The sequence below is a fragment of the Drosophila elegans genome, unplaced genomic scaffold (assembly GCF_018152505.1).
Source record: "Drosophila elegans isolate 14027-0461.03 unplaced genomic scaffold, ASM1815250v1 contig_492, whole genome shotgun sequence".
NCBI lineage: Eukaryota > Metazoa > Arthropoda > Insecta > Diptera > Drosophilidae > Drosophila > Drosophila elegans.
The window spans coordinates 115,011-185,113 of record NW_024545879.1 but is presented as its reverse complement, the minus strand read 5'-3'; the positions used below and the strand labels follow the sequence as shown (position 1 = coordinate 185,113).

Genomic DNA, 70,103 nt, shown 5'->3' with positions numbered 1-70,103 from the left:
TCATGCAGGAGACGCCACACACTTCGCATGTTTTGCATGCGACTGCAACGGACCGAGTCATTCTTGCAACTGCTGTTGTGAGCGTTCAAACCAAAAGTGGCGAGTTTGTATTATAGCGTTGCTCGACTCTGGTTCACAAATATTTTTTATGACTGATGAGCTCGCTCAGAGGCTCAAAATTACAAGAGTGGACGTATGCATGAGCTTGCGAGGCATTGGTGGAACTAATGCCCAAGCCACAAAAAAAATACCCACGATTGTGAAGTCGCCAGTAGGGAACAGCCAGCTGTCGTCCGATTTTTGGATCATGAAAAAATATTTCTGGTTATCTTCCGGATAAAACGGTGAACACCAGCGGGTGGAGAGTGCCTGAAAATATTCAGTTGGCAGATCCATTCTTCTTCAAGCCCCAAAAAATATATATGCATATCGGTACGTTCTTTGGACTTTTATCTTTTGGCCAGATAAAGCAGAGGCCGGAACTACCCATCTTACTAAAACCAGTTCTCGGCTGGATAGTGTCAGGGAGATGTGCCTCTGAAAATAAAGTAAAGGTTGAAAAAATGGTACATCTCAGAAATATTTTCAATGACATCTTGATGGTAGGCCCAACTATACAAGAGGAGCTGTACTCGACTCTGCTTCGGTTTAGAATGCATAAGTTTGCCCTTGCGACCGACGTCAAAAAGATGTATCGCCAATTGATGGTGGACGAAGCTGATCGTAACTTCCAGCTCATAGTATGGAGACGAGATCCTTTCGAGTCTTTGAAAATCTTTAAGTTAAACACAGTTACATATGGAACATCGCCAGCACCCTTTTTGGCGATTCGGTGTTTAATGGGGTTAGGAGAGATGGCGCAAACTACTCATCCAAAAGCCGGAAAGGTTATTCAGAATGATTTGTATGTTGACGATGTGTTGACTGGCGCCGGATGCGTTAAGGACCGGCAAAGACTTCGAGACGAAGTTTCTCAGGTCTTGCAAGAGGCAGGTTTTGAATTGGCAAAGTGGTTCTTAAACTGTCCAGAGTTATCCGCATCTGATAGCGCTGTAATGCTACTTATGACAGACTCAGAAGTAACTAAGACCCTTGGCGTGGTTTGGTTACCGGTTAAAGATTACTTTTAATTTCGGTAGGATGACTCTTTCCTGGTTGTTCACGCGACAAAGCGAAATATTTTGACGGTGACTGCTCGACTTTTCGACCCACTTGGCCTCTTGTGTCCTTTGGTCACAAAGGCAAAGATGTTGTTGCAGGAGCTGTGGCTTCAAAAATTAGATTGGGACGAGTCGCTACCCATGCAGTTGCTTACATCGTGGGAGACATTTAAAGCGACGCTTCTGCAGCTGCCGAAAATAAAGGTATCGCGATTCGTCAACACAGATCCACAAGTCCCGATTCAAATACATAGTTTCGCTGACGCTTTCATGCGAGCTTATGGATCGGGCATCTACGTTCGTACTCAAACTGCTGAAGGTTTGAAAGTGTCTTAATTGACCGCCAAATCGAAAGTAGCCTCGCCTTGTACTGTGTGCAGCTCACCTTTTAGCAGACCTCTATATCGTTTCAGGCCATTGCTAAATTGTCCCATTGAGAATGTATTCCTGTGGACAGAATCCGAGATCACTTTACACTGGATCAAAACCCATCCCTCGTCGTTGTCGGTTTTTGTTTCGAACCGGGTTGCAGAAATTCAGGAGTGGTCGGAGAAAGCAATTTGGAGACACGTTCCCACGAAAGTCAACCCAGCAGACATAGTATCCCGAGGATATGACGTAGAGGAGCTTACAACGTCCATTTGGTTCGGTGGGCCTTCGTTCTTGCTAGACTCAGAAAATAATTGGCCTGTAAATAAACATTTCGAACTGCCGGCTGATGTAACGTCGATGGAGCAACGCAAATCGGCAATAGTTCTCGTAGTCAGCCCAGAGTCAAATTATTTGATTCAGAATATAGAGTCCTTTTCGTCGCACCTGAAGCTTCTGAGAGTGTTCGTGTAGGTTATTCGATTTATTCAAAGGTGCAGAAAGGTGTGGAAGCCCTTTGAAAAAAGTATTTCGCGAAGAGAACTGGATTTCGCTTTCGAGAAAATGGTCGAAGTTATCCAATTTCACGAATTCAGGGACGACATTAGTAGTACTCGGAAAAAAAACCGATAGCAACGATTATTCAAAAGTTAAACCCTTTTCTTCAGGAAAATAAGTTAGATTGGTGGGGGGGGGGTTTTTAATTATTTTTTTTTTGGTTTTAGGGGAGGGGAATTCTCTGTTTGTTTTGGTATTACCCTTTCTTGATTTTGGATTGAGGCACTTTGCTGGTGCGGTCTCATCCTTTTTCTTTGGGTCAAGGCATCTTGCTGATGCGGTCTCGCCTCGTACCTGAATTTCTAGGTCTTTGAAACTAAAGTAACAGTTTCCTTATCATAGTCATTCTTTGCTTTGGTATCTTCTAAATATTGACGACCTAACAGGAAATTATAATTGTGAGAAAATTTATGCACGTGAATTTTTGTTCGTACGGACCAGTAGGCTTGATTATTATGCTCTAGTTTAATTTTATTGGGCCCTTTACTGTGTATACAGTGAGATTTTCTTCTATTTCATTTTAATTTGCAAAATTTTCATTAATGATATTGATGGACGATCCTGTGTCGATCATATCTTTGTAAAGATTGTTCTGATATGTGATATTTACATATGGACTGACTCTTCCTCTTCCCTCGTGTCCGAGGTTTCCGAGGCAATTTGATGAACATTTACGTCTACATCCATTGTGCTCTGTCCGCTATTGTTTTCCCTTTTTTTTTCCTAGCCTTCAGCTACAGCCTTGAGAACCCTCATCGACACGGTCACAGCCTTGTATGACTCCTTGCAGTCTATTGGGGATGATAAACGCATTACTAATGCTATTTTAATACATCTGGTAATGAGCAAGGTCGATGCAGGAACTAAAAGAAAATGGGAAGAACAGTTAGATTATACTTCGTTTCCGCTTTGGAGCGAATGTGAGCCGGCGCTCAACAGGCGATGCCAACACATGGCAGCGGAAGAGGCTGTATTGCAACTCAGCTGAACATCAGATTGCAAACTGCGCTTCCTTAGCTGCCCTAACAGTCCGGCAAAGATTAGATTTCGCTAAAAGAGCACCCTTATGCATTAACTGTTTAAGAAAGGGTCACACGGTCAAAAAATGCAAATCGAACAGATGTAGAGTCTGCAATTCCTCACATCACACGTTGCTACACATATCGTATATTCCCCAAAACACAAATCTTGCGTTGCCACCCCCCTCTCAGCCTACGCTCATGCAGGAGACGCCACACACTTCGCATGTTTTGCATGCGACTGCAACGGACCGAGTCATTCTTGCAACTGCTGTTGTGAGCGTTCAAACCAAAAGTGGCGAGTTTGTATTATAGCGTTGCTCGACTCTGGTTCACAAATATTTTTTATGACTGATGAGCTCGCTCAGAGGCTCAAAATTACAAGAGTGGACGTATGCATGAGCTTGCGAGGCATTGGTGGAACTAATGCCCAAGCCACAAAAAAAATACCCACGATTGTGAAGTCGCCAGTAGGGAACAGCCAGCTGTCGTCCGATTTTTGGATCATGAAAAAATATTTCTGGTTATCTTCCGGATAAAACGGTGAACACCAGCGGGTGGAGGGTGCCTGAAAATATTCAGTTGGCAGATCCATTCTTCTTCAAGCCCCAAAAAATATATATGCATATCGGTACGTTCTTTGGACTTTTATCTTTTGGCCAGATAAAGCAGAGGCCGGAACTACCCATCTTACTAAAACCAGTTCTCGGCTGGATAGTGTCAGGGAGATGTGCCTCTGAAAATAAAGTAAAGGTTGAAAAAATGGTACATCTCAGAAATATTTTTCAATGTTGTTTCCTCCAGCAATGCCCAAATTTCGAATACTCCGCACTATTTCATTCCGCACCATACCAACGGCCACAAAGTACTTCAACTAAGTTGAGAGTAGTTTTCGATGCATCGAGCAGTACTTCCACGCAGGCAGCGTTAAATGACATCTTGATGGTAGGCCCAACTATACAAGAGGAGCTGTACTCGACTCTGCTTCGGTTTAGAATGCATAAGTTTGCCCTTGCGACCGACGTCAAAAAGATGTATCGCCAATTGATGGTGGACGAAGCTGATCGTAACTTCCAGCTCATAGTATGGATACGAGATCCTTTCGAGTCTTTGAAAATCTTTAAGTTAAACACAGTTACATATGGAACATCGCCAGCACCCTTTTTGGCGATTCGGTGTTTAATGGGGTTAGGAGAGATGGCGCAAACTACTCATCCAAAAGCCGGAAAGGTTATTCAGAATGATTTGTATGTTGACGATGTGTTGACTGGCGCCGGATGCGTTAAGGACCGGCAAAGACTTCGAGACGAAGTTTCTCAGGTCTTGCAAGAGGCAGGTTTTGAATTGGCAAAGTGGTTCTTAAACTGTCCAGAGTTATCCGCATCTGATAGCGCTGTAATGCTACTTATGACAGACTCAGAAGTAACTAAGACCCTTGGCGTGGTTTGGTTACCGGTTAAAGATTACTTTTAATTTCGGTAGGATGACTCTTTCCTGGTTGTTCACGCGACAAAGCGAAATATTTTGACGGTGACTGCTCGACTTTTCGACCCACTTGGCCTCTTGTGTCCTTTGGTCACAAAGGCAAAGATGTTGTTGCAGGAGCTGTGGCTTCAAAAATTAGATTGGGACGAGTCGCTACCCATGCAGTTGCTTACATCGTGGGAGACATTTAAAGCGACGCTTCTGCAGCTGCCGAAAATAAAGGTATCGCGATTCGTCAACACAGATCCACAAGTCCCGATTTAAATACATAGTTTCGCTGACGCTTTCATGCGAGCTTATGGATCGGGCATCTACGTTCGTACTCAAACTGCTGAAGGTTTGAAAGTGTCTTAATTGACCGCCAAATCGAAAGTAGCCTCGCCTTGTACTGTGTGCAGCTCACCTTTTAGCAGACCTCTATATCGTTTCAGGCCATTGCTAAATTGTCCCATTGAGAATGTATTCCTGTGGACAGAATCCGAGATCACTTTACACTGGATCAAAACCCATCCCTCGTCGTTGTCGGTTTTTGTTTCGAACCGGGTTGCAGAAATTCAGGAGTGGTCGGAGAAAGCAATTTGGAGACACGTTCCCACGAAAGTCAACCCAGCAGACATAGTATCCCGAGGATATGACGTAGAGGAGCTTACAACGTCCATTTGGTTCGGTGGGCCTTCGTTCTTGCTAGACTCAGAAAATAATTGGCCTGTAAATAAACATTTCGAACTGCCGGCTGATGTAACGTCGATGGAGCAACGCAAATCGGCAATAGTTCTCGTAGTCAGCCCAGAGTCAAATTATTTGATTCAGAATATAGAGTCCTTTTCGTCGCACCTGAAGCTTCTGAGAGTGTTCGTGTAGGTTATTCGATTTATTCAAAGGTGCAGAAAGGTGTGGAAGCCCTTTGAAAAAAGTATTTCGCGAAGAGAACTGGATTTCGCTTTCGAGAAAATGGTCGAAGTTATCCAATTTCACGAATTCAGGGACGACATTAGTAGTACTCGGAAAAAAAAACCGATAGCAACGATTATTCAAAAGTTAAACCCTTTTCTTCAGGAAAATAAGTTAGATTGGTTTTGGTATTACCCTTTCTTGATTTTGGATTGAGGCACTTTGCTGGCGCGGTCTCATCCTTTTTCTTTGGGTCAAGGCATCTTGCTGATGCGGTCTCGCCTCGTACCTGAATTTCTAGGTCTTTGAAACTAAAGTAACAGTTTCCTTATCATAGTCATTCTTTGCTTTGGTATCTTCTAAATATTGACGACCTAACAGGAAATTATAATTGTGAGAAAATTTATGCACGTGAATTTTTGTTCGTACGGACATGTACCAGTAGGCTTGATTATTATGCTCTAGTTTAATTTTATTGGGCCCTTTACTGTGTATACAGTGAGATTTTCTTCTATTTCATTTTAATTTGTAAAATTTTCATTAATGATATTGATGGACGATCCTGTTTCGATCATATCTTTGTAAAGATTGTTCTGATATGTAATATTTACATATGGACTGACTCTTCCTCTTCCCCCGTATCCGAGGTTTCCGAGGCAATTTGATGAACATTTACGTCTACATCCATTGTGCTCTGTCCGATATTGTTTTCCCTTTTTTTCCCCAGCCTTCAGCTACAGCCTTGAGAACCCTCATCGACACGGTCACAGCCATGTATGACTCCTTGCAGTCTATTGGGGATGATAAACGCATTACTAATGCTATTTTAATACATCTGGTAATGAGCAAGGTCGATGCAGGAACTAAAAGAAAATGGGAAGAACAGTTAGATTATACTTCGTTTCCGCTTTGGAGCGAATGTGAGCCGGCGCTCAACAGGCGATGCCAACACATGGCAGCGGAAGAGGCTGTATTGCAACTCAGCTGAACATCAGATTGCAAACTGCGCTTCCTTAGCTGCCCTAACAGTCCGGCAAAGATTAGATTTCGCTAAAAGAGCACCCTTATGCATTAACTGTTTAAGAAAGGGTCACACGGTCAAAAAATGCAAATCGAACAGATGTAGAGTCTGCAATTCCTCACATCACACGTTGCTACACATATCGTATATTCCCCAAAACACAAATCTTGCGTTGCCACCCCCCTCTCAGCCTACGCTCATGCAGGAGACGCCACACACTTCGCATGTTTTGCATGCGACTGCAACGGACCGAGTCATTCTTGCAACTGCTGTTGTGAGCGTTCAAACCAAAAGTGGCGAGTTTGTATTATAGCGTTGCTCGACTCTGGTTCACAAATATTTTTTATGACTGATGAGCTCGCTCAGAGGCTCAAAATTACAAGAGAGGACGTATGCATGAGCTTGCGAGGCATTGGAGGAACTAATGCCCAAGCCACAAAAAAAATACACACGATTGTGAAGTCGCCAGTAGGGAACAGCCAGCTGTCGTCCGATTTTTGGATCATGAAAAAAGATTTCTGGTTATCTTCCGGATAAAACGGTGAACACCAGCGGGTGGAGGGTGCCTGAAAATATTCAGTTGGCAGATCCATTCTTCTTCAAGCCCCAAAAAATATATATGCATATCGGTACGTTCTTTGGACTTTTATCTTTTGGCCAGATAAAGCAGAGGCCGGAACTACCCATCTTACTAAAACCAGTTCTCGGCTGGATAGTGTCAGGGAGATGTGCCTCTGAAAATAAAGTAAAGGTTGAAAAAATGGTACATCTCAGAAATATGTTCCAATGTTGTTTCCTCCAGCAATGCCCAAATTTCGAATACTCCGCACTATTTCATTCCGCACCATACCAACGGCCACAAAGTACTTCAACTAAGTTGAGAGTAGTTTTCGATGCATCGAGCAGTACTTCCACGCATGGAAGCGTTAAATGACATCTTGATGGTAGGCCCAACTATACAAGAGGAGCTGTACTCGACTCTGCTTCGGTTTAGAATGCATAAGTTTGCCCTTGCGACCGACGTCAAAAAGATGTATCTCCAATTGATGGTGGACGAAGCTGATCGTAACTTCCAGCTCATAGCATGGAGACGAGATCCCTTCGAGTCTTTGAAAATCTTTAAGTTAAACACAGTTACAAATGGAACATCGCCAGCACCCTTTTTGGCCACAAAGGCAAAGATGTTGTTGCAGGAGCTGTGGCTTCAAAAATTAGATTGGGACGAGGCGCTACCCTGCAGTTGCTTACATCGTTGGAGACATTTAAAGCGAAGCTTCTGCAGCTGCAGAAAATAATGGTATCGCGATTCGTCAACACAGATCCACAATTTCCGATTCAAATACATAGTTTCGCTGACGCTTCCATGCGAGCGTATGGATCGGGCATATACGTTCGTACTCAAACTGCTGAAGGTTTGAAAGTGTCTTAATTGACCGCCAAATTGAAAGTAGCTCCCCTCAAGACGAAAACTTTGCCTCGCCTTGTACTGTGTGCAGCTCACCTTTTAGCAGACCTCTATAATCGTTTCAGGCCATTGCTAAATTGTCCCATTGAGAATGTATTCCTGTGGACAGAATCCGAGATCACTTTACACTGGATCAAAACCCATCCCTCGTCGTTGTCGGTATTTGTTTCGAACCGGGTTGCAGAAATTCAGGACTGGTCGGAGAAAGCAATTTGGAGGCACGTTCCCACGAAAGTCAACCCAGCAGTCATAGTGTCCCGAGGATATGACGTAGAGGAGCTTACAACGTCCATTTGGTTCGGTGGGCCTTCGTTCTTGCTAGACTCAGCAAATAATTGGCCTGTAAAACAACATTTCGAACTGCCGGCTGATGTAACGTAGATGGAGCAACGCAAATCGGCAATAGTTCTCGTAGTCAGCCCAGAGCCAAATTATTTGATTCAGAAAATAGAGTCCTATTCGTCGCACCTGAAGCTTCTGAGAGTGTTCGTGTAGGTTTTTCGATTTATTCAAAGGTGCAGAAAGGTGTGGAAGCCCTTTGAAAAAAGTATTTCGCGAAGAGAACTGGATTTCGCTTTTGAGAAAATGGTCGAAGTTATCCAATTTCACGAATTCAGGGACGACATTAGTTGTACTCGGAAAAATAAACTGGTAGCAACGATTATTCAAAAGCTAAACCCTTTTCTTCAGGAAAATAAGTTAGATTGGTGTTCCTCAACATTGCTACGAGTTGGCCACTAACTTCGTCGGCGCAGATCGCCACATGAGACAGTTCCGAGCCCGTCTGAAGGAGCAAGCGGGCGGTATCGCAACATTCGCATCAAAAAGAGGATGCGAGTTTGCGTACATACCGCCCAGAGCACCGCACCTTGTCGGACTATGGGAGGCAGGTGTGAAGTCCGCAAAGCACCTGTTTCTTCGGACGGTAGGCCAAGACATCTTGACCGCGGAGGAGCTCGGCCGTGCTCAACTCCAGGCCCTCCGAACCTCTAAGCAGGGACCCGAACGACGGCGAAGCCCTGACCCCCGGTCATCTGCTCATCGGCGGTCCTCTTCAGGCCCCACCATCAGCGGCGCCCCCGGACCAGATCAGCCTGACCTGCTAGCGACGATGGCACTCACAGATTTTGGCAGCGATGGTCCCGGGAGTACATCTCCATCCTCCAGCAGCGGTCCAAGTAACACCAGGGGGAGCCCAACATCGTCGTGGGAGAACTCGTCGTCGTCGCCGAAGACAACCTTTCGCCCAGCAGTGGAGGATAGGCCGTGTGGTAGCGGTGCACGCCGGCGCCGATAGCGAGGTTCGGGTGCGGACGTCAGGACGCAGGAGGGCGAGCAGTCCACCGACTGGCTCTGTTGCCCGTTCTGGTCTGAAGGACGTCGTCCCTTCAGAGGGGTCGGTGTTTGCGCACTTGGCGCTTTAGTTGAAATCACTAGTTGTAGGGCGAGAGCGGGAGCCAATAAAGCTTTTGTCCGTTCGCTCTTGCAAATTCGCCCCGTCTCTCGCCACCTTTGCATAAGTAAGGTTCTAAGAGAAATTATTGGAACATTAAATTTAGTGATCATTTGAACTCTATCGAAACCACTCCCTTTCGTCGACACATTTTCGCTAACTTTTACACAATTATTATCGCAAATAAATCAGCCGAATCCTAATGCAGTCACAGAAGTTTCGCGTTCGTTAATACAAACTAGTATTAAATTTTCAGCTTCTTTTTATTACGCTTAGAAAAAATTAATAGCAGACATTTCTAAAAAAATCATGTTATAAACATCTATCCTTCGAGAATAGCAACTTTAATAGGCAAAAACCAAGACAACCGGTTTTTTAAAATAAATAAAACTTACAACATTTTATATAATAAACACTACATCTAAGGGTGCATTCAACTTTTATTCATTTAAAATGGTTTAATTTAACACTGAGTTGTGATTTTAGCAACATGTAGCAAATTTTGTACATTTCTCATATGTACATTTTTGTACATCCGCGCCAAGGAGGGGCCAATGTCGATGTTATTCGTTAACAGTCGAGAGCAGTTCTGAATTCTCATCTCGCTCTCGGTCTCTTAACAGTCTCCACCCCCGCTCTCCTAGCATTAGATTTAAGAAGAGTTAGTTATTACGAAGGCTAAGAGTGAAGTTCATTATTGTGATCGTTGTATGAAATAAAAGTGGAAAATAAATTAAGCCAGCGAGTCGCCATTTACTACCAGCTAATTCTACGGGCAGAAATCCGCCACCCTCCCAGCTACTCATTTTGGTCCTTCGAGCCGGATAGATCTGCGATTTCCAGCGGCACCGGAGGATTTCCGTAAATTTCCAGAATAATCCGAGTTAAGTACGATTTTACCCTTTGCAACCGGTCCCCATTTTGCGACTCCATGGTTTTTTCCATTTCCAAATCCATGTTCACATACGTACATTTCCAAAGCCATACATACATACGTACATAATTTAAAAGAATAATTTAACATATCCACATTTCTTTATCCGTGAAACATATATATATACCAAAACAAAATACAATACAGTCCAAAACCAACAAACATTTCCAATTGTCGAAGAAATCTTTTTTCCACACATATATTTTCTTCCCACACACAAACATTTCCACCAGACATGCATTCCAACACACACAATATTTACATCCCAGCCGTTTATGTGTGTTAACCAAAAAAAAAGCATAGTAATCATATTTTAAAATAATTTATATTTTTGGCAAGTATTTATTTACATATATTTAAAAAAGTGTATGTGACAATAACCAGACATAACAACAGGGCTCTGCACACGACACCATTTCCGGGCCATACGAAGCAGCAAATAAATTTAATACCGAAATACTCCAGTTCCCCTTGCGTTTTTATTTTGTAAATTTATTTCCTTATATATACATTCTGTATACACCACATGCTTGAAATTTATAAATTTTTTCCGGGAGCTGCGCAATAAAAAAATATCCAAAGCTTGAGCTAACAATTTCACTTGCCACAGTGGAAATATTCAACAGATATTTATTGTTACATTCCATTCATTCCGTCACATATATGACATATATTAATATTATTGATCATTATTTATACACATCAGTGCGCCATTCCATAAACAAAATAATAATAAATAACTCAAGCAAGTAACCTGAGGGCAAACAAAACAAAATTAAATAATAATATACGAAAATAAATAATACATAATAAATAAATTCATCATTGGCAAATCCCACAGCAGCGTGACTGTTCGGGATATATACAAATTATATTTTTTGACATATTTCTTATATGTTTTGTTCCAAAAATTGCCATTCGTTCCATTCCATAAATTCTAGGTTTTATTTACTGTTTAGTTACCAATTCATATTAAAATAATTTTGGCATCAATATCAATACGAGTCCATTGATTTTAATTGAAATTTTTTTCTTTATTTACGGCGAATAGGGACAATTTCCTTATCCTTATCCTAGCATGCCCATAGGGGATAAGACAAATTTGACAGCTCCGCGAGTAAGCTTAGAGTGACCACGATCAGCGTCCCCTCGCGTGTCTCAAGGTAAACAAGAACCCAAAGCTTTGATTTCCAACGCAAAAAGCGAAAGCTCCTTAAACTCTCCTGTAGTTCCACAGATAAAAGTCACGCGATCCAGCGTAAAGATGGTCCAACGCGACGCAGTATTAGACAAATGTATTTCAATCTGTGACCATCTCAGCACATTTGAAGCCAGAATAAACGTTTCAGGGGCTTCTGATCCTTCGGTCCACACGTGCCAAGTTCGATGTGACCAAATCAAGGCATTATGGGACAAGGTGGAGAAAGAATACGAAGTGTGTTCAGACGCTATTCTTGCGGGGGCGGGAAGGCACATACAATGTTAGAACTTCTGCAAGCCAAATATGAGCACTGCTGTAAAGTGTACGAATCCTGTACCTCGAAACTCAGTGAACAAATTGAGCAAGTGAAAACACCCTGCCCAATCCGTTTTCGTCCGGTTTCCGACTACCGCAATGCGATAATAAGGTTTTCGAAGGGGACTATTTGAAATTGCTAACGTTTAGGAATCTTTTTACAGCAGTTTATGTAAACTATCCTAGGTTGACATCGGACGAAAAACTTTTCCAACTCCACGCTAAAACTAGCGGCGAGGCTAAGGCAATCGGAGGCAAGTCCCCTCTTACAAATGAGGGTTTCAGCATGGGAAGCACTTCGAGACCATTTCGAAAATAAGAGACTGCTAGTAAATAGCCAACTCAAACTCATTTTTAATTTAGGTTCCGTAAATCCCGAATCTGGCCAGGCACTGAAAGACCTACAGAGCACAATCCAAGGGAGTTTGGTGGCACTGGCTCATTTCAACATTTCCACAGAAAACTGGGACTGCCTCCTGGTATTCCTGTGCGCCAGTAGATTGCCAAAACTAACCCTCTCCTTATGGGAGCAGTCCCTGTCATCCAAGTCCGACACTCCGACCTGGGATGAAATGAACACATTTCTTAGCGAACGATACCGAACGCTAGAGGCGATTGAGGATATGAAACCCAGCCACAGCAATCACTCTAACGCCGAGAGTCAAACCGTTCCCAGGAAACTCAACTCCTTCGAAGCCAAGGTGGTCACTAAACCAAGGAATTGCTATATGTGCTCAAAAGAGAGTCATCCAGTGCGCTTATGCCAGCGTTTTCTCCAGATGTCTGTAGATGCGCGAACGATCCACATAAAAAAAGCAGCTTTGCCTAAATGGTTTCGCTAGAGGACACCAGCTACGTGAATGTACTAGTACTCACAGCTTTTTCACATACCGAGCTCAGCATCATACACTGTTGCATAAAGGCAAACCCATTTCCCGTGGGTCAACATCCGCAATTAGTTCTTCTGCAAGCCCACAAAATCCTGCGTTACAGGGGGCCGCTAACGGTTTAGAAAATCCGCCCAGTGTGCAGAACAATTTCGCAACCGGTGCTAGAGCGTTTTTGCCAGGCTCGCACTCTAATAGACTCGGGTTCTGAGGCAACGTTTTTTTCGGGACGCCTGTTCAAACTAATTAAGCTGCCATTCCGCCTTATCCAAGCCCAAGTTTCGGGCTTAAATCAGATTGTTTCCGCTCAGGCGACCAGGCTCTTCCATTTTTCTATTTGAGCCCCTAATAAGCCAGACCTTCAGCTAGAAACCACAGCTTATGTTTTACCCAAACTGGCTGAAGTCCTTCTTCGTACCCAATTCCAGGAGATGCGTTGGCTGATTTACCGGCCATTTTAGAGAGTTCCCAGATAGATGTTCTGATCGGAGCCGACAGTTCACCGTCCATGTTGCTGAGCGGCACGCGCACCAACATTTGCGGGTTTCTGCTAGGTCCGGAAACGGTAAAGTTAGGTCCGGGTGCTTACCGGCCCAGTGTCCAACGCATCAAGCCAAAACCGGGTAGCAGATAACCGAAACGAGTGACAGGGTCTTAGGAAAACTTATCACCAAGTTTTGGGCGGTGGAGAATATACAAACAAAGAGGGTAAAGAAATCCAATTCCAATTGCGAGAGCAATTTTCTCCAAGGCACCACTAGAGACGCAAGCGAGAGATACGTGGTAACTTTTTGACCCCGCGGGATGGTTGTCCGCTCAAAAATCTTTATGCAAGAAATTTGGTTGAAAGTGTTGGGCTGGGATGAAAATATCCCCACAGAAATGAATCAAAGATAGCAAGAGTTTTTCCGCAGCTATTCCGAGCTCAAGCAGATCCGTATTCCGAAGTGGGTTGGTTTCCAGCCAGAGGTGAAGGTAGAGCATCATGGGTTTTGTGATGCGTCGCAGAAGGCATATGGGGCCGCAATATACTTGCGTGTTCAAGTAGGACATAATATTATGACACATCTGCTTACCGTCAAAACCCGAGTCGCACCTATTAAAACGGTGTCCCTTCCACGGCTTGAGCTGTGTTGTTGTCTGAAATATTCGCAGCTATCCTTCCGAATGTGCCAATTTCCAATTCCGACATTTTCTGCTGGACTGATTCCACCATCGTCCTCGCATGGTTGACCAAACCGGCATGCCACTGGGACACGTTTGTAGCCAACCGACCAAGATTACTCAGGTGACGAGCGCTGAGCATTGGGCGCATGTGCGAGCTGATCACAGAACTAATCAGCTGCGGGAGCTGGTTCATAGCCAACTCTGGTAAGAAGGACCGGACTGGTTACAACAGCCAAAAGGTAAGTGGCCAACACAGGGGCTTGCGACTCCAGTTACAGACTTAGCGCACTGTGCTGCGAAGGTCAATTTCACAAAGGCCCTATCCGACGACTTTCTGGAACAATTCTCCAAGTTGGACAAGGCTCTGCGGGTCCTTGCGTACGTGTTACGGTTTTTTCAACGCCGCCGAAAGATGCCGAGGGGCCCAGCTGACCGGCCTACAAAGGCGGAGGTCCGAGAAGCTGAAAGAGCCCTTATTCTATATGCTCAGCGTAAGCAATATACCCAAGAGCTTAAATTCCTAAACGATAAGAGTCCAATTCCAGCGTCCAGCCCGATAGCCAACCTGTTTCCGTTTCTAGACCAGCGGCCCTTCAGTATGAAGAGCGCCATCCTATTATACATATTATATAACTGTAGGCTATCTCGTCTGCTCGTCCTTTTTTCAAACCAGATTTCCCAGCATGTCGGCAAACAACTAGTGGTACGCCTCGTTCGATCGAAGTATTGGATGCTTAAAATCAAGAACCATGAAAATGCTGTGCTAAACTCCTGTAAGGTGTGCACTACTTACAAGAAGAGATTACACAATTAATGGGCGATCTTCTGACCGATCGAGTTTCCTTTTCCAGGCCATTTACATATACTGGCAATGATTATACAGACATAGTATGCCTCATTACCAAGGGATATGTTGGCGTGTTAGTGTGTTTCCCCACAAAGGCGATCCATTTAGAACCTACTTCCGACCTCACAACCGAGAAGTTCGTCGCGGCATTTGCCCGATTCGTAGCGAGAAGAGGTTGTCCTCCTTTGTGGGGGCAACGACTCTACTTTCTCGTGATTTTAAGCAAGCGATCAAGGAGTCTGTAACTGATGCCTATAGCCATCAGGGACTTTTGTGGCGTTTCATTCCACATATATGGCAGGATTGTGGGAGGCTGGAGTGAAAAGCTTCAAAGCACTCTTCTACAAGTCGACGACAAGTCGGAAATACACGTTTGAAGAGCTCTCCACTCTTCTTGCCAAAGTTGAAGCGTGCCTTAATACCAGGACACTGTCTGATTTGTTGGCATTAACGCCAGGCCACTTTCTGATTGGGGTCCATTGGTTTCTACAGCTGAGCCCGAAATTAAGGGCGAAGCTAAGTCGATTATAAACCGCTGGCAACATTTAAAGGCTCTGCATCAGCATTTCAGTGCGTGATGAAAAGAGGAGTACTTAAAAGAACTTCACAAGCGCAGTAAATGGCAGAATCCTTCCAAAGATATACAAGTCGATGATATGGTGGTCGTCAAAGAAGACAATATGCCATCAAACGACTGACGGCTCGGCACAGTTGAATCTGTCTTTCCAGGGGCCGTAGAGTTCGCGTAATAGAAATCCGTACCGCTCGAGGGATTATTAAACGTCCCGTCCATAAGCTAGTACTTCTTCCTATGGAGGCCAAGGCAACCTCCGTACTTCCAAAATAGTGCCTTCTGTTCTCATGCTTCAAAATTCTTTCACAATTGACAATAAATGTACTTATCATTTATTTTTTTCCATATTAAAGCATTAAAACCATGGCTCCACGTCCTCGCAGCGCCCAAACTCTGGACGACAGACGTTTCCGACGTTTTCTGTCGGGGAATTCATCCGCTACGGAAGTGCAACCAGTTTCTGAGGCTCAGTACTGAGAAGCGGCTCCGCGCCGTTATCATAAACAAGTATTGCGCTAATTGCCTGGCACACCAGCATTCCGAAGAAGAATGTCGCAGCGGCGTTCCGTCTCCCCAATACATGCGTCAGAGGCGAGATGGTCTGTTCGGCGACCATAAGGTCACGGACAGGCACCTTCAAAATCGAGGTGGTGCCAACTTCTTCACTCGCACTCCAATCCGTACCCTAGCCGACGATGCTCGCGCTAGATATAACGGTATCCGTCTTGCTGATGAACAGTTTCATCGCCCGGCGACTATATCACTAGTGTTGTGCTCTGACGTTTATCGTGATGTCATCCAACCCGGGTTCCTAAATCTGGATAAGGGGCTGCCTGTCGCACAAAGCACTGTATTCGGCTGGATTGTCCCGGGATTATGTAGAGAGTCTTAAGGCGCCAGACGTGTTGAAGGTTTGGTTGCTACGTTTGTCGTGGCAAGGGGCGGAGAATGTCCGCGCCAAAGAGAGGCCACTGTCGACGTTATTCGTTAACAGTCGAATTCTTAACAGAATTCTCATTTCGCTCTCTTTAACAGTGTCCACCCCCGCTCTCCTAGCACTAGATTTAAGTAGAGTTGGTTAGTTACAATTACGAAGGCTAAGAGTGAAGTTAATTATTGTGATCGTGATATGAAATAAAAGTGGAAAATAAATTAATTTTCGGGCAGAAATCCGTAACTGTCCCAGCTACTCAAGAACTAAAACGCCAAACTTTAATAATTTACAAGAAATCGAATTTTCAATGAATTTCTGACATGATTAGCTTGTCCGATTAAGTCAGATACCAAAAATAAGTTCGAGTTTATATGGATTTTTAAATGGATTTTTATCGTGTTTTAAGAGTTTAGCAGCCGTTTAACAGCCCAAAAATTTTCAAAAAGTTTATGTCAAGCTCAGCAGACAAATGACTTATCCAATCCAATTACTCTATATGACAATGTTAAAATAAACCAAGATCGGTTGGCCACAACTCGAGATGTAAAATAAAACTTGAGAAGACAGCTGACAAAACCTTAAAAAATCTAAAAAAAAAAATGTCCCAAAGCAAAAACTTTTAATGTATACACGTAATCCAGAAGTCGTACTCTACCAGAAATTTGTATTTTTGGCTTGGGGCGTTCTTCGGCTGTAAACTAGTATAATCAAACCAACTATACCCCATACCGAAATTCAACATAAATACAAACCAAACAATGATATATATTATAATATTAAATTATCGATATTATTCCTTTAAAAAAATTTTTGAATCGAAATATTTTTTGAGCCGACAATATGTGTGATATATGTGATAAAATTGATATATTTTTGAGATGATTTTTCTGATATTTTATATTTGGTCCCTCTTAATAATAAGATAATAAGAAGCGACCCATTCACCCAGGCAACCGCTGATGCCCCGCAGGTCAAATGGTCAAATTCCAAATTGGAATTGGTTCATTTAATTTAATTTAAAGGCACTCTTAAAACCGCTGACTTGGAAAAAATGCATCTTCATCTCCAAAACTACTCGCAACAACGAGTTGTAGTGCCTTAATCTAATGTTATGTAATTTGCTTACCGGAATTAAGCATATTCACACAGACGGCTTCTCTGCAACAGCGGCTTTTCCGCTTCAGCACCTTTTTTTTCCATAGGAGGTACATGTGCTAGGAAGAGACGGGAGTCTCTTTATGCCGGTAAGCAAATTATGTCCGTTGGAAATGGTTGGGTTTATTGACAAATATGAATCTCCGAATTCCACAGAGCAAATCCACCATCCACCTTCCAATAACAGCTAGTCTGAACAGATGTGGCTCGTCAAAGCATAAACAAAGTCAACGGGTCAACCATCTTTGTTAATGTTTTGATTAGCCACAGCTGTTCAGTTCAGCTGTTATCGGAAGGTATATATGCCCTGTGGATATCAGAGTTTCACACTTGACATATTTACGGTGGAACTTGGTGTAGATCTGATAGTAAACAATCTGACCATTTGCACAATATCTGCACTCCGTATTTCAGCCAAAGGACATAAATAACTCGATTTCAGAGATTGAAGTAGGAAACTTTCTTAAAGTTTCCTGTCCGTTCCTATTAATAATATCCATTATGACGAAACTGTGTCCGAAATGAAATGCTTGAACTATAAAAAAGCTCCTGGCCCGTACAAAATTAACGGCATCACTATAAAAAGCCCATCATCAAAATCCATTCGGTTTCTCACGCTTTTTTTATACCCTTGCAGAGGGTATTATAATTTCAGTCAGAAGTTTGCAACGCAGTGAAGGAGACGTTTCCGACCCTATAAAGTATATATATTCTTGATCAGCATCACTAGTAGAGTCGATCTAGCCATGTCCGTCTGCCCGTTCGTCTGTCCGTCTGTCCGTCCGTTTATATGCAAACAAGTCTCTCAGTTTTAAAGCTATGTAATGAAACTTTCCCAAAAGTTGTCTTTCTATTGCAGGTAGTATATAAGTCGGAACGAGCCGGATCGGACGACTATAGCATATAGCTCCCATAGGAACAATCGGAAAAATAAATGAAAAAAAGTTATAACTTTGATGTTTTTTAATTTTTTGTTTAGTTCTTCGATATTTAGTAATGGTTAAATATTTCTGAATTACGGTTTAACTTTCATTAAAATCGGACGACTATAACATATAGCTCCCATAGGAACAATCGGAAAAAATATATGAAAAAAAATATAACTTTGCTGTCTTTTAATTTTTTGTTTAGTTCTTCGAAATTTCGTAATGGTTAAATATTTCCGATTTACGGAAATTTCATCAAAATCGGACGACTATAGCATATAGCTCCCATAGGAACAATCGGAAAAATAAATGAAAAAAAATTATAACTTTTCTGTTTTTTAATTTTTTGTTTAGTTCTTCGACATATAGCAATGGTTAAATATTTCAGAATTATGGTTTAAATTTTATCATAATCGGACGTCTATATCATATAGCTCCCATATAAATAATAATAAATATATAAAATAACTATCAAATAATTGAGCTGCAAATCATCATAGCTTCAATGTTTTTAAACATATACGTAAGTAAATCATAATTTTAATGTTTTCAAAAATGTTTAATTCTTGCCATAGCTGCAAGGGTATATGAACTTCGGCTTGCCGAAGTTTGCTTTCTTTTTTGTTTAACGCTATTCTCAGACTGGACCACTTCCCAAGGCAGTGAAAATGTTAAGAGATAGTTATGAACCTCAAACAAATTAAAATGGAAACTGAGCTAATATACCACCGTCCTATTGGTCTGTCGACAATATTCTCGAAAATATTTGAATAAATACTATTTAAGAGGATATTGCTCTGTGGTAATCGGAGTTTCACATTTGTCAAAAATTCCAACGGTTTCCAACGGAAAGAGGGCATAAGAAGACTCAAAAGTATTCAAGATCTACCTTACAAATGAACTCAACAAACTAAAACAATGTTTTACATAAATTATGTAATTCGTGTGCCGGCTGGCTAGACTTCCGTGACGGAGTGAATCCGGCTGGATCTACGTCCGTGGCTGAATTATGTAATTCGTGAGTCGGCTGGCTAAACTTCCGTGTCGGGGCTGAAGTCGTCTGGCTATACGTCCGTGGCTGGGGGGTCGGTAGACCGTAGTTGCCGCTAGTGGTCGTAGCCGCCATTGATATAGAAGGAAGCGGTTGGCCTGTGACATCAACTGTAGAAATACGTCTATTAGGGATTTCACCCGCTGGCCTTAAGACTCATTCGAGGTATAAAATTAAAAAGTCGATAACGGAGTTCATTTGAATACCAAAGTGAACTAAAATTAAGTTGACAAAAACTAAAACGTATGGCCGGATGCTTGTGGCATTTTCGCTGACCAAGCACAAAATTGCTAAAGTCATGCGATCGCTGGCCACCAATAGCACGGCTCATAGCGGTGCACTTTGCGGTCTCAGAACTTGGCCACCATAAAGGTGGTACAATATTAGGGGGGCCATACGTGAGATACATTGGTATAATATATATTGCTTATTAAGTGACATATAAAAGTGTAAAATGATAAATAAAGACATGAAACTGGATAAATAAAATCTAAAATTGATCTGCCTAGCTTACGCTCCCAGCTGGTTGTTAACTACTTCCACATTAAGTTTGTCGCCGTCCTCGGTGATTGTCAATGGCCTTCTGCAACTTGAAAGATGCTAGTTTCCGACTCGAGCGTTGTTGGAAACCGCGCAATGTAAGGCTAACCGCGACTCCTACGGCGAACCAAATCTTCGGAGATCCCCCGGCCGACAGGTTGTCTTTAAGCTCCTGCATAAGGCGCAGGTTGTGTTCGTTCATCCGCTGCAGTAACGGAAGGCTTAGTATATTGTCATGCCCCGTGCTATTGAGTAGGGGTGAGGCCGGGATCCCCGGACTCTTATTAACCGTGTTGTTGAGGCTTAGGTAGACAGAGTCGTTTATGATCGCTTTCCTCTCGAAAGTGATAAGATGGGCCCTTTTATGGTAGTATAGGATCTTCTTACAAATAAGCTTAACCTTAGGATACTATACTACAATATGACTAACAACGTTAGAATGGAAAATTTTAATTTTAGGAATATCCATGAGACTAACTATGGGGACCTCAGCAATCTGCTCGTCAAAGATAGCCTTTAGGTCGTGTTGGTTGAATATAGTAGGATTTATACCGTTATTTTTAGCGAGGGTAATAGTGAGCATACAATTTTGGATTTTGGAGATAAGCATTCTATTTCGGGCAGGGAGTGTTTCGAACAATTGTCCTGAGTCAACAAGCCCGTCCTTTTTTCCTTGAGGATCCTATTGACTGTGTCTGTGAGTAAGTTAATGTGTTTTTGTGTTTCTGTGTTCATAACAACCTGCCTAACAATATTGGCCTCAATAAGCGATGCCTGATTGGTATAATTCTACAACCCGCCACGACCTAAGGGACTGAGCCCAAAAAATCAAGGCTCCTGGCCATCCTGTGGTCTATCCTGAGCTCATCCAAAATATTCTGGGCATGTCGACTTCCAGCAGCCTCCTCATGTGGGATTCTGGGAACAGTTCGAGCATTCTGACCTTGGAGTCCATTATGCTAGAAAATTCGGACAACTTTGTCGAGTGCCTAACCAGGCCATACTGTTTCCATACACCGGGATGTATAAAATTTCGCATGCGAGAAGTCGGTGATCCGCGCACTTGAGATGGCCAGCAGCTCGACAGATGTTACGGCAAGCCTGTGGAAATTATAGCGAGTATTCCGTGTTAAGATAAGGGCGAATGAGGCAGATAAAATGCCTATCTGATGGTGTCCTTATGGACCACCCTTCCCCTAATGAGAACAGATGTTCCCAGATCTGCTTCCACACGCTCTTCCGAATAAAGCGGCGTCAACTTGTTCCCTTATCTCATGTTGTTACGTAGGTGTACTTTTTCACTAACTTTATTTTAATTGCCAGTTTGATCTCGTCTCTGATGTCGTGGATGACCTCCACTGGCCTAAACTCTGTGGCCGAATGTAGCGACCTATTGTATTCTACGCGCTTTAAAGAACTTCGTCTTTTCCCGTGCCACCCTCATGTTGGCATCGAGCAGGCGCTTAAGGACTATGTCAATGTGCTTAAAATGTTCGGTTTCATTCGCGGAAAAATTATAACGTCATCAACGTAGACGTAACATATTTTGCCAACTTCTTTCCGCAGCACAACATCGATGACTCCTTGGAAAATACTACCTGCGTTTTTAGGCCGAAAGTTAGTCAGCAAAATTCGTACTTCCCTCCATTAACTGAGAACGAGGTTTTTTCTCGGTCTTTTTCAGCCAGGTATATTGGATGATACCCTGACTTAAAGTCTAGGGTAGTAAAGAATTTGGCTTTCCCCAAGATCGCTAGAAAAGCGATCGGCGATTGTTCGCTCATTCAGCTTCCTGAAGTCGATTACTAATCGCTTCTTTCTGATGCAATCATAGTCAGTCCCTTTTTGGTCAACCACCCAAGTAGGGCTGTTGTATGGGGATCTGGACGGCCTAATTACACCATTCTTCAGCAGTTCCTGGATTTCTTTGTTAACAAAGTATGCTGCCTCCATAGGATAGGGGTATAGTTTGGAGTAGACGGGTTCGTCACTTATAGTTCGAATAGGATCGATGACCGAGGTGTTAAAGGTAATTACCTCTTTAGAGGTCGAAAACACCTTAATTTTTTTTTAAAATAAAATAAGGAGGTCATTAAGTTCGGCATTGTCACTGTCTTCCTCAATATTGGCAACTTCAGCCTCAGCTGTGGTGCCTCCTCCTGTTGGGGTTGGGCTATATTATTAACGCGATGGCGTCAGTGGCCCGATTGTCGCTGAGACCGAGTTCTGCCTTTTGTAATTTGTACGAATTCAAATGAATTCAGAATGCTGAAATATATTTTTTGTGTGCTGCAAGTACAATGCCAGTGGCAATAGTCGCCGCAATAAGTACAATACCAATTGGGCTGCGGAAAAGTGAATACGTCAAGCGATCTTTTCATACTGATTTTATTGAGCATAACTTGGGGTTTATATACATGTTCTTGGGTCAAAAAGGGTGTTTACATAGGTCTATTCTAGTTTACAATTGTCAGTTACATGGTTTATCCTAATCAAACAATACAATTTAGATAACGATATCGTAGGTAAAATAGTCTCAAATATTCAGCATGCAGATGGTGTGAAAACGTGACCGATCGTGGGTTATCTTTTATGATGGGTCAGAATTGACACACATGTGGACACAGGCATACGTGGTCCTGTATTGATTTAGGTAGGCCGATATCACTAATGACCCTTGTCTATTTAACCCATAAATATTAATCCAGCTGCGAACAATTTTCTTCTTGGCGAAAATCGTACATAATTGTTATTACTCTGTGGATTTCCCCAGCTTGTTTCCTGCCTGAATTTGGGCGTCAAGGGGTCTACCTCCATGGGTTGAACTTTATTCTGTTTTCATGTTCCCTGCGCTTTTTCCTCATGAGGCTTGCCTTGGCCCTACTTTGTGATAAAGTGCGGATTTTTATCCTCAATTCTTCATTGACCCTTACTGTTGCCCTCATTAAAAGGGGAATTGTCTTCAGTGGATTTTGCATAAGATGCCGCGAACGTTCTTCTTTCAATGCTGTTCTCAGTCTCCGGCGCTAGCGCTAGTGCGGACGGAGGGTCTTTGGGTTGTGCTGGCAGCACGAGTGGCTTGAGCCATGCAATTAATGCATGAAGGGCGTCGGCCCTAACCTTCTGATTCAGGATGGTTGCCGTGTCCGTATTACGTGAGTTTCCTCTCGACCTCGTCATAGTAAGGTCCTTGCCGAACCATTTCCAAATTCTGACGTAGCAGAACGGGACGTTTTGTCCGCGTATGTGCAAAGGCGCTTCTTAAACGCTCTTCCTACGCGGCAAGTGCGCTGCCGACAGCATTTGCGACAATCGCTTCGACCATTTTCGCGTTCATCTCTGGTTGGTCTATGCTCCTTACTACAGGGCAGAGTCCTACTTCTTCGCTGCCGTTGCTATCAATTTCTTGCTTTACTTCCCTATACTCCCAGCTCATTGGCAGCTAAAGAGAGCTGAGTAAGTTAACGGCAGATATACTGGACAAATGCGAAGTATTGAACGATTGGGACACAATATTATTTGTTTTGATGGGTCCAATTTTCTGCAATATCGACACAGGCACCGTGGCCAAAACCGCAAAAATAAGAGAAACAGGTCGAGGTGATTTTTTCGCGCTAATATTATAGTGTCACCTAAAACACAAAAATGTTGGTTTCATTTATCCCAAGAACAAATTCAAAGAACAAAATTACGAAACGATCAAGGAGTGAGACGACAGATATTGGTCAATTCGACTATTAATACAGATACACTGGATTACTTCGGTACAAAATTCAATATAAGCACAGGCACAGTGGTTCAACTTGTAAAAAAGAACAAGAAAAAAAGCAAGTGGCAACCTTTGCATGTGTATTAAAACCCACACTAAGCACATAAAATACTTTGTGATTTATTTATTTATTTAAAACTGCTAATCCAAGTGTGCGTAAATTGAGTTACTTGACTTTATTTGTTTGTCACGCACTCAATAAAGTCAAAAATCAGAAATCGAAAACCGAGTTTCTTTTAATATTTAAATAAAATTCCTATTGCTGGACAAAGGAAACTGTATGCACTTGAGGCACTGGTAATTGTGTGTTAAGTTATGTGTAGACCTTTAGCTATCGTTGGCGTTCAGTTACTTACATATTATATTACTTCAGGGGTGAAGTTCGAATATTAATATTGTTACGGTCCTGGTTTTTCGACGGCGCAAGTCCGACTAGCCAGTCCATCTCATGGTGGGGTTCTTCCCAGCCCTCAGTCCGCACAATAGCCCAGCAGATCGGCCATCTCAGTCCGACAACATCATAACAAGACCTAATGTAAACAAAATAAAATGCAAGCAAAAATAAAATGAATGTTACACATTGGACGTTACTGGAAACTTTACTTGCGCTGAACAATTTGGAGTTTAGGTGATAAGATCTGGCATGCATCCTTCGCCAAATCTCCCTTCCGCTGGCTACCGTCAGCCTACTCCAGGGTCAGTCTAATTTACCCCTCCCCATAGACAAACACTTAGCACATCATACTCACGTTACAATTTTATTATTACCTATAAACATTCATTTGCATTTCTTGCATTCAATAACTTCAGTTTATTTTCATTTATTTGCTTCTCCTTGCTACAGCTGCGATGCCAAATTTATACGAAAACACTTCCTTTTAAATTGATTTCATTTTTATTACACGGTTGTTGACCCGCATACGAACATATAAATATTGATTAATTCATAACTATACAATTAAGTTGCTCTACCTATTTGGAGCTCCAACCAGGGCTTTAATATTGAGATCTTTTTATTCGAGATTTGTAAAGTTATTTATATAAGATCTTTATTTTTTTCTACATTCGCATATAGTTGTGTATGTTATTTACTTTAATCGTTATTTTACATCCCAACTGTTGCGAGACCGCCGAAAATTTACATAAGGTTTTGGTTTGTTTATGTAAATGTATAATCTTTTCTTTGTTTCCCCAAATCTTAATTATATCAATTTTTTCCTTTACTTACAGGTACTACTTATAATATTTAGAAATGGTATATATAGAGATATGGTAACAAACAATTGATGATATATGCATGTGGGATAGATAAGTTAAAAGGTGACTAAATATTTCAATACATCAACACATAAATTTAGACTAAGGTGGACGAACGAATTTTATTTCAATTATTCGGGACGAAATTTTATATAATATTAAGAGGGAATTTAATTTAATTTCATTTACTTAAAAACTATTTTTAAGTCTTTCATTAATGCTGCGTTCATAAATTAATATAGGTCCAATCTACATTCTGTAGAGTAATAATTTTTTTATATTCCACAAGAAAAAAATAAAAAAAAAAATCCAGTGCCAGTGTGGTGTATATGATTAAAGGAATAAATCTTTCTGCAGTGGTCCGACCCGGAGCCTTTGGCACGTGGTCCAGTATTGTACAATTTATCTTTATTTATTTATTTCGCCAACGGTGACCCTAACCGGAAAATGTTAGATTTATTATCCCAGTATTGTATAATTTATTTTATTTATTTATTTATTTCGCCAACGGTGACCCTAACCGGAAAATATTAGATTTATTTTCCTTTTTTTTTTTAATATTAATTTTTTCTCCTTGGAACGGACTTACTTTTTCCCGGTCCCGGCTGCCGATTTCCCGTTTACGTCGTCCGAACTCGTCCCGTCTTCACTTCCTGAAGATGCATATTATTTTATTCTCGATACTACACTTTAGACTGATGGCCACCCCCCATCATCAAACTCACTTTTAATTTTATATTTTATTTTTCACTATAAATTTTCCGGACCACTTGCTGCAGTAAAATTTTTTGGAACTCGTGGTGGCCTCATCTCCTCCAGCCCTATATATACCCTCTGCCTCAGCACCAGCATCACCCGATTTTTTTCCCTGATCCCTTTCTGGGTTTTTCGCCAACGGCAGAAACCTCTTTCATCTGCATCACGTAGCCGCTTGGCTCTCATTCAGCTATCGGTGTGGGTGCAGTTCCTCATGGTTTGTTGTGGGTGGAGATACTTTTGGACCAGGGGAGGTGTTGGAAACTAAGAGCGGATTAAAGTTCTCTTTCCTGATCGTCCACCAGAGCGCCTCTTACTTTCCACACTTCCCCTCCCTTTCTTGACCCTGCCAAACTTTGAAAAACTGGTCACACTGCCATCTCCTAGGGCGATTTTCCCCTATCGATAGTTTTCAATTGCAATGCCGGCCGAAGCGAATTATTTGTAAACATTGAAAGATTGACTTGCCGTGAAATTGTGCCTATAGTGTTTTTAATAATCAAAACAACAACTTTGCTATCCTGCCTTGCCCCCAATTGCCCCATTTAGCCTTTTGTGCCCAACGTAGGCCTACACCCAGTAGACTCTTGTTTTGCTACCCAGGTATGTATGTAAGTTACGTGTGTACGTCTACAGCTACATCCACTATTTATATTTACATTTTTAGGTCTTTTGCGTGGAAAATCCCAACAGGCTTCCCCCCCAGATCCTCCAAATCGTAGGCATTGTTCCCTATAGGGAGACCGACTCGGCATTTCATATATTTTCGAGCAAACTTGGCATTGTACATCTTTCCAAAATTGCTCTGAGTGAAATTGCGTCTGTAGTTTTCTTGGCCAGGCTTGGCATGGAAAACTCGAGCCCGTTTGTTATAGCGCTGGTTGCTGTATTCATATGCCTGATGAAGATTTTTCCGGATGTGATCGCGGATAAGTTGGCGCTTATCTACTGGATCTAGCTTCGTTATTTGATGTTCTGTCAAGGACTGCAGTTTTCTTGCCAGTCGACAATCGACACTTCTATTTCCGGTAAGTATAAGTCCCAGTCTCTATGATCATATTTTAAATACGTTCTAATTGCAGTTTTGATTCCTTGCATTTGGTGCAATTCCGGACATACTCCCGCACTTGTGTCGTCATAGCCGGCCAGTAGAAATGACGTTTTAGACGATGAAGTGTCTTTTTCATCCCCCCGTGTGCAGCTTTGTGATCCTCGTGCGCGTTCGCTGTAAGTGTAGATGTTATTCCTGTCGGGATCCACAGCTTCCAAATTGAGCCATCAACTTGGTCGTCAAGATGTTCGCGTAAATCAGGCAATGTTGCATCTGATAAATCCAAACATAACTCCGCTATGCAGCGTGACAGGGTGTCAGCAACCACGTTCTCAGTTTCCTTGCGATGCTCAAGTTTAAAGTTAAAACTCTGAAGCTTTAAAGACCACCTTGCCAAACGTCCACTTAGATCCTTGAGGGACATTAGCCATTTTAGGCTAGTCCGTGATCACAAAAAATATATAAAATAATAAAATATAAATAATAATAAATATATAAAATAACTATCAAATAATTGAGCTGCAAATCATCATAGCTTCAATGTTTTTAAACATATACGTAAGTAAATCATAATTTTAATGTTTTCAAAAATGTTTAATTCTTGCCATAGCTGCAAGGGTATATGAACTTCGGCTTGCCGAAGTTTGCTTTCTTTCTTGTTTAACGCTATTCTCAGACTGGACCACTTCCCAAGGCAGTGAAAATGTTAAGAGATAGTTATGAACCTCAAACAAATTAAAATGGAAACTGAGCTAATATACCACCGTCCTATTGGTCTGTCGACAATATTCTCGAAAATATTTGAATAAATACTATTTAAGAGGATATTGCTCTGTGGTAATCGGAGTTTCACATTTGTCAAAAACTCCAACGGTTTCCAACGGAAAGAGGGCATAAGAAGACTCAAAAGTATTCAAGATCTACCTTACAAATGAACTCAACAAACTAAAACAATGTTTTACATAAATTATGTAATTCGTGTGCCGGCTGGCTAGACTTCCGTGACGGAGTGAATCCGGCTGGATCTACGTCCGTGGCTGAATTATGTAATTCGTGAGTCGGCTGGCTAAACTTCCGTGTCGGGGCTGAAGTCGTCTGGCTATACGTCCGTGGCTGGGGGGTCGGTAGACCGTAGTTGCCGCTAGTGGTCGTAGCCGCCATTGATATAGAAGGAAGCGGTTGGCCTGTGACATCAACTGTAGAAATACGTCTATTAGGGATTTCACCCGCTGGCCTTAAGACTCATTCGAGGTATAAAATTAAAAAGTCGATAACGGAGTTCATATGAATACCAAAGTGAACTAAAATTAAGTTGACAAAAACTAAAACGTATGGCCGGATGCTTGTGGCATTTTCGCTGACCAAGCACAAAATTGCTAAAGTCATGCGATCGCTGGCCACCAATAGCACGGCTCATAGCGGTGCACTTTGCGGTCTCAGAACTTGGCCACCATAAAGGTGGTACAATATTAGGGGGGCCATACGTGAGATACATTGGTATAATATATATTGCTTATTAAGTGACATATAAAAGTGTAAAATGATAAATAAAGACATGAAACTGGATAAATAAAATCTAAAATTGATCTGCCTAGCTTACGCTCCCAGCTGGTTGTTAACTACTTCCACATTAAGTTTGTCGCCGTCCTCGGTGATTGTCAATGGCCTTCTGCAACTTGAAAGATGCTAGTTTCCGACTCGAGCGTTGTTGGAAACCGCGCAATGTAAGGCTAACCGCGACTCCTACGGCGAACCAAATCTTCGGAGATCCCCCGGCCGACAGGTTGTCTTTAAGCTCCTGCATAAGGCGCAGGTTGTGTTCGTTCATCCGCTGCAGTAACGGAAGGCTTAGTATATTGTCATGCCCCGTGATATTGAGTAGGGGTGAGGCCGGGATCCCCGGACTCTTATTAACCGTGTTGTTGAGGCTTAGGTAGGCAGAGTCGTTTATGATCGCTTTCCTCTCGAAAGTGATGAGATGGGCCCTTTTATGGTAGTATAGGATCTTCTTACAAATAAGCTTAACCTTAGGATACTATACTACAATATGACTAACAACGTTAGAATGGAAAATTTTAATTTTAGGAATATCCATGAGACTAACTATGGGGACCTCAGCAATCTGCTCGTGTGCAGCTTTGTGATCCTCGTGCGCGTTCGCTGTAAGTGTAGATGTTATTCCTGTCGGGATCCACAGCTTCCAAATTGAGCCTTCAACTTGGTCGTCAAGATGTTCGCGTAAATCAGGCAATGTTGCATCTGATAAATCCAAACATAACTCCGCTATGCAGCGTGACAGGGTGTCAGCAACCACGTTCTCAGTTTCCTTGCGATGCTCAAGTTTAAAGTTAAAACTCTGAAGCTTTAAAGACCACCTTGCCAAACGTCCATTTAGATCCTTGAGGGACATTAGCCATTTTAGGCTTGCGTGGTCCGTGATCACAAAAAAATATATAAAATAATAAAATATAAATAATAATAAATATATAAAATAACTATCAAATAATTGAGCTGCAAATCATCATAGCTTCAATGTTTTTAAACATATACGTAAGTAAATCATAATTTTAATGTTTTCAAAAATGTTTAATTCTTGCCATAGCTGCAAGGGTATATGAACTTCGGCTTGCCGAAGTTTGCTTTCTTTCTTGTTTAACGCTATTCTCAGACTGGACCACTTCCCAAGGCAGTGAAAATGTTAAGAGATAGTTATGAACCTCAAACAAATTAAAATGGAAACTGAGCTAATATACCACCGTCCTATTGGTCTGTCGACAATATTCTCGAAAATATTTGAATAAATACTATTTAAGAGGATATTGCTCTGTGGTAATCGGAGTTTCACATTTGTCAAAAATTCCAACGGTTTCCAACGGAAAGAGGGCATAAGAAGACTCAAAAGTATTCAAGATCTACCTTACAAATGAACTCAACAAACTAAAACAATGTTTTACATAAATTATGTAATTCGTGTGCCGGCTGGCTAGACTTCCGTGACGGAGTGAATCCGGCTGGATCTACGTCCGTGGCTGAATTATGTAATTCGTGAGTCGGCTGGCTAAACTTCCGTGTCGGGGCTGAAGTCGTCTGGCTATACGTCCGTGGCTGGGGGGTCGGTAGACCGTAGTTGCCGCTAGTGGTCGTAGCCGCCATTGATATAGAAGGAAGCGGTTGGCCTGTGACATCAACTGTAGAAATACGTCTATTAGGGATTTCACCCGCTGGCCTTAAGACTCATTCGAGGTATAAAATTAAAAAGTCGATAACGGAGTTCATATGAATACCAAAGTGAACTAAAATTAAGTTGACAAAAACTAAAACGTATGGCCGGATGCTTGTGGCATTTTCGCTGACCAAGCACAAAATTGCTAAAGTCATGCGATCGCTGGCCACCAATAGCACGGCTCATAGCGGTGCACTTTGCGGTCTCAGAACTTGGCCACCATAAAGGTGGTACAATATTAGGGGGGCCATACGTGAGATACATTGGTATAATATATATTGCTTATTAAGTGACATATAAAAGTGTAAAATGATAAATAAAGACATGAAACTGGATAAATAAAATCTAAAATTGATCTGCCTAGCTTACGCTCCCAGCTGGTTGTTAACTACTTCCACATTAAGTTTGTCGCCGTCCTCGGTGATTGTCAATGGCCTTCTGCAACTTGAAAGATGCTAGTTTCCGACTCGAGCGTTGTTGGAAACCGCGCAATGTAAGGCTAACGGCGACTCCTACGGCGAACCAAATCTTCGGAGATCCCCCGGCCGACAGGTTGTCTTTAAGCTCCTGCATAAGGCGCAGGTTGTGTTCGTTCATCCGCTGCAGTAACGGAAGGCTTAGTATATTGTCATGCCCCGTGATATTGAGTAGGGGTGAGGCCGGGATCCCCGGACTCTTATTAACCGTGTTGTTGAGGCTTAGGTAGGCAGAGTCGTTTATGATCGCTTTCCTCTCGAAAGTGATGAGATGGGCCCTTTTATGGTAGTATAGGATCTTCTTACAAATAAGCTTAACCTTAGGATACTATACTACAATATGACTAACAACGTTAGAATGGAAAATTTTAATTTTAGGAATATCCATGAGACTAACTATGGGGACCTCAGCAATCTGCTCGTCAAAGATAGCCTTTAGGTCGTTATGGTTGAATATAGTAGGATTTATACCGTTATTTTTAGCGAGGGTAATAGTGAGCATACAATTTTGGATTTTGGAGATAAGCATTCTATTTCGGGCAGGGAGTGTTTCGAACAAATGTCTGAGTCAACAAGCCCGTCCTTTTTTCCTTGAAGATCCTATTGACTGTGTCTGTGAGTAAGTTAATGTGTTTTTGTGTTTCTGTGTTAATAACAACCTGCCTAACAATATTAGCCTCAATAAGCGATGCCTGATTGGTATAATTCTACAACCCGCCACGACCTAAGGGACTGAGCCCAAAAAATCAAGGCTCCTGGCCATCCTGTGGTCTATCCTGAGCTCATCCAAAATATTCTGGGCATGTCGACTTCCAGCAGCCTCCTCATGTGGGATTCTGGGAACAGTTCGAGCATTCTGACCTTGGAGTCCATTATGCTAGAAAATTCGGACAACTTTGTCGAGTGCCTAACCAGGCCATACTGTTTCCATACACCGGGATGTATAAAATTTCGCATGCGAGAAGTCGGTGATCCGCGCACTTGAGATGGCCAGCAGCTCGACAGATGTTACGGCAAGCCTGTGGAAATTATAGCGAGTATTCCGTGTTAAGATAAGGGCGAATGAGGCAGATAAAATGCCTATCTGATGGTGTCCTTATGGACCACCCTTCCCCTAATGAGAACAGATGTTCCCAGATCTGCTTCCACACGCTCTTCCGAATAAAGCGGCGTCAACTTGTTCCCTTATCTCATGTTGTTACGTAGGTGTACTTTTTCACTAACTTTATTTTAATTGCCAGTTTGATCTCGTCTCTGATGTCGTGGATGACCTCCACTGGCCTAAACTCTGTGGCCGAATGTAGCGACCTATTGTATTCTACGCGCTTTAAAGAACTTCGTCTTTTCCCGTGCCACCCTCATGTTGGCATCGAGCAGGCGCTTAAGGACTATGTCAATGTGCTTAAAATGTTCGGTTTCATTCGCGGAAAAATTATAACGTCATCAACGTAGACGTAACATATTTTGCCAACTTCTTTCCGCAGCACAACATCGATGACTCCTTGGAAAATACTACCTGCGTTTTTAGGCCGAAAGTTAGTCAGCAAAATTCGTACTTCCCTCCATTAACTGAGAACGAGGTTTTTTCTCGGTCTTTTTCAGCCAGGTATATTGGATGATACCCTGACTTAAAGTCTAGGGTAGTAAAGAATTTGGCTTTCCCCAAGATCGCTAGAAAAGCGATCGGCGATTGTTCGCTCATTCAGCTTCCTGAAGTCGATTACTAATCGCTTCTTTCTGATGCAATCATAGTCAGTCCCTTTTTGGTCAACCACCCAAGTAGGACTGTTGTATGGGGATCTGGACGGCCTAATTATACCATTCTTCAGCAGTTCCTGGATTTCTTTGTTAACAAAGTATGCTGCCTCCATAGGATAGGGGTATAGTTTGGAGTAGACGGGTTCGTCACTTATAGTTCGAATAGGATCGATGACCGAGGTGTTAAAGGTAATTACTGGACCACTTCCCAAGGCAGTGAAAATGTTAAGAGATAGTTATGAACCTCAAACAAATTAAAATGGAAACTGAGCTAATATACCACCGTCCTATTGGTCTGTCGACAATATTCTCGAAAATATTTGAATAAATACTATTTAAGAGGATATTGCTCTGTGGTAATCGGAGTTTCACATTTGTCAAAAATTCCAACGGTTTCCAACGGAAAGAGGGCATAAGAAGACTCAAAAGTATTCAAGATCTACCTTACAAATGAACTCAACAAACTAAAACAATGTTTTACATAAATTATGTAATTCGTGTGCCGGCTGGCTAGACTTCCGTGACGGAGTGAATCCGGCTGGATCTACGTCCGTGGCTGAATTATGTAATTCGTGAGTCGGCTGGCTAAACTTCCGTGTCGGGGCTGAAGTCGTCTGGCTATACGTCCGTGGCTGGGGGGTCGGTAGACCGTAGTTGCCGCTAGTGGTCGTAGCCGCCATTGATATAGAAGGAAGCGGTTGGCCTGTGACATCAACTGTAGAAATACGTCTATTAGGGATTTCACCCGCTGGCCTTAAGACTCATTCGAGGTATAAAATTAAAAAGTCGATAACGGAGTTCATATGAATACCAAAGTGAACTAAAATTAAGTTGACAAAAACTAAAACGTATGGCCGGATGCTTGTGGCATTTTCGCTGACCAAGCACAAAATTGCTAAAGTCATGCGATCGCTGGCCACCAATAGCACGGCTCATAGCGGTGCACTTTGCGGTCTCAGAACTTGGCCACCATAAAGGTGGTACAATATTAGGGGGGCCATACGTGAGATACATTGGTATAATATATATTGCTTATTAAGTGACATATAAAAGTGTAAAATGATAAATAAAGACATGAAACTGGATAAATAAAATCTAAAATTGATCTGCCTAGCTTACGCTCCCAGCTGGTTGTTAACTACTTCCACATTAAGTTTGTCGCCGTCCTCGGTGATTGTCAATGGCCTTCTGCAACTTGAAAGATGCTAGTTTCCGACTCGAGCGTTGTTGGAAACCGCGCAATGTAAGGCTAACCGCGACTCCCACGGCGAACCAAATCTTCGGAGATCCCCCGGCCGACAGGTTGTCTTTAAGCTCCTGCATAAGGCGCAGGTTGTGTTCGTTCATCCGCTGCAGTAACGGAAGGCTTAGTATATTGTCATGCCCCGTGATATTGAGTAGGGGTGAGGCCGGGATCCCCGGACTCTTATTAACCGTGTTGTTGAGGCTTAGGTAGGCAGAGTCGTTTATGATCGCTTTCCTCTCGAAAGTGATGAGATGGGCCCTTTTATGGTAGTATAGGATCTTCTTACAAATAAGCTTAACCTTAGGATACTATACTACAATATGACTAACAACGTTAGAATGGAAAATTTTAATTTTAGGAATATCCATGAGACTAACTATGGGGACCTCAGCAATCTGCTCGTCAAAGATAGCCTTTAGGTCGTTATGGTTGAATATAGTAGGATTTATACCGTTATTTTTAGCGAGGGTAATAGTGAGCATACAATTTTGGATTTTGGAGATAAGCATTCTATTTCGGGCAGGGAGTGTTTCGAACAAATGTCTGAGTCAACAAGCCCGTCCTTTTTTCCTTGAGGATCCTATTGACTGTGTCTGTGAGTAAGTTAATGTGTTTTTGTGTTTCTGTGTTAATAACAACCTGCCTAACAATATTAGCCTCAATAAGCGATGCCTGATTGGTATAATTCTACAACCCGCCACGACCTAAGGGACTGAGCCCAAAAAATCAAGGCTCCTGGCCATCCTGTGGTCTATCCTGAGCTCATCCAAAATATTCTGGGCATGTCGACTTCCAGCAGCCTCCTCATGTGGGATTCTGGGAACAGTTCGAGCATTCTGACCTTGGAGTCCATTATGCTAGAAAATTCGGACAACTTTGTCGAGTGCCTAACCAGGCCATACTGTTTCCATACACCGGGATGTATAAAATTTCGCATGCGAGAAGTCGGTGATCCGCGCACTTGAGATGGCCAGCAGCTCGACAGATGTTACGGCAAGCCTGTGGAAATTATAGCGAGTATTCCGTGTTAAGATAAGGGCGAATGAGGCAGATAAAATGCCTATCTGATGGTGTCCTTATGGACCACCCTTCCCCTAATGAGAACAGATGTTCCCAGATCTGCTTCCACACGCTCTTCCGAATAAAGCGGCGTCAACTTGTTCCCTTATCTCATGTTGTTACGTAGGTGTACTTTTTCACTAACTTTATTTTAATTGCCAGTTTGATCTCGTCTCTGATGTCGTGGATGACCTCCACTGGCCTAAACTCTGTGGCCGAATGTAGCGACCTATTGTATTCTACGCGCTTTAAAGAACTTCGTCTTTTCCCGTGCCACCCTCATGTTGGCATCGAGCAGGCGCTTAAGGACTATGTCAATGTGCTTAAAATGTTCGGTTTCATTCGCGGAAAAATTATAACGTCATCAACGTAGACGTAACATATTTTGCCAACTTCTTTCCGCAGCACAACATCGATGACTCCTTGGAAAATACTACCTGCGTTTTTAGGCCGAAAGTTAGTCAGCAAAATTCGTACTTCCCTCCATTAACTGAGAACGAGGTTTTTCTCGGTCTTTTTCAGCCAGGTATATTGGATGATACCCTGACTTAAAGTCTAGGGTAGTAAAGAATTTGGCTTTCCCCAAGATCGCTAGAAAAGCGATCGGCGATTGTTCGCTCATTCAGCTTCCTGAAGTCGATTACTAATCGCTTCTTTCTGATGCAATCATAGTCAGTCCCTTTTTGGTCAACCACCCAAGTAGGGCTGTTGTATGGGGATCTGGACGGCCTAATTATACCATTCTTCAGCAGTTCCTGGATTTCTTTGTTAACAAAGTATGCTGCCTCCATAGGATAGGGGTATAGTTTGGAGTAGACGGGTTCGTCACTTATAGTTCGAATAGGATCGATGACCGAGGTGTTAAAGGTAATTACCTCTTTAGAGGTCGAAAACACCTTAATTTTTTTTAAAAATAAAATAAGGAGGTCATTAAGTTCGGCATTGTCACTGTCTTCCTCAATATTGGCAACTTCAGCCTCAGCTGTGGTGCCTCCTCCTGTTGGGGTTGGGCTATATTATTAACGCGATGGCGTCAGTGGACCGATTGTCGCTGAGACCAAGTTCTGCCTTTTGTAATTTGTACGAATTCAAATGAATTCAGAATGCTGAAATATATTTTTTGCGTGCTGCAATTACAATGCCAGTGGCAATAGTCGTCGCAATAAGTACAATACCAATTGGGCTGCGGAAAAGTGAATACGTCAAGCGATCTTTTCATACTGATTTTATTGAGCATAACTTGGGGTTTATATACATGTTCTTGGGTCAAAAAGGGTGTTTACATAGGTCTATTCTAGTTTACAATTGTCAGTTACATGGTTTATCCTAATCAAACAATACAATTTAGATAACGATATCGTAGGTAAAATAGTCTCAAATATTCTGCATGCAGATGGTGTGAAAACTTGACCGATCGTGGGTTATCTTTTATGATGGGTCAGAATTGACACACATGTGGACACAGGCATACGTGGTCCTGTATTGATTTAGGTAGGCCGATATCACTAATGACCCTTGTCTATTTAACCCATAAATATTAATCCAGCTGCGAACAATTTTCTTCTTGGCGAAAATCGTACATAATTGTTATTACTCTGTGGATTTCCCCAGCTTGTTTCCTGCCTGAATTTGGGCGTCAAGGGGTCTACCTCCATGGGTTGAACTTTATTCTGTTTTCATGTTCCCTGCGCTTTTTCCTCATGAGGCTTGCCTTGGCCCTACTTTGTGATAAAGTGCGGATTTTTATCCTCAACTCTTCATTGACCCTTACTGTTGCCCTCATTAAAAGGGGAATTGTCTTCAGTGGATTTTGCATAAGATGCCGCGAACGTTCTTCTTTCAATGCTGTTCTCAGTCTCCGGCGCTAGCGCTAGTGCGGACGGAGGGTCTTTGGGTTGTGCTGGCAGCACGAGTGGCTTGAGCCCTGCAATGAATGCATGAAGGGCGTCGGCCCTAACCTTCTGATTCAGGATGGTTGCCGTGTCCGTATTACGTGAGTTTCCTCTCGACCTCGTCATAGTAAGGTTTTTGCCGAACCATTTCCAAATTCTGACGTAGCAGAACGGGACGTTTTGTCCGCGTATGTGCAAAGGCGCTTCTTAAACGCTCTTCCTACGCGGCAAGTGCGCTGCCGACAGCATTTGCGACAATCGCTTCGACCATTTTGCGTTCATCTCTGGTTGGTCTATGCTCCTTACTACAGGGCAGAGTCCTACTTCTTCGCTGCCGTTGCTATCAATTTCTTGCTTTACTTCCCTATACTCCCAGCTCATTGGCAGCTAAAGAGAGCTGAGTAAGTTAACGGCAGATATACTGGACAAATGCGAAGTATTGAACGATTGGGACACAATATTATTTGTTTTGATGGGTCCAATTTTCTGCAATATCGACACAGGCACCGTGGCCAAAACCGCAAAAATAAGAGAAACAGGTCGAGGTGATTTTTTCGCGCTAATATTATAGTGTCACCTAAAAAACAAAAATGTTGGTTTCATTTATCCCAAAAACAAATTCAAAGAACAAATTTACGAAACGATCAAGGAGTGAGACGACAGATATTGGTCAATTCGACTATTAATACAGATACACTGGATTACTTCGGTACAAAATTCAATATAAGCACAGGCACAGTGGTTCAACTTGTAAAAAAGAACAAGAAAAAAAGCAAGTGGCAACCTTTGCATGTGTATTAAAACCCACACTAAGCACATAAAATACTTTGTGATTTATTTATTTATTTAAAACTGCTAATCCAAGTGTGCGTAAATTGAGTTACTTGACTTTATTTGTTTGTCACGCACTCAATAAAGTCAAAAATCAGAAATCGAAAACCGAGTTTCTTTTAATATTTAAATAAAATTCCTATTGCTGGACAAAGGAAACTGTATGCACTTGAGGCACTGGTAATTGTGTGTTAAGTTATGTGTAGACCTTTAGCTATCGTTGGCGTTCAGTTACTTACATATTATATTACTTCAGGGGTGAAGTTCGAATATTAATATTGTTACGGTCCTGGTTTTTCGACGGCGCAAGTCCGACTAGCCAGTCCATCTCATGGTGGGGTTCTTCCCAGCCCTCAGTCCGCACAATAGCCCAGCAGATCGGCCATCTCAGTCCGACAACATCATAACAAGACCTAATGTAAACAAAATAAAATGCAAGCAAAAATAAAATGAATGTTACACATTGGACGTTACTGGAAACTTTACTTGCGCTGAACAATTTGGAGTTTAGGTGATAATATCTGGCATGCATCCTTCGCCAAATCTCCCTTCCGCTGGCTACCGTCAGCCTACTCCAGGGTCAGTCTAATTTACCCCTCACCATAGACAAACACTTAGCACATCATACTCACGTTACAATTTTATTATTACCTATAAACATTCATTTGCATTTCTTGCATTCAATAACTTCAGTTAATTTATTTTCATTTATTTGCTTCTCCTTGCTACAGCTGCGATGCCAAATTTATACGAAAACACTTCCTTTTAAATTGATTTCATTTTTATTACACGGTTGTTGACCCGCATACGAACATATAAATATTGATTAATTCATAACTATACAATTAAGTTGCCCTACCTATTTGGAGCTCCAACCAGGGCTTTAATATTGAGATCTTTTTATTCGGGATTTCTAAAGTTATTTATATAGGATCTTTATTTTTTCTACATTCGCATATAGTTGTGTATGTTATTTACTTTAATCGTTATTTTACATCCCAACTGTTGCGAGACCGCCGAAAATTTGCATAAGGTTTTGGTTTGTTTATGTAAATGTATAATCTTTTCTTTGTTTCCCCAAATCTTAATTATATCAATTTTTTCCTTTACTTACAGGTACTACTTATAATATTTAGAAATGGTATATATAGAGATATGGTAACAAACAATTGATGATATATGCATGTGGGATAGATAAGTTAAAAGGTGACTAAATATTTCAATACATCAACACATAAATTTAGACTAAGGTGGACGAACGAATTTTATTTCAATTATTCGGGACGAAATTTTATATAATATTAAGAGGGAATTTAATTTAATTTCATTTACTTAAAAACTATTTTTAAGTCTTTCATTAATGCTGCGTTCATAAATTAATATAGGTCCAATCTACATTCTGTAGAGTAATAATTTTTTTATATTCCACAAGAAAAAAATAAAAAAAAAATCCAGTGCCAGTGTGGTGTATATGATTAAAGGAATAAATCTTTCTGCAGTGGTCCGACCCGGAGCCTTTGGCACGTGGTCCAGTATTGTATAATTTATCTTTATTTATTTATTTATTTCGCCAACGGTGACCCTAACCGGAAAATGTTAGATTTATTATCCCAGTATTGTATAATTTATTTTATTTATTTATTTATTTCGCCAACGGTGACCCTAACCGGAAAATATTAGATTTATTTTCCTTTTTTTTTTAATATTAATTTTTTCTCCTTGGAACGGACTTACTTTTTCGTTGACGGTGCTTTCTTTTCCCGGTCCCGGCTGCCGATTTCCCGTTTACGTCGTCCGAACTCGTCCCGTCTTCACTTCCTGAAGATGCATATTATTTTATTCTCGATACTACACTTTAGACTGATGGCCACCCCCCATCATCAAACTCACTTTTAATTTTATATTTTATTTTTCACTATAAATGTTCCGGACCACTTGCTGCAGTAAAATTTTTTGGAACTCGTGGTGGCCTCATCTCCTCCAGCCCTATATATACCCTCTGCCTCAGCACCAGCATTACCAGATTTTTTTCCCTGATCCATTTCTGGGTTTTTCGCCAACGGCAGAAACCTCTTTCATCTGCATCACGTAGCCGCTTGGCTCTCATTCAGCTATCGGTGTGGGTGCAGTTCCTCATGGTTTGTTGTGGGTGGAGATACTTTTGGCCCAGGGGAGGTGTTGGAAACTAAGAGCGGATTAAAGTTCTCTTTCCTGATCGTCCACCAGAGCGCCTCTTACTTTCCACACTTCCCCTCCCTTTCTTGACCCTGCCAAACTTTGAAAAACTGGTCACACTGCCATCTCCTAGGGCGATTTTCCCCTATCGATAGTTTTCAATTGCAACACCACACAAAAATTCTTGAGAATGCCGGCCGAAGCGAATTATTTGTAAACATTGAAAGATTGACTTGCCGTGAAATTGTGCCTATAGTGTTTTTAATAATCAAAACAACAACTTTGCTATCCTGCCTTGCCCCCAATTGCCCCATTTAGCCTTTTTGTGCCCAACGTAGGCCTACACCCAGTAGACTCTTGTTTTGCTACCCAGGTATGTATGTAAGTTACGTGTGTACGTCTACAGCTACATCCACTATTTATATTTACATTTTTAGGTCTTTTGCGTGGAAAATCCCAACAGGCTTCCCCCCAGATCCTCCAAATCGTAGGCATTGTTCCCTATAGGGAGACCGACTCGGCATTTCACATATTTTCGAGCAAACTTGGCATTGTACATCTTTCCAAAATTGCTCTGAGTGAAATTGCGTCTGTAGTTTTCTTGGCCAGGCTTGGCATGGAAAACTCGAGCCCGTTTGTTATAGCGCTGGTTGCTGTATTCATATGCCTGATGAAGATTTTTCCGGATGTGATCGCGGATAAGTTGGAGCTTATCTACTGGATCTAGCTTCGTTATTTGATGTTCTGTCAAGGACTGCAGTTTTCTTGCCAGTCGACAATCGACACTTCTATTTCCGGTAAGTATAAGTCCCAGTCTCTATGATCATATTCTAAATACGTTCTAATTGCAGTTTTGATTCCTTGCATTTGGTGCAATTCCGGACATACTCCCGCACTTGTGTCGTCATAGCCGGCCAGTAGAAATGACGTTTTAGACGATGAAGTGTCTTTTTCATCCCCCCGTGTGCAGCTTTGTGATCCTCGTGCGCGTTCGCTGTAAGTGTAGATGTTATTCCTGTCGGGATCCACAGCTTCCAAATTGAGCCTTCAACTTGGTCGTCAAGATGTTCGAATGCTGTTCTTTTGAAGATTAAAGCCCCATCCACGCGTAAATCAGGCAATGTTGCATCTGATAAATCCAAACATAACTCCGCTATGCAGCGTGACAGGGTGTCAGCAACCACGTTCTCAGTTTCCTTGCGATGCTCAATTTTAAAGTTAAAACTCTGAAGCTTTAAAGACCACCTTGCCAAACGTCCATTTAGATCCTTGAGGGACATTAGCCATTTTAGGCTTGCGTGGTCCGTGATCACAAAAAATATATAAAATAATAAAATATAAATAATAATAAATATATAAAATAACTATCAAATAATTGAGCTGCAAATCATCATAGCTTCAATGTTTTTAAACATATACGTAAGTAAATCATAATTTTAATGTTTTCAAAAATGTTTAATTCTTGCCATAGCTGCAAGGCAACGCTATTCTCAGACTGGACCACTTCCCAAGGCAGTGAAAATGTTAAGAGATAGTTATGAACCTCAAACAAATTAAAATGGAAACTGAGCTAATATACCACCGTCCTATTGGTCTGTCGACAATATTCTCGAAAATATTTGAATAAATACTATTTAAGAGGATATTGCTCTGTGGTAATCGGAGTTTCACATTTGTCAAAAATTCCCACGGTTTCCAACGGAAAGAGGGCATAAGAAGACTCAAAAGTATTCAAGATCTACCTTACAAATGAACTCAACAAACTAAAACAATGTTTTACATAAATTATGTAATTCGTGTGCCGGCTGGCTAGACTTCCGTGACGGAGTGAATCCGGCTGGATCTACGTCCGTGGCTGAATTATGTAATTCGTGAGTCGGCTGGCTAAACTTCCGTGTCGGGGCTGAAGTCGTCTGGCTATACGTCCGTGGCTGGGGGGTCGGTAGACCGTAGTTGCCGCTAGTGGTCGTAGCCGCCATTGATATAGAAGGAAGCGGTTGGCCTGTGACATCAACTGTAGAAATACGTCTATTAGGGATTTCACCCGCTGGCCTTAAGACTCATTCGAGGTATAAAATTAAAAAGTCGATAACGGAGTTCATATGAATACCAAAGTGAACTAAAATTAAGTTGACAAAAACTAAAACGTATGGCCGGATGCTTGTGGCATTTTCGCTGACCAAGCACAAAATTGCTAAAGTCATGCGATCGCTGGCCACCAATAGCACGGCTCATAGCGGTGCACTTTGCGGTCTCAGAACTTGGCCACCATAAAGGTGGTACAATATTAGGGGGGCCATACGTGAGATACATTGGTATAATATATATTGCTTATTAAGTGACATATAAAAGTGTAAAATGATAAATAAAGACATGAAACTGGATAAATAAAATCTAAAATTGATCTGCCTAGCTTACGCTCCCAGCTGGTTGTTAACTACTTCCACATTAAGTTTGTCGCCGTCCTCGGTGATTGTCAATGGCCTTCTGCAACTTGAAAGATGCTAGTTTCCGACTCGAGCGTTGTTGGAAACCGCGCAATGTAAGGCTAACCGCGACTCCTACGGCGAACCAAATCTTCGGAGATCCCCCCGGCCGACAGGTTGTCTTTAAGCTCCTGCATAAGGCGCAGGTTGTGTTCGTTCATCCGCTGCAGTAACGGAAGGCTTAGTATATTGTCATGCCCCGTGATATTGAGTAGGGGTGAGGCCGGGATCCCCGGACTCTTATTAACCGTGTTGTTGAGGCTTAGGTAGACAGAGTCGTTTATGATCGCTTTCCTCTCGAAAGTGATGAGATGGGCCCTTTTATGGTAGTATAGGATCTTCTTACAAATAAGCTTAACCTTAGGATACTATACTACAATATGACTAACAACGTTAGAATGGAAAATTTTAATTTTAGGAATATCCATGAGACTAACTATGGGGACCTCAGAAATCTGCTCGTCAAAGATAGCCTTTAGGTCGTTATGGTTGAATATAGTAGGATTTATACCGTTATTTTTAGCGAGGGTAATAGTGAGCATACAATTTTGGATTTTGGAGATAAGCATTCTATTTCGGGCAGGGAGTGTTTCGAACAAATGTCCTGAGTCAACAAGCCCGTCCTTTTTTCCTTGAGGATCCTATTGACTGTGTCTGTGAGTAAGTTAATGTGTTTTTGTGTTTCTGTGTTAATAACAACCTGCCTAACAATATTAGCCTCAATAAGCGATGCCTGATTGGTATAATTCTACAACCCGCCACGACCTAAGGGACTGAGCCCAAAAAATCAAGGCTCCTGGCCATCCTGTGGTCTATCCTGAGCTCATCCAAAATATTCTGGGCATGTCGACTTCCAGCAGCCTCCTCATGTGGGATTCTGGGAACAGTTCGAGCATTCTGACCTTGGAGTCCATTATGCTAGAAAATTCGGACAACTTTGTCGAGTGCCTAACCAGGCCATACTGTTTCCATACACCGGGATGTATAAAATTTCGCATGCGAGAAGTCGGTGATCCGCGCACTTGAGATGGCCAGCAGCTCGACAGATGTTACGGCAAGCCTGTGGAAATTATAGCGAGTATTCCGTGTTAAGATAAGGGCGAATGAGGCAGATAAAATGCCTATCTGATGGTGTCCTTATGGACCACCCTTCCCCTAATGAGAACAGATGTTCCCAGATCTGCTTCCACACGCTCTTCCGAATAAAGCGGCGTCAACTTGTTCCCTTATCTCATGTTGTTACGTAGGTGTACTTTTTCACTAACTTTATTTTAATTGCCAGTTTGATCTCGTCTCTGATGTCGTGGATGACCTCCACTGGCCTAAACTCTGTGGCCGAATGTAGCGACCTATTGTATTCTACGCGCTTTAAAGAACTTCGTCTTTTCCCGTGCCACCCTCATGTTGGCATCGAGCAGGCGCTTAAGGACTATGTCAATGTGCTTAAAATGTTCGGTTTCATTCGCGGAAAAATTATAACGTCATCAACGTAGACGTAACATATTTTGCCAACTTCTTTCCGCAGCACAACATCGATGACTCCTTGGAAAATACTACCTGCGTTTTTAGGCCGAAAGTTAGTCAGCAAAATTCGTACTTCCCTCCATTAACTGAGAACGAGGTTTTTTCTCGGTCTTTTTCAGCCAGGTATATTGGATGATACCCTGACTTAAAGTCTAGGGTAGTAAAGAATTTGGCTTTCCCCAAGATCGCTAGAAAAGCGATCGGCGATTGTTCGCTCATTCAGCTTCCTGAAGTCGATTACTAATCGCTTCTTTCTGATGCAATCATCGTCAGTCCCTTTTTGGTCAACCACCCAAGTAGGGCTGTTGTATGGGTTCTGGACGGCCTAATTATACCATTCTTCAGCAGTTCCTGGATTTCTTTGTTAACAAAGTATGCTGCCCCCATAGGATAGGGGTATAGTTTGGAGTAGACGGGTTCGTCACTTATAGTTCGAATAGGATCGATGACCGAGGTGTTAAAGGTAATTACCTCTTTAGAGGTCGAAAACACCTTAATTTTTTTTTTAAAATAAAATAAGGAGGTCATTAAGTTCGGCATTGTCACTGTCTTCCTCAATATTGGCAACTTCAGCCTCAGCTGTGGTGCCTCCTCCTGTTGGGGTTGGGCTATATTATTAACGCGATGGCGTCAGTGGCCCGATTGTCGCTGAGACCGAGTTCTGCCTTTTGTAATTTGTACGAATTCAAATGAATTCAGAATGCTGAAATATATTTTTTGCGTGCTGCAAGTACAATGCCAGTGGCAATAGTCGCCGCAATAAGTACAATACCAATTGGGCTGCGGAAAAGTGAATACGTCAAGCGATCTTTTCATACTGATTTTATTGAGCATAACTTGGGGTTTATATACATGTTCTTGGGTCAAAAAGGGTGTTTACATAGGTCTATTCTAGTTTACAATTGTCAGTTACATGGTTTATCCTAATCAAACAATACAATTTAGATAACGATATCGTAGGTAAAATAGTCTCAAATATTCTGCATGCAGATGGTGTGAAAACGTGACCGATCGTGGGTTATCTTTTATGATGGGTCAGAATTGACACACATGTGGACACAGGCATACGTGGTCCTGTATTGATTTAGGTAGGCCGATATCACTAATGACCCTTGTCTATTTAACCCATAAATATTAATCCAGCTGCGAACAATTTTCTTCTTGGCGAAAATCGTACATAATTGTTATTACTCTGTGGATTTCCCCAGCTTGTTTCCTGCCTGAATTTGGGCGTCAAGGGGTCTACCTCCATGGGTTGAACTTTATTCTGTTTTCATGTTCCCTGCGCTTTTTCCTCATGAGGCTTGCCTTGGCCCTACTTTGTGATAAAGTGCGGATTTTTATCCTCAACTCTTCATTGACCCTTACTGTTGCCCTCATTAAAAGGGGAATTGTCTTCAGTGGATTTTGCATAAGATTCCGCGAACGTTCTTCTTTCAATGCTGTTCTCAGTCTCCGGCGCTAGCGCTAGTGCGGACGGAGGGTCTTTGGGTTGTGCTGGCAGCACGAGTGGCTTGAGCCCTGCAATGAATGCATAAAGGGCGTCGGCCCTAACCTTCTGATTCAGGATGGTTGCCGTGTCCGTATTACGTGAGTTTCCTCTCGACCTCGTCATAGTAAGGTTTTTGCCGAACCATTTCCAAATTCTGACGTAGCAGAACGGGACGTTTTGTCCGCGTATGTGCAAAGGCGCTTCTTAAACGCTCTTCCTACGCGGCAAGTGCGCTGCCGACAGCATTTGCGACAATCGCTTCGACCATTTTCGCGTTCATCTCTGGTTGGTCTATGCTCCTTACTACAGGGCAGAGTCCTACTTCTTCGCTGCCGTTGCTATCAATTTCTTGCTTTACTTCCCTATACTCCCAGCTCATTGGCAGCTAAAGAGAGCTGAGTAAGTTAACGGCAGATATACTGGACAAATGCGAAGTATTGAACGATTGGGACACAATATTATTTGTTTTGATGGGTCCAATTTTCTGCAATATCGACACAGGCACCGTGGCCAAAACCGCAAAAATAAGAGAAACAGGTCGAGGTGATTTTTTCGCGCTAATATTATAGTGTCACCTAAAACACAAAAATGTTGGTTTCATTTATCCCAAGAACAAATTCAAAGAACAAATTTACGAAACGATCAAGGAGTGAGACGACAGATATTGGTCAATTCGACTATTAATACAGATACACTGGATTACTTCGGTACAAAATTCAATATAAGCACAGGCACAGTGGTTCAACTTGTAAAAAAGAACAAGAAAAAAAGCAAGTGGCAACCTTTGCATGTGTATTAAAACCCACACTAAGCACATAAAATACTTTGTGATTTATTTATTTATTTAAAACTGCTAATCCAAGTGTGCGTAAATTGAGTTACTTGACTTTATTTGTTTGTCACGCACTCAATAAAGTCAAAAATCAGAAATCGAAAACCGAGTTTCTTTTAATATTTAAATAAAATTCCTATTGCTGGACAAAGGAAACTGTATGCACTTGAGGCACTGGTAATTGTGTGTTAAGTTATGTGTAGACCTTTAGCTATCGTTGGCGTTCAGTTACTTACATATTATATTACTTCAGGGGTGAAGTTCGAATATTAATATTGTTACGGTCCTGGTTTTTCGACGGCGCAAGTCCGACTAGCCAGTCCATCTCATGGTGGGGTTCTTTCCAGCCCTCAGTCCGCACAATAGCCCAGCAGATCGGCCATCTCAGTCCGACAACATCATAACAAGACCTAATGTAAACAAAATAAAATGCAAGCAAAAATAAAATGAATGTTACACATTGGACGTTACTGGAAACTTTACTTGCGCTGAACAATTTGGAGTTTAGGTGATAAGATCTGGCATGCATCCTTCGCCAAATCTCCCTTCCGCTGGCTACCGTCAGCCTACTCCAGGGTCAGTCTAATTTACCCCTCCCCATAGACAAACACTTAGCACATCATACTCACGTTACAATTTTATTATTACCTATAAACATTCATTTGCATTTCTTGCATTCAATAACTTCAGTTTATTTTCATTTATTTGCTTCTCCTTGCTACAGCTGCGATGCCAAATTTATACGAAAACACTTCCTTTTAAATTGATTTCATTTTTATTACACGGTTGTTGACCCGCATACGAACATATAAATATTGATTAATTCATAACTATACAATTAAGTTGCTCTACCTATTTGGAGCTCCAACCAGGGCTTTAATATTGAGATCTTTTTATTCGAGATTTGTAAAGTTATTTATATAAGATCTTTATTTTTTTTCTACATTCGCATATAGTTGTGTATGTTATTTACTTTAATCGTTATTTTACATCCCAACTGTTGCGAGACCGCCGAAAATTTACATAAGGTTTTGGTTTGTTTATGTAAATGTATAATCTTTTCTTTGTTTCCCCAAATCTTAATTATATCAATTTTTTCCTTTACTTACAGGTACTACTTATAATATTTAGAAATGGTATATATAGAGATATGGTAACAAACAATTGATGATATATGCATGTGGGATAGATAAGTTAAAAGGTGACTAAATATTTCAATACATCAACACATAAATTTAGACTAAGGTGGACGAACGAATTTTATTTCAATTATTCGGGACGAAATTTTATATAATATTAAGAGGGAATTTAATTTAATTTCATTTACTTAAAAACTATTTTTAAGTCTTTCATTAATGCTGCGTTCATAAATTAATATAGGTCCAATCTACATTCTGTAGAGTAATAATTTTTTATATTCCACAAGAAAAAAATAAAAAAAAATCCAGTGCCAGTGTGGTGTATATGATTAAAGGAATAAATCTTTCTGCAGTGGTCCGACCCGGAGCCTTTGGCACGTGGTCCAGTATTGTATAATTTATCTTTATTTATTTATTTATTTCGCCAACGGTGACCCTAACCGGAAAATGTTAGATTTATTATCCCAGTATTGTATAATTTATTTTATTTATTTATTTATTTCGCCAACGGTGACCCTAACCGGAAAATATTAGATTTATTTTCCTTTTTTTTTTAATATTAATTTTTTCTCCTTGGAACGGACTTACTTTTTCGTTGACGGTGCTTTCTTTTCCCGGTCCCGGCTGCCGATTTCCCGTTTACGTCGTCCGAACTCGTCCCGTCTTCACTTCCTGAAGATGCATATTATTTTATTCTCGATACTACACTTTAGACTGATGGCCACCCCCCATCATCAAACTCACTTTTAATTTTATATTTTATTTTTCACTATAAATTTTCCGGACCACTTGCTGCAGTAAAATTTTTTGGAACTCGTGGTGGCCTCGTCTCCTCCAGCCCTATATATACCCTCTGCCTCAGCACCAGCATCACCCGATTTTTTTCCCTGATCCATTTCTGGGTTTTTCGCCAACGGCAGAAACCTCTTTCATCTGCATCACGTAGCCGCTTGGCTCTCATTCAGCTATCAGTTCCTCATGGTTTGTTGTGGGTGGAGATACTTTTGGCCCAGGGGAGGTGTTGGAAACTAAGAGCGGATTAAAGTTCTCTTTCCTGATCGTCCACCAGAGCGCCTCTTACTTTCCACACTTCCCCTCCCTTTCTTGACCCTGCCAAACTTTGAAAAACTGGTCACACTGCCATCTCCTAGGGCGATTTTCCCCTATCGATAGTTTTCAATTGCAACACCACACAAAAATTCTTGAGAATGCCGGCCGAAGCGAATTATTTGTAAACATTGAAAGATTGACTTGCCGTGAAATTGTGCCTATAGTGTTTTTAATAATCAAAACAACAACTTTGCTATCCTGCCTTGCCCCCAATTGCCCCATTTAGCCTTTTGTGCCCAACGTAGGCCTACACCCAGTAGACTCTTGTTTTGCTACCCAGGTATGTATGTAAGTTACGTGTGTACGTCTACAGCTACATCCACTATTTATTTTTACATTTTTAGGTCTTTTGCGTGGAAAATCCCAACAGGCTTCCCCCCCAGATCCTCCAAATCGTAGGCATTGTTCCCTATAGGGAGACCGACTCGGCATTTCACATATTTTCGAGCAAACTTGGCATTGTACATCTTTCCAAAATTGCTCTGAGTGAAATTGCGTCTGTAGTTTTCTTGGCCTTGGCATGGAAAACTCGAGCCCGTTTGTTATAGCGCTGGTTGCTGTATTCATATGCCTGATGAAGATTTTTCCGGATGTGATCGCGGATAAGTTGGCGCTTATCTACTGGATCTAGCTTCGTTATTTGATGTTCTGTCAAGGACTGCAGTTTTCTTGCCAGTCGACAATCGACACTTCTATTTCCGGTAAGTATAAGTCCCAGTCTCTATGATCATATTCTAAATACGTTCTAATTGCAGTTTTGATTCCTTGCATTTGGTGCAATTCCGGACATACTCCCGCACTTGTGTCGTCATAGCCGGCCAGTAGAAATGACGTTTTAGACGATGAAGTGTCTTTTTCATCCCCCCGTGTGCAGCTTTGTGATCCTCGTGCGCGTTCGCTGTAAGTGTAGATGTTATTCCTGTCGGGATCCACAGCTTCCAAATTGAGCCTTCAACTTGGTCGTCAAGATGTTCGAATGCTGTTCTTTTGAAGATTAAAGCCCCATCCACGCGTAAATCAGGCAATGTTGCATCTGATAAATCCAAACTTAACTCCGCTATGCAGCGTGACAGGGTGTCAGCAACCACGTTCTCAGTTTCCTTGCGATGCTCAATTTTAAAGTTAAAACTCTGAAGCCTAGATCCTTGAGGGACATTAGCCATTTTAGGCTTGCGTGGTCCGTGATCACAAAAAACGGCATCAGTTCCACGTAAGGCCTAAACTTTTCAACTACTAACATCGCTCCCAGACATTCTTTTTCAGTGACGGAATACAAAATCTGATGTTTATACTATTAAGCTTGGAAGAGAAGAAAGCTACGGGACGCTCTGAATTTTCGTCGTCCAACTGGAACAATACTGCTCCCACTCCATTGTTAGAGGCGTAGCATTGGATAAAGAATGGACGTTTAAAATCAGCATGGACTAATATTGGCGCTGTAGTTAGCGCCATCTTCAAGTGCTTTATGGCCCAGACAGCCTCCGGAGTCAAGGAAAACTTGCCTCTTGGATGTTTCTTGAGGACGTCGGTTAGCGGTGCTGCAATGGATGCAAAGTTTTTAATGAATCGCCTGTGTCACCCTGCTGTACCTAGGAAGCTTCGTATCTCCTTTACGTTCTTCGGATCAGGATTCTTCTGTATGGCCAACACTCTTTCTAGATCCATTTGCAGCTTTCCACCCCAATGATAAACTCAAAGTATTTTAAAGATTTGACTTCTTTAGCCCTATCGTTAAATTTGTATCAGGCATTGTGCTGACAAACGGAGAAATCGCAGATGCGTCTGGAGGCCAGGAGCTATCACCAGAAGATCGTCCAGATAGACAAATACGTTTGATCGTAGTTGTGTTGGAATGACTTGGTCCATCAGTCGACATAATCTTTGGGCAGCATTGCAGAGACCGAAGGGCATCATCACGAATTGGTAAAGTGGACGTCCGGCTACTGTGAAAGCGGTATACTTCCGGCTTTCCGGTTCCAATTTTATTTGCCAGAACGCAAAATTTAAGATCGACGCTAGATATATAATATGTCTGGTCGATCCTAGACAATATGCCTTCGATACTCGGGAGAGGGTAGGCGTCCTTTATGGTGAGTTGGTTAAGTTTCCGCGCGTCCAAGCAGAGTCGGTTTTTATCTGGCTTTCGCACGACCGTTATTCTACTGCTCCACAGACTGTCACTAACCTCTATAACCTCTAGCTCTAGCATTTTGTCTACTTCTTTCCAGACCACTTCCTGCATCGCTGGTGATAGCGGATAACAACGATCCTTAAACGGTACTGCGCCCCCCACCAACTGGATATAGTGCTGTTCTGCTGCAGTCGTTCCTAGCCCAGCTTCTTCGTAAGTCAAAAATTCCTTCTTCACGTTTTCCAACTTCTCAGCTTCATTCTTTTTCAGGTCCCAAGTTCTACCTCCGTTTCTTGTCTTCTATCTTCCGCATAGTGGCTGATCTCGGACATCTTGACTTCAGCTACTTGGGCGTGACTGGATTCGCTGTTTTCGTCGCCTAGAACTGCTGGAGCCAACTCAAAAATCTCCAGATATCGATACCCAAGTACATCGATTGTTCCAGGTACGGGCATATGTAGAAGTGAATGTCTTCTACAATCCCCTTGTATCCAACAGGAAGCTATATTTTACCAATTATAGATCTGTCTTCGCGACGAACACATATCCTTCCATCTCTACCCCGAGTTCGGCCATCAGTTCCCTACTGTCTTCGCCCAGTAGACTTACAGAGGCTCCTGTATCCAGCAGTCCCGCAATCTTCCGGCCGTTCTCGTTCCACGTTGGACTGATTCGCCACCTACTTGCGCGTTTGTCGCCTTAGAGCGTGAACGGGTCTTTAGAACCCTGCGGCTGACTCCCCGCATACCTGCAAGCTGTCTGGCGTCGAAAATCCTGTTTCCGACTTCCCTATATCTTTTCATTCTTTCCTCGGCTGGTAGAAACCTTAACTTATTAATACCTAATATATTTTGTTTATTAATAATATGTTGATCATTTACTTCAAGCTTATCATCTACTTCGATTCAGGTTTCTAGCCTAAGCGTTGCTCACCTGATTTCGTCACGCTTGGTCGGCTTTCATGGGTTGGGTACGTTCAATGGCCCCATTGCCTCGGTAACGGCAATAATCATTTCCATATCGCCGGATTTCCTCTTGCAAAGATCGGCTTATGGACTCCATCATTCCTCCTCGTTGCGTCTCCTGAGCCTTGGCTAAGGCCACATTGACAGGCGATGTGATTTCTGATGGCAGGACTTTCGATGCTACTGGCAAATTCCAGCTGTCATCGTCTCCCTCTTGTTGCTCTTTCCGAGGATTCCCTGGCGGAGGAGTCCTGCTTACCATTTTCCCCTTTGACCTTAAAAAATACTTGCTCATAAGCTTTTTCTAATCTATCTCTACTTAGATGTTTTATTAATATTTATCTTTTGATTTTTATAGTTTTGAACCGGCTGCGCATCAACAATACACAATGACACCTCGAACAAAAATAACTACAATTAAACTACAACAGGGAAGGAAAAACTCAACCTGGAGCCAACTTAACCCCCGGATTTCAGTGCCTTCAATTACCAGCACAAGTTTCTCGGTGAGCGCTGTTGACCATCCCATCTTCCATAGAAAACTAAGAGTCAAGGGCGCTCGCCACTCTATTATCTGTACTTCCCACTTACTTACATCACTGTATGATTTTTCTAGGAGTGACGAACCGCCCTAAGTGCAACGCGTGGCCGACTTTTCTGGTTCCCACGGGCCACTCACAGTCGAATCCCCACATCCTGACCTCATCACGGGTAAGTAAGACAAGTTTTCCCTATTTTGGCTATATCTGACTCCGGCTATTACTGTGCTCTATTTTCCAGGCGCTCGGTGTGTGCTCTAGCACACCAGGCATCGGTATAGTCGCTAACTAGCCGAAGAAATTTTTCCTGCTAGTGCCGAACCACCCTTACCGAGCTCCCATTTCCGTTTGTCAGATAAGTACCAATCTCTTTAAACAAAAAAAATCTAACACTTACTTTAGGGTATCTTTGCTTCCAGATCCCCCCGGCACCGCGTTACTATGAGCCGACCATCAGGTAATGATAATGTTACACATTGGACGTTACTGGAAACCTTACTTGCGCTGGACAAATTGGAGTTTATGTGATGTACTCCGACACCCCCACCATACCTGAGATCTGGCATGCATCCTTCACCAAATCTCCCGTCAGCCTACTCCAGGGTCAGTCTCATTTCCCCCTCCCCATAGACACACACTTAGCACAGGGTATTCCTCACGTTACAATTTTATTATTAACTATAAACATTCATCTTCATTTCTTGCATTCAATAACTTCAGTTAATTTATTATTTAATTTTTCATAAGGTTTTGTTTTGTTTATGTAAATGTATTTTTTTCTTTGTTTCCCTAAATTTTAATTATATCAAATTTTTTCCTTTACTTACAGGTACTACTTATAATATTTTGAAAAGGTATATATAGATATATGGTAATAAACAATGTATGATACATGCATGTGGGATAGATAAGTTAAAAGGTGACTAAATATTTCAATACATCAACACATAAATTTAGACTAAGGTGGACGAACGAATTTTATTTCAATTACTCGGGACGAAATTTTATATAATATTAAGAGGGAATTTAATTTAATTTCATTTACTTAAAAACTATTTTTAAGTCTTTCATTAATGCTGCGTTCATAAATTAATATAGGTCCAATCTACATTCTGTAGAGTAATAATTTTTTTATATTCCACAAGAAAAAAAAAAAAAAAAATCCAGTGCCAGTGTGGTGTATATGATTAGAGGAATAAATCTTTCTGCAGTGGTCCGACCCGGAGCCTTTGGCACGTGGTCCAGTATTGTATAATTTATCTTTATTTATTTATTTATTTCGCCAACGGTGACCCTAACCGGAAAATGTTAGATTTATTATCCCAGTATTGTATAATTTATCATTATTTATTTTATTTATTTATTTATTTCGCCAACGGAAAATATTAGATTTATTTTCCTTTTTTTTTTAATATTAATTTTTTTCTCCTTGGAACGGACTTACTTTTTCGTTGACGGTGCTTTCTTTTCCCGGTCCCGGCTGCCGATTTCCCGTTTACGTCGTCCGAACTCGTCCCGTCTTCACTTCCTGAAGATGCATATTATTTTATTCTCGATACTACACTTTAGACTGATGGCCACCCCCCATCATCAAACTCACTTTTAATTTTATATTTTATTTTTCACTATAAATTTTCCGGACCACTTGCTGCAGTAAAAATTTGAACTCGTGGTGGCCTCATCTCTTCCAGCCCTATATATACCCTCTGCCTCAGCACCAGCATCACCCGATTTTTTTCCCTGATCCCTTTCTGGGTTTTTCGCCAACGGCAGAAACCTCTTTCATCTGCATCACGTAGCCGCTTGGCTCTCATTCAGCTATCGGTGTGGGTGCAGTTCCTCATGGTTTGTTGTGGGTGGAGATACTTTTGGCCCAGGGGAGGTGTTGGAAACTAAGAGCGGATTAAAGTTCTCTTTCCTGATCGTCCACCAGAGCGCCTCTTACTTTCCACACTTCCCCTCCCTTTCTTGACCCTGCCAAACTTTGAAAAACTGGTCACACTGCCATCTCCTAGGGCGATTTTCCCCTATCGATAGTTTTCAATTGCAACACCACACAAAAATTCTTGAGAATGCCGGCCGAAGCGAATTATTTGTAAACATTGAAAGATTGACTTGCCGTGAAATTGTGCCTATAGTGTTTTTAATAATCAAAACAACAACTTTGCTATCCTGCCTTGCCCCCAATTGCCCCATTTAGCCTTTTGAGCCCAACGTAGGCCTACACCCAGTAGACTCTTGTTTTGCTACCCAGGTATGTATGTAAGTTACGTGTGTACGTCTACAGCTACATCCACTATTTATATTTACATTTTTAGGTCTTTTGCGTGGAAAATCCCAACAGGCTTCCCCCCAGATCCTCCAAATCGTAGGCATTGTTCCCTATAGGGAGACCGACTCGGCATTTCACATATTTTCGAGCAAACTTGGCATTGTACATCTTTCCAAAATTGCTCTGAGTGAAATTGCGTCTGTAGTTTTCTTGGCCAGGCTTGGCATGGAAAACTCGAGCCCGTTTGTTATAGCGCTGGTTGCTGTATTCATATGCCTGATGAAGATTTTTCCGGATGTGATCGCGGATAAGTTGGCGCTTATCTACTGGATCTAGCTTCGTTATTTGATGTTCTGTCAAGGACTGCAGTTTTCTTGCCAGTCGACAATCGACACTTCTATTTCCGGTAAGTATAAGTCCAGCTATTTGGTGATCTAATACTTCCGGACATACTCCCGCACTTGTGTCGTCATAGCCGGCCAGTAGAAATGACGTTTTAGACGATGAAGTGTCTTTTTCATCCCCCCGTGTGCAGCTTTGTGATCCTCGTGCGCGTTCGCTGTAAGTGTAGATGTTATTCCTGTCGGGATCCACAGCTTCCAAATTGAGCCTTCAACTTGGTCGTCAAGATGTTCGAATGCTGTTCTTTTGAAGATTAAAGCCCCATCCACGCGTAAATCAGGCAATGTTGCATCTGATAAATCCAAACTTAACTCCGCTATGCAGCGTGACAGGGTGTCAGCAACCACGTTCTCAGTTTCCTTGCGATGCTCAATTTTAAAGTTAAAACTCTGAAGCCTTAAAGACCACCTTGCCAAACGTCCATTTAGATCCTTGAGGGACATTAGCCATTTTAGGCTTGCGTGGTCCGTGATCACAAAAAACGGCATCAGCTCCACGTAAGGCCTAAACTTTTCAACTACTAACATCGCTCCCAGACATTCTTTTTCAGTGACGGAATACAAAATCTGATGTTTATACTATTAAGCTTGGAAGAGAAGAAAGCTACGGGACGCTCTGAATTTTCGTCGTCCAACTGGAACAATACTGCTCCCACTCCATTGTTTGAGGCGTAGCATTGGATAAAGAATGGACGTTTAAAATCAGCATGGACTAATATTGGCGCTGTAGTTAGCGCCATCTTCAAGTGCTTTATGGCCCAGACAGCCTCCGGAGTCAAGGAAAACTTGCCTCTTGGATGTTTCTTGAGGACGTCGGTTAGCGGTGCTGCAATGGATGCAAAGTTTTTAATGAATCGCCTGTATCACCCTGCTGTACCTAGGAAGCTTCGTATCTCCTTTACGTTCTTCGGATCAGGATTCTTCTGTATGGCCAACACTCCACCCCAATGATAAACTCAAAGTATTTTAAAGATTTGAAACAAAATTTAGACTTCTTTAGCCCTATCGTTAAATTTGCTCGTATCAGGCATTGTGCTGACAAACGGAGAAATCGCAGATGCGTCTGGAGGCCAGGAGCTATCACCAGAAGATCGTCCAGATAGACAAATTCGTTTGATCGTAGTTGTGTTGGAATGACTTGGTCCATCAGTCGACATAATCTTTGGGCAGCATTGCAGAGACCGAAGGGCGTCATCACGAATTGGTAAAGTGGACGTCTGGCTACTGTGAAAGCGGTATACTTCCGGCTTTCCGGTTCCAATTTTATTTGCCAGAACGCAAAATTTAAGATCGACGCTAGATATATAATATGTCTGGTCGATCCTAGACAATATGCCTTCGATACTCGTGAGAGGGTAGGCGTCCTTTATGGTGAGTTGGTTAAGTTTCCGCGCGTCCAAGCAGAATCGGTTTTTATCTGGCTTTCGCACGACCGTTATTCTACTGCTCCACAGACTGTCACTAACCTCTATAACCTCTAGCTCTAGCATTTTGTCTACTTCTTTCCAGACCACTTCCTGCATCGCTGGTGATAGCGGATAACAACGATCCTTAAACGGTACTGCGCCCCCCACCAACTGGATATAGTGCTGTTCTGCTGCAGTCGTTCCTAGCCCAGCTTCTTCGTAAGTCAAAAATTCCTTCTTCACGTTTTCCAACTTCTCAGCTTCATTCTTTTTCAGGTCCCAAGTTCTACCTCCGTTTCTTGTCTTCTATCTTCCGCATAGTGGCTGATCTCGGACATCTTGACTTCAGCTACTTGGGCGTGACTGGATTCGCTGTTTTCGTCGCCTAGAACTGCTGGAGCCAACTCAAAAATCTCCAGATATCGATACCCAAGTACATCGATTGTTCCAGGTACGGGCATATGTAGAAGTGAATGTCTTCTACAATCCCCTTGTATCCAACAGGAAGCTATATTTTTCCAATTATAGATCTGTCTTCGCGACGAACACATATCCTTCCATCTCTACCCCGAGTTCGGCCATCAGTTCCCTACTGTCTTCGCCCAGTAGACTTACAGAGGCTCCTGTATCCAGCAGTCCCGCAATCTTCCGGCCGTAAAACTCGGACTGATTCGCCACCTACTTGCGCGTTTGTCGCAAGCGTGAACGGGTCTTTAGAACCCTGCGGCTGACTCCCCGCATACCTGCAAGCTGTCTGGCGTCGAAAATCCTGTTTCCGACTTCCCTATATCTTTTCATTCTTTCCTCGGCTGGTAGAAACCTTAACTTATTAATACCTAATATATTTTGTTTATTAATAATATGTTGATCATTTACTTCAAGCTTATCATCTACTTCGATTCAGGTTTCTAGCCTAAGCGTTGCTCACCTGATTTCGTCACGCTTGGTCGGCTTGGGTTGGGTACGTTCAATGGTCCCATTGCCTCGGTAACGGCAATAATCATTTCCATATCGCCGGATTTCCTCTTGCAAAGATCGGCTTATGGACTCCATCATTCCTCCTCGTTGCGTCTCCTGAGCCTTGGCTAAGGCCACATTGACAGGCGATGTGATTTCTGATGGCAGGACTTTCGATGCTACTGGCAAATTCCAGCTGTCATCGTCTCCCTCTTGTTGCTCTTTCCGAGGATTCCCTGGCGGAGGAGTCCTGCTTACCTGCTTTGACCTTAAAAAATACTTTCTCATAAGCTTTTTCTAATCTATCTCTACTTAGATGTTTTATTAATATTTATCTTTTGATTATTATAGTTTTGAACCGGCTGCGCATCAACAATTCACAATGACACCTCGAACAAAAATAACTACAATTAAACTACAACAGGGAAGGAAAAACTCAACCCGGAGCCAACTTAACCCCCGGATTTCAGTGCCTTCAATTACCAGCACAAGTTTCTCGGTGAGCGCTGTTGATCATCCCATCTTCCATAGAAAACTAAGAGTCAAGGGCGCTCGCCACTCTATTATCTGTACTTCCCACTTACTTACATCACTGTATGATTTTTCTAGGAGTGACGAACCGCCCTAAGTGCAACGCGTGGCCGACTTTTCTGGTTCCCACGGGCCACTCACAGTCGAATCCCCACATCCTGACCTCATCACGGGTAAGTAAGACAAGTTTTCCCTATTTTGGCTATATCTGACTCCGGCTATTACTGTGCTCTATTTTCCAGGCGCTCGGTGTGTGCTCTAGCACACCAGGCATCGGTATAGTCGCTAACTAGCCGAAGAAATTTTTCCTGCTAGTGCCGAACCACCCTTACCGAGCTCCCATTTCCGTTTGTCAGATAAGTACCAATCTCTTTAAACAAAAAAAATCTAACACTTACTTTAGGGTATCTTTGCTTCCAGATCCCCCCGCACCGCGTTACTATGAGCCGACCATCAGGTAATGATAATGTTACACATTGGACGTTACTGGAAACCTTACTTGCGCTGGACAAATTGGAGTTTATGTGATGTACTCCGACACCCCCACCATACCTGAGATCTGGCATGCATCCTTCACCAAATCTCCCGTCAGCCTACTCCAGGGTCAGTCTCATTTCCCCCTCCCCATAGACACACACTTAGCACAGGGTATTCCTCACGTTACAATTTTATTATTAACTATAAACATTCATCTTCATTTCTTGCATTCAATAACTTCAGTTAATTTATTATTTAATTTTTCATAAGGTTTTGTTTTGTTTATGTAAATGTATTTTTTTCTTTGTTTCCCTAAATTTTAATTATATCAAATTTTTTCCTTTACTTACAGGTACTACTTATAATATTTTGAAAAGGTATATATAGATATATGGTAATAAACAATGTATGATACATGCATGTGGGATAGATAAGTTAAAAGGTGACTAAATATTTCAATACATCAACACATAAATTTAGACTAAGGTGGACGAACGAATTTTATTTCAATTACTCGGGACGAAATTTTATATAATATTAAGAGGGAATTTAATTTAATTTCATTTACTTAAAAACTATTTTTAAGTCTTTCATTAATGCTGCGTTCATAAATTAATATAGGTCCAATCTACATTCTGTAGAGTAATAATTTTTTTATATTCCACAAGAAAAAAAAAAAAAAAATCCAGTGCCAGTGTGGTGTATATGATTAGAGGAATAAATCTTTCTGCAGTGGTCCGACCCGGAGCCTTTGGCACGTGGTCCAGTATTGTATAATTTATCTTTATTTATTTATTTATTTCGCCAACGGTGACCCTAACCGGAAAATGTTAGATTTATTATCCCAGTATTGTATAATTTATCATTATTTATTTTATTTATTTATTTATTTCGCCAACGGAAAATATTAGATTTATTTTCCTTTTTTTTTTAATATTAATTTTTTTCTCCTTGGAACGGACTTACTTTTTCGTTGACGGTGCTTTCTTTTCCCGGTCCCGGCTGCCGATTTCCCGTTTACGTCGTCCGAACTCGTCCCGTCTTCACTTCCTGAAGATGCATATTATTTTATTCTCGATACTACACTTTAGACTGATGGCCACCCCCCATCATCAAACTCACTTTTAATTTTATATTTTATTTTTCACTATAAATTTTCCGGACCACTTGCTGCAGTAAAAAACTCGTGGTGGCCTCATCTCTTCCAGCCCTATATATACCCTCTGCCTCAGCACCAGCATCACCCGATTTTTTTCCCTGATCCCTTTCTGGGTTTTTCGCCAACGGCAGAAACCTCTTTCATCTGCATCACGTAGCCGCTTGGCTCTCATTCAGCTATCGGTGTGGGTGCAGTTCCTCATGGTTTGTTGTGGGTGGAGATACTTTTGGCCCAGGGGAGGTGTTGGAAACTAAGAGCGGATTAAAGTTCTCTTTCCTGATCGTCCACCAGAGCGCCTCTTACTTTCCACACTTCCCCTCCCTTTCTTGACCCTGCCAAACTTTGAAAAACTGGTCACACTGCCATCTCCTAGGGCGATTTTCCCCTATCGATAGTTTTCAATTGCAACACCACACAAAAATTCTTGAGAATGCCGGCCGAAGCGAATTATTTGTAAACATTGAAAGATTGACTTGCCGTGAAATTGTGCCTATAGTGTTTTTAATAATCAAAACAACAACTTTGCTATCCTGCCTTGCCCCCAATTGCCCCATTTAGCCTTTTGTGCCCAACGTAGGCCTACACCCAGTAGACTCTTGTTTTGCTACCCAGGTATGTATGTAAGTTACGTGTGTACGTCTACAGCTACATCCACTATTTATATTTACATTTTTAGGTCTTTTGCGTGGAAAATCCCAACAGGCTTCCCCCCAGATCCTCCAAATCGTAGGCATTGTTCCCTATAGGGAGACCGACTCGGCATTTCACATATTTTCGAGCAAACTTGGCATTGTACATCTTTCCAAAATTGCTCTGAGTGAAATTGCGTCTGTAGTTTTCTTGGCCAGGCTTGGCATGGAAAACTCGAGCCCGTTTGTTATAGCGCTGGTTGCTGTATTCATATGCCTGATGAAGATTTTTCCGGATGTGATCGCGGATAAGTTGGCGCTTATCTACTGGATCTAGCTTCGTTATTTGATGTTCTGTCAAGGACTGCAGTTTTCTTGCCAGTCGACAATCGACACTTCTATTTCCGGTAAGTATAAGTCCCAGTCTCTATGATCATATTCTAAATACGTTCTAATTGCAGTTTTGATTCCTTGCATTTGGTGCAATTCCGGACATACTCCCGCACTTGTGTCGTTATAGCCGGCCAGTACAAATGACGTTTTAGACGATGAAGTGTCTTTTTCATCCCCCCGTGTGCAGCTTTGTGATCCTCGTGCGCGTTCGCTGTAAGTGTAGATGTTATTCCTGTCGGGATCCACAGCTTCCAAATTGAGCCTTCAACTTGGTCGTCAAGATGTTCGAATGCTGTTCTTTTGAAGATTAAAGCCCCATCCACGCGTAAATCAGGCAATGTTGCATCTGATAAATCCAAACTTAACTCCGCTATGCAGCGTGACAGGGTGTCAGCAACCACGTTCTCAGTTTCCTTGCGATGCTCAATTTTAAAGTTAAAACTCTGAAGCCTTAAAGACCACCTTGCCAAACGTCCATTTAGATCCTTGAGGGACATTAGCCATTTTAGGCTTGCGTATTTTTCTGTCGACAATATTCTCGAAAATATTTGAATAAATACTATTTAAGAGGATATTGCTCTGTGGTAATCGGAGTTTCACATTTGTCAAAAATTCCAACGGTTTCCAGCGGAAAGAGGGCATAAGAAGACTCAAAAGTATTCAACAAACTAAAACAATGTTTTACATAAATTATGTAATTCGTGTGCCGGCTGGCTAGACTTCCGTGACGGAGTGAATCCGGCTGGATCTACGTCCGTGGCTGAATTATGTAATTCGTGAGTCGGCTGGCTAAACTTCCGTGTCGGGGCTGAAGTCGTCTGGCTATACGTCCGTGGCTGGGGGGTCGGTAGACCGTAGTTGCCGCTAGTGGTCGTAGCCGCCATTGATATAGAAGGAAGCGGTTGGCCTGTGACATCAACTGTAGAAATACGTCTATTAGGGATTTCACCCGCTGGCCTTAAGACTCATTCGAGGTATAAAATTAAAAAGTCGATAACGGAGTTCATTTGAATACCAAAGTGAACTAAAATTAAGTTGACAAAAACTAAAACGTATGGCCGGATGCTTGTGGCATTTTCGCTGACCAAGCACAAAATTGCTAAAGTCATGCGATCGCTGGCCACCAATAGCACGGCCCATAGCGGTGCACTTTGCGGTCTCAGAACTTGGCCACCATAAAGGTGGTACAATATTAGGGGGGCCATACGTGAGATACATTGGTATAATATATATTGCTTATTAAGTGACATATAAAAGTGTAAAATGATAAATAAAGACATGAAACTGGATAAATAAAATCTAAAATTGATCTGCCTAGCTTACGCTCCCAGCTGGTTGTTAACTACTTCCACATTAAGTTTGTCGCCGTCCTCGGTGATTGTCAATGGCCTTCTGCAACTTGAAAGATGCTAGTTTCCGACTCGAGCGTTGTTGGAAACCGCGCAATGTAAGGCTAACCGCGACTCCTACGGCGAACCAAATCTTCGGAGATCCCCCGGCCGACAGGTCGTCTTTAAGCTGCTGCATAAGGCGCAGGTTGTGTTCGTTCATCCGCTGCAGTAACGGAAGGCTTAGTATATTGTCATGCCCCGTGATATTGAGTAGGGGTGAGGCCGGGATCCCCGGACTCTTATTAACCGTGTTGTTGAGGCTTAGGTAGACAGAGTCGTTTATGATCGCTTTCCTCTCGAAAGTGATGAGATGGGCCCTTTTATGGTAGTATAGGATCTTCTTACAAATAAGCTTAACCTTAGGATACTATACTACAATATGACTAACAACGTTAGAATGGAAAATTTTAATTTTAGGAATATCCATGAGACTAACTATGGGGACCTCAGCAATCTGCTCGTCAAAGATAGCCTTTAGGTCGTTATGGTTGAATATAGTAGGATTTATACCGTTATTTTTAGCGAGGGTAATAGTGAGCATACAATTTTGGATTTTGGAGATAAGCATTCTATTTCGGGCAGGGAGTGTTTCGAACAAATGTCTGAGTCAACAAGCCCGTCCTTTTTTCCTTGAGGATCCTATTGACTGTGTCTGTGAGTAAGTTAATGTGTTTTTGTGTTTCTGTGTTAATAACAACCTGCCTAACAATATTAGCCTCAATAAGCGATGCCTGATTGGTATAATTCTACAACCCGCCACGACCTAAGGGACTGAGCCCAAAAAATCAAGGCTCCTGGCCATCCTGTGGTCTATCCTGAGCTCATCCAAAATATTCTGGGCATGTCGACTTCCAGCAGCCTCCTCATGTGGGATTCTGGGAACAGTTCGAGCATTCTGACCTTGGAGTCCATTATGCTAGAAAATTCGGACAACTTTGTCGAGTGCCTAACCAGGCCATACTGTTTCCATACACCGGGATGTATAAAATTTCGCATGCGAGAAGTCGGTGATCCGCGCACTTGAGATGGCCAGCAGCTCGACAGATGTTACGGCAAGCCTGTGGAAATTATAGCGAGTATTCCGTGTTAAGATAAGGGCGAATGAGGCAGATAAAATGCCTATCTGATGGTGTCCTTATGGACCACCCTTCCCCTAATGAGAACAGATGTTCCCAGATCTGCTTCCACACGCTCTTCCGAATAAAGCGGCGTCAACTTGTTCCCTTATCTCATGTTGTTACGTAGGTGTACTTTTTCACTAACTTTATTTTAATTGCCAGTTTGATCTCGTCTCTGATGTCGTGGATGACCTCCACTGGCCTAAACTCTGTGGCCGAATGTAGCGACCTATTGTATTCTACGCGCTTTAAAGAACTTCGTCTTTTCCCGTGCCACCCTCATGTTGGCATCGAGCAGGCGCTTAAGGACTATGTCAATGTGCTTAAAATGTTCGGTTTCATTCGCGGAAAAATTATAACGTCATCAACGTAGACGTAACATATTTTGCCAACTTCTTTCCGCAGCACAACATCGATGACTCCTTGGAAAATACTACCTGCGTTTTTAGGCCGAAAGTTAGTCAGCAAAATTCGTACTTCCCTCCATTAACTGAGAACGAGGTTTTTTCTCGGTCTTTTTCAGCCAGGTATATTGGATGATACCCTGACTTAAAGTCTAGGGTAGTAAAGAATTTGGCTTTCCCCAAGATCGCTAGAAAAGCGATCGGCGATTGTTCGCTCATTCAGCTTCCTGAAGTCGATTACTAATCGCTTCTTTCTGATGCAATCATAGTCAGTCCCTTTTTGGTCAACCACCCAAGTAGGGCTGTTGTATGGGGATCTGGACGGCCTAATTATACCATTCTTCAGCAGTTCCTGGATTTCTTTGTTAACAAAGTATGCTGCCTCCATAGGATAGGGGTATAGTTTGGAGTAGACGGGTTCGTCACTTATAGTTCGAATAGGATCGATGACCGAGGTGTTAAAGGTAATTACCTCTTTAGAGGTCGAAAACACCTTAATTTTTTTAAAAAATAAAATAAGGAGGTCATTAAGTTCGGCATTGTCACTGTCTTCCTCAATATTGGCAACTTCAGCCTCAGCTGTGGTGCCTCCTCCTGTTGGGGTTGGGCTATATTATTAACGCGATGGCGTCAGTGGCCCGATTGTCGCTGAGACCGAGCTCTGCCTTTTGTAATTTGTACGAATTCAAATGAATTCAGAATGCTGAAATATATTTTTTGCGTGCTGCAAGTACAATGCCAGTGGCAATAGTCGCCGCAATAAGTACAATACCAATTGGGCTGCGGAAAAGTGAATACGTCAAGCGATCTTTTCATACTGATTTTATTGAGCATAACTTGGGGTTTATATACATGTTCTTGGGTCAAAAAGGGTGTTTACATAGGTCTATTCTAGTTTACAATTGTCAGTTACATGGTTTATCCTAATCAAACAATACAATTTAGATAACGATATCGTAGGTAAAATAGTCTCAAATATTCTGCATGCAGATGGTGTGAAAACGTGACCGATCGTGGGTTATCTTTTATGATGGGTCAGAATTGACACACGTGTGGACACAGGCATACGTGGTCCTGTATTGATTTAGGTAGGCCGATATCACTAATGACCCTTGTCTATTTAACCCATAAATATTAATCCAGCTGCGAACAATTTTCTTCTTGGCGAAAATCGTACATAATTGTTATTACTCTGTGGATTTCCCCAGCTTGTTTCCTGCCTGAATTTGGGCGTCAAGGGGTCTACCTCCATGGGTTGAACTTTATTCTGTTTTCATGTTCCCTGCGCTTTTTCCTCATGAGGCTTGCCTTGGCCCTACTTTGTGATAAAGTGCGGATTTTTATCCTCAACTCTTCATTGACCCTTACTGTTGCCCTCATTAAAAGGGGAATTGTCTTCAGTGGATTTTGCATAAGATGCCGCGAACGTTCTTCTTTCAATGCAATTCTCAGTCTCCGGCGCTAGCGCTAGTGCGGACGGAGGGTCTTTGGGTTGTGCTGGCAGCACGAGTGGCTTGAGCCCTGCAATGAATGCATGAAGGGCGTCGGCCCTAACCTTCTGATTCAGGATGGTTGCCGTGTCCGTATTACGTGAGTTTCCTCTCGACCTCGTCATAGTAAGGTTTTTGCCGAACCATTTCCAAATTCTGACGTAGCAGAACGGGACGTTTTGTCCGCGTATGTGCAAAGGCGCTTCTTAAACGCTCTTCCTACGCGGCAAGTGCGCTGCCGACAGCATTTGCGACAATCGCTTCGACCATTTTCGCGATCATCTCTGGTTGGTCTATGCTCCTTACTACAGGGCTGAGTCCTACTTCTTCGCTGCCGTTGCTATCAATTTCTTGCCTTACTTCCCTATACTCCCAGCTCATTGGCAGCTAAAGAGAGCTGAGTAAGTTAACGGCAGATATACTGGACAAATGCGAAGTATTGAACGATTGGGACACAATATTATTTGTTTTGATGGGTCCAATTTTCTGCAATATCGACACAGGCACCGTGGCCAAAACCGCAAAAATAAGAGAAACAGGTCGAGGTGATTTTTTCGCGCTAATATTATAGTGTCACCTAAAACACAAAAATGTTGGTTTCATTTATCCCAAGAACAAATTCAAAGAACAAATTTACGAAACGATCAAGGAGTGAGACGACAGATATTGGTCAATTCGACTATTAATACAGATACACTGGATTACTTCGGTACAAAATTCAATATAAGTACAGGCACAGTGGTTCAACTTGTAAAAAAGAACAAGAAAAAAAGCAAGTGGCAACCTTTGCATGTGTATTAAAACCCACACTAAGCACATAAAATACTTTGTGATTTATTTATTTATTTAAAACTGCTAATCCAAGTGTGCGTAAATTGAGTTACTTGACTTTATTTGTTTGTCACGCACTCAATAAAGTCAAAAATCAGAAATCGAAAACCGAGTTTCTTTTAATATTTAAATAAAATTCCTATTGCTGGACAAAGGAAACTGTATGCACTTGAGGCACTGGTAATTGTGTGTTAAGTTATGTGTAGACCTTTAGCTATCGTTGGCGTTCAGTTACTTACATATTATATTACTTCAGGGGTGGAGTTCCAATATTAATATTGTTACGGTCCTGGTTTTTCGACGGCGCAAGTCCGACTAGCCAGTCCATCTCATGGTGGGGTTCTTCCCAGCCCTCAGTCCGCACAATAGCCCAGCAGATCGGCCATCTCAGTCCGACAACATCATAACAAGACCTAATGTAAACAAAATAAAATGCAAGCAAAAATAAAATGAATGTTACACATTGGACGTTACTGGAAACTTTACTTGCGCTGAACAATTTGGAGTTTAGGTGATAAGATCTGGCATGCATCCTTCGCCAAATCTCCCTTCCGCTGGCTACCGTCAGCCTACTCCAGGGTCAGTCTAATTTACCCCTCCCCATAGACAAACACTTAGCACATCATACTCACGTTACAATTTTATTATTACCTATAAACATTCATTTGCATTTCTTGCATTCAATAACTTCAGTTAATTTATTTTCATTTATTTGCTTCTCCTTGCTACAGCTGCGATGCCAAATTTATACGAAAACACTTCCTTTTAAATTGATTTCATTTTTATTACACGGTTGTTGACCCGCATACGAACATATAAATATTGATTAATTCATAACTATACAATTAAGTTGCTCTACCTATTTGGAGCTCCAACCAGGGCTTTAATATTGAGATCTTTTTATTCGGGATTTGTAAAGTTATTTATATAAGATCTTTATTTTTTTCTACATTCGCATATAGTTGTGTATGTTATTTACTTTAATCGTTATTTTACATCCCAACTGTTGCGAGACCGCCGAAAATTTACATAAGGTTTTGGTTTGTTTATGTAAATGTATAATCTTTTCTTTGTTTCCCCAAATCTTAATTATATCAATTTTTTCCTTTACTTACAGGTACTACTTATAATATTTAGAAATGGTATATATAGAGATATGGTAACAAACAATTGATGATATATGCATGTGGGATAGATAAGTTAAAAGGTGACTAAATATTTCAATACATCAACACATAAATTTAGACTAAGGTGGACGAACGAATTTTATTTCAATTATTCGGGACGAAATTTTATATAATATTAAGAGGGAATTTAATTTAATTTCATTTACTTAAAAACTATTTTTAAGTCTTTCATTAATGCTGCGTTCATAAATTAATATAGGTCCAATCTACATTCTGTAGAGTAATAATTTTTTTATATTCCACAAGAAAAAAATAAAAAAAAAAATCGAGTGCCAGTGTGGTGTATATGATTAAAGGAATAAATCTTTCTGCAGTGGTCCGACCCGGAGCCTTTGGCACGTGGTCCAGTATTGTATAATTTAACTTTATTTATTTATTTATTTCGCCAACGGTGACCCTAACCGGAAAATTTTAGATTTATTTTCCTTTTTTTTTTAATATTAATTTTTTCTCCTTGGAACGGACTTACTTTTTCGTTGACGGTGCTTTCTTTTCCCGGTCCCGGCTGCCGATTTCCCGTTTACGTCGTCCGAACTCGTCCCGTCTTCACTTCCTGAAGATGCATATTATTTTATTCTCGATACTACACTTTAGACTGATGGCCACCCCCATCATCAAACTCACTTTTAATTTTATATTTTATTTTTCACTATAAATTTTCCGGACCACTTGCTGCAGTAAAATTTTTTGGAACTCGTGGTGGCCTCATCTCCTCCAGCCCTATATATACCCTCTGCCTCAGCACCAGCATCACCCGATTTTTTTCCCTGATCCCTTTCTGGGTTTTTCGCCAACGGCAGAAACCTCTTTCATCTGCATCACGTAGCCGCTTGGCTCTCATTCAGCTATCGGGGTGGGTGCAGTTCCTCATGGTTTGTTGTGGGTGGAGATACTTTTGGCCCAGGGGAGGTGTTGGAAACTAAGAGCGGATTAAAGTTCTCTTTCCTGATCGTCCACCAGAGCGCCTCTTACTTTCCACACTTCCCCTCCCTTTCTTGACCCTGCCAAACTTTGAAAAACTGGTCACACTGCCATCTCCTAGGGCGATTTTCCCCTATCGATAGTTTTCAATTGCAACACCACACAAAAATTCTTGAGAATGCCGGCCGAAGCGAATTATTTGTAAACATTGAAAGATTGACTTGCCGTGAAATTGTGCCTATAGTGTTTTTAATAATCAAAACAACAACTTTGCTATCCTGCCTTGCCCCCAATTGCCCCATTTAGCCTTTTTGAGCCCAACGTAGGCCTACACCCAGTAGACTCTTGTTTTGCTACCCAGGTATGTATGTAAGTTACGTGTGTACGTCTACAGCTACATCCACTATTTATATTTACATTTTTAGGTCTTTTGCGTGGAAAATCCCAACAGGCTTCCCCCAGATCCTCCAAATCGTAGGCATTGTTCCCTATAGGGAGACCGACTCGGCATTTCACATATTTTCGAGCAAACTTGGCATTGTACATCTTTCCAAAATTGCTCTGAGTGAAATTGCGTCTGTAGTTTTCTTGGCCAGGCTTGGCATGGAAAACTCGAGCCCGTTTGTTATAGCGCTGGTTGCTGTATTCATATGCCTGATGAAGATTTTTCCGGATGTGATCGCGGATAAGTTGGCGCTTATCTACTGGATCTAGCTTCGTTATTTGATGTTCTGTCAAGGACTGCAGTTTTCTTGCCAGTCGACAATCGACACTTCTATTTCCGGTAAGTATAAGTATATTTGGTGCAATTCCGGACATACTCCCGCACTTGTGTCGTCATAGCCGGCCTGTAGAAATGACGTTTTAGACGATGAAGTGTCTTTTTCATCCCCCCGTGTGCAGCTTTGTGATCCTCGTGCGCGTTCGCTGTAAGTGTAGATGTTATTCCTGTCGGGATCCACAGCTTCCAAATTGAGCCTTCAACTTGGTCGTCAAGATGTTCGAATGCTGTTCTTTTGAAGATTAAAGCCCCATCCACGCGTAAATCAGGCAATGTTGCATCTGATAAATCCAAACTTAACTCCGCTATGCAGCGTGACAGGGTGTCAGCAACCACGTTCTCAGTTTCCTTGCGATGCTCAATTTTAAAGTTAAAACTCTGAAGCCTTAAAGACCACCTTGCCAAACGTCCATTTAGATCCTTGAGGGACATTAGCCATTTTAGGCTTGCGTGGTCCGTGATCACAAAAAACGGCATCAGCTCCACGTAAGGCCTAAACTTTTCAACTACTAACATCGCTCCCAGACATTCTTTTTCAGTGACGGAATACAAAATCTGATGTTTATACTATTAAGCTTGGAAGAGAAGAAAGCTACGGGACGCTCTGAATTTTCGTCGTCCAACTGGAACAATACTGCTCCCACTCCATTGTTTGAGGCGTAGCATTGGATAAAGAATGGACGTTTAAAATCAGCATGGACTAATATTGGCGCTGTAGTTAGCGCCATCTTCAAGTGCTTTATGGCCCAGACAGCCTCCGGAGTCAAGGAAAACTTGCCTCTTGGATGTTTCTTGAGGACGTCGGTTAGCGGTGCTGCAATGGATGCAAAGTTTTTAATGAATCGCCTGTATCACCCTGCTGTACCTAGGAAGCTTCGTATCTCCTTTACGTTCTTCGGATCAGGATTCTTCTGTATGGCCAACACTCTTTCTGGATCCATTTGCAGCTTTCCACCCCAATGATAAACTCAAAGTATTTTAAAGATTTGAAACAAAATTTAGACTTCTTTAGCCCTATCGTTAAATTTGCTCGTATCAGGCATTGTGCTGACAAACGGAGAAATCGCAGATGCGTCTGGAGGCCAGGAGCTATCACCAGAAGATCGTCCAGATAGACAAATACGTTTGATCGTAGTTGTGTTGGAATGACTTGGTCCATCAGTCGACATAATCTTTGGGCAGCATTGCAGAGACCGAAGGGCGTCATCACGAATTGGTAAAGTGGACGTCTGGCTACTGTGAAAGCGGTATACTTCCGGCTTTCCGGTTCCAATTTTATTTGCCAGAACGCAAAATTTAAGATCGACGCTAGATATATAATATGTCTGGTCGATCCTAGACAATATGCCTTCGATACTCGTGAGAGGGTAGGCGTCCTTTATGGTGAGTTGGTTAAGTTTCTGCGCGTCCAAGCAGAATCGGTTTTTATCTGGCTTTCGCACGACCGTTATTCTACTGCTCCACAGACTGTCACTAACCTCTATAACCTCTAGCTCTAGCATTTTGTCTACTTCTTTCCAGACCACTTCCTGCATCGCTGGTGATAGCGGATAACAACGATCCTTAAACGGTACTGCGCCCCCCACCAACTGGATATAGTGCTGTTCTGCTGCAGTCGTTCCTAGCCCAGCTTCTTCGTAAGTCAAAAATTCCTTCTTCACGTTTTCCAACTTCTCAGCTTCATTCTTTTTCAGGTCCCAAGTTCTACCTCCGTTTCTTGTCTTCTATCTTCCGCATAGTGGCTGATCTCGGACATCTTGACTTCAGCTACTTGGGCGTGACTGGATTCGCTGTTTTCGTCGCCTAGAACTGCTGGAGCCAACTCAAAAATCTCCAGATATCAATACCCAAGTACATCGATTGTTCCAGGTACGGGCATATGTAGAAGTGAATGTCTTCTACAATCCCCTTGTATCCAACAGGAAGCTATATTTTTCCAATTATAGATCTGTCTTCGCGACGAACACATATCCTTCCATCTCTACCCCGAGTTCGGCCATCAGTTCCCTACTGTCTTCGCCCAGTAGACTTACAGAGGCTCCTGTATCCAGCAGTCCCGCAATCTTCCGGCCGTTCGGACTGATTCGCCACC

General features: G+C 41.9%; 5 long non-coding RNA genes across 9 annotated transcripts; all 5 read left to right on the top strand.

Annotated features, from left to right (window-relative positions):
* The first annotated feature begins 48,370 nt into the window (after positions 1-48,370).
* On the top strand, positions 48,371-51,000 carry LOC121467656. Of its 3 annotated transcripts, none has more exons than XR_005977747.1 (5): positions 48,371-48,729; positions 48,784-48,928; positions 50,257-50,372; positions 50,430-50,604; positions 50,682-51,000. It is a non-coding gene; the product is annotated as an uncharacterized LOC121467656 (long non-coding RNA). The 3 variants fall into 3 exon arrangements; XR_005977748.1 differs by lacking the exons at positions 48,371-48,729; positions 48,784-48,928 and adding exons at positions 49,707-49,725; positions 49,775-50,118 and having other exon boundaries at positions 50,682-50,998; XR_005977749.1 differs by lacking the exons at positions 50,257-50,372; positions 50,430-50,604; positions 50,682-51,000 and adding an exon at positions 49,278-49,703.
* Positions 51,001-51,587: 587 nt separating this feature from the next.
* On the top strand, positions 51,588-52,287 carry LOC121467660. Its single transcript, XR_005977755.1, has 3 exons — positions 51,588-51,630; positions 51,741-51,835; positions 51,905-52,287. It is a non-coding gene; the product is annotated as an uncharacterized LOC121467660 (long non-coding RNA).
* Positions 52,288-54,384: 2,097 nt separating this feature from the next.
* On the top strand, positions 54,385-56,361 carry LOC121467657. Of its 3 annotated transcripts, none has more exons than XR_005977752.1 (4): positions 54,385-54,496; positions 55,846-55,961; positions 56,019-56,193; positions 56,271-56,361. It is a non-coding gene; the product is annotated as an uncharacterized LOC121467657 (long non-coding RNA). The 3 variants fall into 3 exon arrangements; XR_005977751.1 differs by lacking the exon at positions 54,385-54,496 and adding an exon at positions 55,549-55,707; XR_005977750.1 differs by lacking the exon at positions 54,385-54,496 and having other exon boundaries at positions 55,715-55,961.
* Positions 56,362-57,054: 693 nt separating this feature from the next.
* Positions 57,055-57,588, top strand: LOC121467659. Its single transcript, XR_005977754.1, has 3 exons — positions 57,055-57,198; positions 57,309-57,403; positions 57,473-57,588. It is a non-coding gene; the product is annotated as an uncharacterized LOC121467659 (long non-coding RNA).
* A 10,485-nt stretch (positions 57,589-68,073) lies between these two features.
* LOC121467658 lies at positions 68,074-69,847 on the top strand. Its single transcript, XR_005977753.1, has 4 exons — positions 68,074-68,984; positions 69,051-69,394; positions 69,533-69,648; positions 69,706-69,847. It is a non-coding gene; the product is annotated as an uncharacterized LOC121467658 (long non-coding RNA).
* The last annotated feature ends 256 nt before the right edge of the window (positions 69,848-70,103 follow it).